Genomic DNA, 72,089 nt, shown 5'->3' on the forward strand with positions numbered 1-72,089 from the left:
TGCTAGGCTTTGAATTTTTTAGTAAGAGAAGTTTCAAGATACTGAGAGAATATAGCCAATAGGAAGGCCGTCTTTCTAATTCATCATCAAACAGCCCTATAAAATATTCATATATTAGCTGTACCGCTTCCTGCCCTCTGCTTGAAAGTGGAATTCTTCAAGTGATAATGCCTGGCCTTGCATAAGTCTCTGTAATTTCTCTGAGCAAATGTTCCAAAGGGAGGAAGTGATTTGACTATTTTTCTTATCTACTCTCAGGGCAAAAATTGTAGGCCATTGGCGTCCAGTGATAATGTTCTTAACCTCATTTGGGACAATGAGAGGCATACTTCTCTCAGTTCTTCATTAGAAACAGAACACAAGTCAGTTTAAGTTTTCAACAAAAAAACCCTCTAAAACACATTAAATTTGGAGGCACCATATTCCTTCCTCACTGCAATACACAGTCTGTCTTCTTAGATGAGGCACAAAGGTCTTGTCCAGACAACAAAGTACAGTTTAAATCTGTGTATTTCCTATGAAAAGGAAAAATTGTCAAATGTGGATGTCACCTACAAAGAAGACACATAACAGACACTAGTATGCAACATTCATTATATTTATTTTACTAAATAGTATGCTTCAAAAAAAACACAAACCAGAAAACTTTTACTTAAAACTAGTCCAATGAAGTGGACAGGCTGACACCATCCCATCCCCTTCTTGTATGTGTACAGAGCTGGAACCGTATCAGAGCAAGCACTCAAGTACACTTTGCCTTTCATGTTGAACATGAACTTTTCTGAACCGAGAGACAAATGAAGTTTTACAAGATACAGGCACTTTATGTTCCCAGTTTTAAAAATAAGCTGAGTGAAAAATATTTAATAAAAGCAACTGGAACAGAGAAAGCTTTAGAAGTTCTACCATTAGTTATAAGTGACTTACACTCAATGCAAACAGACACAAACAAGTAAAACAAAAAGTTTAACTGGGGTTAATGAGCAAATATGTAAAAAATCCAATTTACTACAATTGGGGAAAATTGGCCATCTGAATCCAACTTAAAGATATGCCAATAATGTGATTTAACACATCAAATCTTATGTACCTACGTAGCTGAGTAACATCTGAAAGCTTTGCAAGAGTGTGGTTAGTGAGAAAAGCAAAAGGTGCTTTTGATTCCACAGTATCTGATTAAACGAAACAAAGCAATTTACAAAAAAAAAAACCAAGTACCAAATGATACTTTAAAATAAATAGTTCATCATTTTGATGAATATATACATGTAGAGTCCACTTCCTGGGGATTTAGCTATCTAAAAGTGGCATATCACTATCCAGAGGTGCAGGAGCGAGTTCACATAAATAAAACAGTGTGGCTTCACTTGCTTCAGCTTCAGTCAACGGCTCCAGGCGAACAAGCTTACTCTGGGTTGGTTCTGGGTCCAGGCTGCTATCCAGAAGCTCATCAACTTCTATGGGTTTGTCTACAGAGGACATAACTTCTGAAGAAGCTGTGCTCCCCTGTTCAACAGCAGAAGCAGGGTTCCCATCGAGGAATGCAAGAAGTGGAAAGGCAGTGTACTGGATAAGCTGCTTATCTATAATAAAGATTTGAAAAATGATCTTTTATCACCAGCTTATACAGGGTTCAACCTGAAGGTGGAAATAACAGAAGCAGATGTGCATATGTGTAATCACTACCCTTGTATCACCAAACAAGAAATATTTTGTGTCAGGTAAATTTAAAAATGTACGAGGCAGAAAATGTAGTCTTTTGTTCAATAATCAAGAAATGACAGTTCTTTCAGTTCTCCTAAAATTAATAGGAAAAAAAACACATGACAAACTTGAAGAACTATTACCACACCAATTCCAATTTCCTTTATATGCTGGAACCTTGATACTTGACATGCTATGCATAGAATTGAAACTAGTGCAATCTGTGTTCAACTGTGAAGCACGGCAAGACTTTCTTTGGCTAACAATAGTTTCTACATAGAAATCTTAATTAAAAAAACATCTATAGAAACTAATGCTACATTTATACTTACCTGTTTTGGGTTTAGATTTTCTCCCTTCTTCTGAAACTGGCTGAACTACATTGCTTTTGGTAGTTTCTAATCCTTTATTCTCAGACTAAAAGAGAAAAAATAATATAAAAATACTTGTCTCATATTTTATATGTTCCTGAAAATTGCAAAAAATTAAAAACTGGTACAGTATACGAATATTGGTACGTTATCTGAAATACATGGGAAGAGGGTGTGTCAGGAAAGGTGAACTAGAGAGAGAAAGATCTGAGTAAAGGTCACAAGACTGGCTAAGAAAACTACTGCTGTCATCAAGAGGATGAAACAGAACTTGAACTAGGAAGATAGTAAAAGAGGAAGGAGCACTTCAGCAGTAGAACAGACAGAGTTTGTCAAGGGTAGAAGATGGGAATGAATCAAATATGGCTGGTTTCAAACTACTGATTAAGAGATAATTCTTTAAACAATTAAACTCATTTTAAACAGTTTTGATTAAAAATCTATTACACATTTCTTTTCACTCACAAACAGTATCTAGCATACGTGAACATATTTACAGTAGCTCAGAATGACATGACAACCTTAAAGCTATGTATCCCTAACTGCCCCCCAACCCCCCAAAATAAAACACTACTATGTATCTCTGTATTTGGAAGCCTCAAAGCTGAGGTGGTGTTTCTTCATCTCCTTTTTGTGGCTCTTTCAGTTCTTTTCTGTCATTTAAATTGCTTCTTTCAACCACTGTCTTCTCTCCTTACATCTCATTGTAAGGGGATTGAATCTTTAATGCTAAGTTCTTCAGTGCTCTTTTCAATGATGTTCAAACTGAGGTGCTGAGGTTCACAATTTTTCCTGAACAGCTGTAAGTTCCACATATCTGCATGCTTGTTAAGTTTACATGGTGTAAACAAACATACTAATTCCTATAATTCCCCTGATTCATCATAAAACAAAGCAATACAACCTCCAGGATTCATAGATAATAATGTCCCCAAGATATAATAAAAACAACTTAAATTTTCCCCAAAATTTACATAAAAATATCATTTAGCATTCACAATAAATAAACATTAATGCAATAATACCTTCTTTATTTTTCTACTTCCTAAAATAGGTACTGGATGCCACTGTTGTTTTCCCAAAGCATATGAGAATCAGGATAACAAATGGGTTTCACCTCCCATGCAAATTTTTACTCATTAGTAGTGGCCACTTAGATTACTATACTGAGGAGTATAAGGCATCCTGATTCATTAGGAAGGAGTACTGAAATCCATGTCATATAATACCCGTCATGAGCAAGGGAATGACATTTGATGTGCCAATTATTTGAAAACTATCTGGATTCTAGAACTATGATAAAAACTCACTCTCAATTTTAATTTTTCTGTAGTATTGTGGAGCAATATGCAACTTACTGCTTAATTGCTATTTCTGAAAGCTGTTTTAAGGTTCTGGTTTTGGGAATAAGAGGATGATCCAAGAATAAAGAATGACTCACTGTCTAGCAATAAACAAACAGTAGAGAACATTCACTAAATGAACGCATGATGTGAGTTCATTCGACCTCAAGTAACATTCAATAATATCATGTGTACTGAAACACAGTGCTGCCATGGTCCAGATTCTTATACTGCACATCTAGGCAAACCGTGGTCCACATGCCAAATTCAGCATGCTGCCTGTTTCTGTCAGTAAGGTTTTCCTGATGCACAGCCACACTCGTTCTTTGTACTGTCTATGGCTGCTTTTGCACTACAACTGCAGAGTTGAGTAGCTGTGACAGGGAACACCTGGCCCTGAAAAACCAAAAATATCTACTACCTAGTCTTCACAGAAAAAGCATGCCAACCCCTGATATAAATCATCGAAATACTAAATGTATAATCAACTTTCTAGTTCAAAAATTCACAAATTCTTTCAACTTTAAGTTACCCAGGCTTAACTTTGAAAATGTAGAAAATCTGGTTAGGTCCTCAACACATGGCAATAGTTAGAAAAATTCCACATCCTCACTCTCATAAGTCATACTAATTGATATGTATTCATTTTCAACTACAAAGAACAAGAATAAAAATTAAATTTGACTCCACTAATCTAGAACTTACACAAATTTCAGAGGACCCAATTTACCTTTGTACTCAATGAAAAAAAGGGATTACTGAACAATATGGTGTAAATATACAAAACAAATGAAGTATATACCTATTCAAGGCAGTAAGCTATACAAAATAATAAAATGATTTTAATGTCTGCTCTAACAACTTCAAATTGTTCTTATTATTTATTAAAAACAAGTTCTAAAGAATTTGTCAACACTTGCTAATCCCAATTGTAGTTCCTATATGTTTAAGAAAATAACAAAACCATTACTTAAAAAAGGAGTCCAAAATCCATATGTCACTATTTCAACTCGCTTTACCTACAAATAGTATTAATCCCTAAGCTTTTATTGTATACTAATAAAATGAAGGAACTTATTTAAATATGGGTACCAGTAAGTTTTCAATAAAAAATGCTGAGAAATTGTTCATAGAAGAATGTAAAATGAAGACATAAAACATGAAGAAACCATATTTTAATAATTTTTCAGTGATTATCACTGAACATGCCATATTTAGTCAGGTGATCATCCCAGCTGAGGGCTGATTTCACACTGGTAGTATAATAGCACAAGGGACAGAAGAATTGGGCAATCATTCACCCCATTACCAAAAGCTAATTTTTCATCTAGAATTTTACTATCTTGATCACATATATTAGGTAATAAGACTATAAAATGCTTTTTGTAACTGGAAGTGATATTTATCGCTCTCTACTTACTAGGACTTTTTTCAAATTCTTACAGCTATGGGTCCTGAGCAACATGAATTAAAACTTACTTTTGTATTATTGATGTAATCTGTGGGATTCATCTGCACAGAACTAGTGAAAAGCTGAAAGACCAAACAAGAAAGATGATAAGTTTTAAAAATATTTTTAAAAAATTAACTGCGTGTTCAAAATTTTTATACAGCCATGTTGGGTGAAGAGATGTAGCTCCTGCACTAGGAAGTTTCCATACAGTAAAACAAGTTTGGAAGAGAAAAGCAGGAAAGCAGAAAGAAAAACAAACAAAAGCAGAGCAAGCTAGCCCATGCATCAGATGTTGTAAGAATTTCTATTCTATAAAATAGTGGGGTAAATTTCTTGAGACAAATGGTGGTTTTCCCCACCTCTTCTCTCCTTCATTTCCCTTACTTTTTTTCCTCCATAAATGCCTTTGGCCTTAAATGGCACCCAGGGCTGAGTTCCTTGCCCTGACACTGAGCCTTCACTGACTACCTGCTAAATTATGTGATAAATTTATAGAATCTGCTCTATGACAGTGGCCCCTAAATTATACCTCAAGTAGAGCCCTCAGACCAAATGGCATAACTCCATGTTGGTTCTTTTCACCTCACCTAGCAAGGGAAGCTATAAATGTTAAGACCACTGCTTACTATATTCCTCAGACCAACCAGTTTACATATATAACTTCTGTTTACATCATAAGCTTCAAAGTCATCCATTCCACAGGGATTTACTGAGAATCTAAGAAATAATTGACATCATGAAGAATACAAAGTGAAGACACTATTTCTGCTCTCCAGGAGCTTACAATCTAAAAGACAAGATAAGAGAACAACCTCAAATAGCAACATAAGATTGATACAATCCAGCATTATAATAATGAGAGATTGGGGGGTGCTCAAAAGTACTAAGGAGTTAAGAGAAAGAACACAGACACAGGCAGACACAGGATGAAACAAAAAGTCCTGATAAAGCTATGTGTCATGTATCAGTTCCTGGAAAATGGTTAGGACTTAGAAAGGAGAGGATGAAGGGGAAAGTACATTGCTATAGCTTTAGAAACAACAGAGAAGAAGGAATGGTTTTGGGGCAAGTTCTAGAAATAAGATGATTACAGAAAAGTTCTGAGTTGAATGTGGAAAGGACCACATTCTGCCAGCAGTAAGAGACTTGAGAATGGCCTGAGCAATGAAATTTACTGATTTTAAAGCATTTTAAGAGAATGAGCACACCAAACAGTTCACAGGGTAGAAAGAAATGCAGTGAGGCGCCTCTACCCTCTCTAGACACTGATTCCTCTCCTTAAAGTTCCACATTCACGGTAGCCCTAAAAACACCCCTAGCTCTTCCTTTTCTTTCCTTTAACTTTTCCTCCTTTCATACTACCTACTATCCATGAAGAGGAAGAGACTCAGTTCCTTAAGAATACAGAACTATATATACATCATTGCCAATCTCTACCAGTTCAGCCTGTCATCACCCCAAAGGCCTAACCAGATTTTATCCCTACTGAGAGTGGCATTTGAGGAGGACCAGCAGTTGTAAACTCCTCACTCCTCTGCCCTATTTCCCCCACCCACTAACTCACGGATACCTTCATGTATTCCCAGCAGACACACCGTCTGTGAAGCAGGAAAAAGTAAATCATATATGGAGGAGGAAGTGACAAAGATGGCTGATTCCTAAGGCCAGGTCCTTCCTGCTGATTCCACACTGGGTCACTCAGTACTGAACTCTGCAGCAAGAAATCCATGACCTCTTCAGCACACTTATTACTCACACACGTCCTTACCATCTTTGCCATCTCAGAAAACAAGATTTTTTATTTATGACAATACAGCATAATTCAAGGATGAAACAACGAAGGTCTCAGATGACAGAGGCAACAGTGGAAACAAAGTAGGGATGGTTTGTTAATGCTGTTTTGGAAAATACACAGTACTAGGTGAATGATGAGATAAAGAAATCAAGATGACTGTGATTACTAACTTGTGTGAGTAAAGAGAAATATGATACTACTACAGAAAATAAAGCTAAAAAGACAGCTAGTTTAGAGAATAAACAAAAGTCTGTGTTAAACACAAATAATTTAAGGCAAAATCTGATGATCTCAAAGGCATGGAATTAGAATTCAAGAAAAGTTTACCGTAAAAAATATTAAGAGCTGAAGATATACATTTGAGAGCAATCCTATAAACCAAATCCCTCCAGGGAGGGACAGAAAAAAGAAAAGAGGTAGAAAAAAATAGGATAAAAGACTGGGTACCTTAGGGAATATCCACAAGTAGAAGACAGCAAGGAAAAGAAAAGCTCTTAGAGGAAACAGAATGGTTAAGGAGACAGGAAAAGAATAAAGAGGTCCAGTACCTTTAAAATCAACAGAAAAAGTTCTGTTGTAGAAAATCAATACTGTTAAATAATAATAGTGTTAATTACTTATAATCCTTGCAAAAGCCCTTCACATTAGGCATTAGCCACATTTAATAGATGGGGATATTGAGCAAGACAGGTTCACTTTCCCATGGTTGAAAACATAGCTAGTAAGAGCATGAGCCAAAACTGGAACCCAAATCTGTCTGATTCAAAACAAACCTTCTTCCACTAGCCCACTGGTCTAATTTTGGGAGAAAAAAAAAGTTGCAGCCTACTTACAACAGATAAATCAAGAAAGCACAGGCTTTGAGTAAGTAAGACAATCCAGGATTTCAAAAGAAATACAGAGTGAAAAAGAAGTAACAAATACACTACTCATTTCTAAAGTTCTGTAGTAAAAGGATTAGAGAAGCAGAATGGTAACTGAGCAGGGCAACACATCAAAATGTTTTATAAAATGGAGATGATCTGTACCTATTGAAGGCAGTTGGGAAAGATGAAGGATAGAGATAGAAAAACAAAGAGGCAGAGGGCAGGTGTACAAATTGGCTTTAAAGAGGAAGTACTTCCTCTAAGAAGAAAGGATATGAGATTCCACAGCTTATGAGAGGACCAGGGCATGGTGAATTACTCTCTGTGAATGGGGAATAAGGAACTGGCTGGATAAGATCCTGAATATAAACGAACAGTAACAGTTCTAAATTTAAATTAAAATGACCTAGTTGATGATTGTGAGGATTTGTAGAGTCATAATTATAGGATCTGATTTCCTTCTTAGTGATCTAAGGGACAGATATTCTAAAAAGTCTCTGGATTCAGACTGGGGACAAAGACTGACAGAATCAAGAAGGGCTGTCAAGTTACTGTTCAAGTCAAAGTAGGTAATTAACACAGATGTTGAATTCACTTAAGAGGGTAACATGGAAAGGAAATCTTCAAAGAAGGTGTTATCTATCCTGGGAGGCACTAATGATTTAGGAAAAATGACAGTCATATGACACTGACAAACTGTAGCATCTTTTAATGTGAGACAAGTTGCATTTTAAGGTAAGAAATGCAAAGAAAAAAAAAAAAAAGGAACAAAAAACCTGGAACATGTTCACAACAGAAAACGGAAATAGAGAAAAGAACAAGATTCATCTGGATGAGACCAGGCCACACAGGAAGCTTTAGATAAGGGAGACAGGAACAAGAGAAAAGAGAGCGAGGAAGGCAGTTAGTGCCAAATATGATAGACAGAGATTCAAACTCGAGACAACATTGGAATCAAGTTCATACAGGTGGTAGTGAGGACTGGAGCAGGGGAACCTTAGGACTCAGGACATGAAAATTTTTTAAATATAGCAAATATAGTAACATATAATACATTTGATTGAAAAACATTAATTCTCAAAGGATTAAGAAGTATCTCCATGCTGTTTCCTGGATAAGTATTTCTACTAATTTCCACCGATTGCTAGTCAGTGACGATTTATTCTAGAGCAAAACAAAACACAGCAACAAGTCCAGACAAGACCTGGATTTAACAGCACTGTTGAATAGACATGATATGTTGCTACAAGGGGATTAACTGAACTTCTACTCAGAGACGAACAGTGATCACCCTCCTTCACTGTCCTGAACCCATCTGTTCATTCTCTCTGATAAACAAAACCATTCATTTAAAAAAAAGAAAGTGCAAAAACAGTGTAGAATTCAAGAAAATGATGCACTGATTTATAAATAATACACATAAATACACAACTGCCAGTACAGCAAAGAATATTCAAAGTACCTACATCAACCAGGAGATCTGGGTCTATGCTAAACTGTCTTCCTGACAGCATGGCTTGAAAGTCCTCTAAACTGCAATCAATACTGTCAAGATAATCCAACAGCTCAACCCTAAGGAAAAAAGATTAAAAGAAAATCAAATACTAGGTCTCTTTGGTTTTATGTTTAAAATCACACTGCAATCTAGCTAGGCAAAATATTCCTAGCAACTGCTGAATCCTTACCAGTTCTTAATCTTAAGATCCTATTCAGTATTCAGAATTTCAAAGAATTTGGTTATCAGAGAACCCAGAGCCTTTACACAAAACTTCAGTATTTACAGAAAAAAGGTTCTGCAATAACACAATCTGATTTATTTCTTCCTCTATACTATAAATTATAAAATGTTTAACCTCTTATTACTAGTTACTGCTACTGATTTCTAGTTTTCTTATGCTGTAAATTCCTTAATAGACATTGTGTTATTCCATAGTCTTGATAAAAACACAAATACACACAATCACACATTTTGTGGACATTCAAAAACAAGTATTTCATTAAAGAGATCTGAGGAATTGACAAGAAAATCCCAAGACTGCTCTGGGGATAATTAAATCTTTTTCAAAATATCATTTGCAGAGCTCAGCCCTGACCAAACAGAAAAAGGTTGACTACACACATTTATAATCTGAAAGGAAAATCACTCAAAGAGAAATAGAACATGTGAAGTAAACAAAGAAAGCAAATAAATTTAGACAACATTTAGATGAGCACTCACTTTCCCAAAAGATTGATGTTATCATTTAAAATGGAATCCATCATGGTAACAGGATCTTCTGTGGTCAGACTAGATGAGCCATTTAGCTGGACAGCACTAGACATGAGAGGGCTAGTGACATCACTGCCTGAACTTAATGATTCTCTGGCTGGTTCACTCTGATCTCCACTCTGAATGACAGGTGCATATTCATCTTCATTGTCATCTTCAACAATGACAATATCAGGGTATTGGCTACAGCTAGATCAGCAATATGAGAAAAAATCAATTACATTTTTCAGACCAATAAATTCATTCTATCCATCCATTCTCCATGGAAACTCTCCAAACCACCTATCAAAAGGATTAGTTTTCTTGTGTGTATAGCTTAATGACAAATATTGACACTTCATAAGATAAAAGATCACAAAGAATCAAACTTTAAAAATAAGAATTAATTCTCATTACTTTTAGATTGGGAGCCTTTTTGCTAGAGGGAGAGGGATATTTGGTTGAATAATTTGGCTTAATTTTTCAGTTCAATAATTAAAATATGAGTTAGATATAGTAGTTTTAAATTTAGTTTTAAAGTAGTTTTAAATTTAATTTTTGATAAGAAAAGTAATTAATATTTTCATAAATTTTATTTTACAATCTCCTTACTTGGAGGGATCAGACATAACATCCTCATTAGCTTCTGGGATAACTGGGATATTTTCTTCATCTGCATTATCATCAGTAACATCATAAATAATGATATCATCTGAAATCCGCTCCCTTGGCTTTAAACCTTCAGTCCTACTGTGTGGAACCTAAAAAATCAGATAGGAGATATATCAGAGAACTAAAATTATTTTGACTACCAAACAACATACCATTTAAAAATGCTAACTGGACACCTGCTCTTTGACTACATGTCAGAGATACAATGTAAACAAAACAGATATGTTCCCTGCCTTTATGGGACTTACACACTAAACTCGTATTAGAAGTACCAGTTCACAGATGTATGAAGTATATTATCTGCATTCCACCTATTTTTTTTTTTTTTTTTTTTTTTACTTACAAGGACCTTAAAGATGGCATGCCTCGGAATTGTGCTATGAAAAGATCTTCAAATTTTAAGGTATTTTTTATACCCAAAGAGTAAAAAAGTCTTGGGACTTCATCAGAAATCTCAAGCATAACCCCAATAGGCTGATGGGGATTATTTTATCTCAAGCTACTCTGTTAGATGCATGATTTATTCTTAGTCATTAAATGGCTTCATTAATAGGAGGAAAAAAACTCAGTTTGGCTTTTCAAGCAATGACTTTTTTAAAGAATTCAACTGCAGATTTATTCAGACCACAGGTACATAAATAAAAATATTCTCTACAGCATATTGAAGTTATTATTATAATGCAAAATTCTATAAATTTCAACACTAGGTAATTACAGGCAAAAGTAAATCAAGTTAAATTAAGAAATCTTCATCCATTTATAGCAGTCTTCAATCCTAATAACAGGTAAGCTTGATTAATTAAAAACAGTGGGAAGAGGAACCAGATGTTAGGTTAACTCTGATTTGCCTAAGAACAAAAATCTCAGTACTTTAATAATAAATATAAAGCAGTACTTAGGATTCTAAGATTTGAAAGTAACAATGATAGTCAGATATTAAAAGAAGTCTGGACTCAACTAATTTGCCACTGGGTGTAGGTTTGACAAGTTATCCAGAGAGCTTCTGAAACAGTGATGGTAAACAAAAATATTTTTTGAAATTGCTATAGTAAAAGAGAGTCTAATCTATACATATTTATAATAAAAGTTGGAAAAAAAAATCAATTGGCATGTGCATAATTACATTATCATAATATTCAATTAATCTCATATAGTAGTTAAGATGAACTAAATCTGCATGTTTAATAAATCTCAAAAGCAAGACCAAGTGAAAAAAGCCACATTGCAAAATGATATGTACAAAATGCTATCATTTATATGAAGTTTAGATATATGCAAAATAATACCAAATATTGTTCATGGATTCACACATTTAAAATGGCTATGGGAATGATAAATACTAATTCAAGACAGTAATTTATCTCTGGGTGAGAGGGGAGACTACAGAGGTTTCAAAAAATTGAACTTAGGAACAGGCAATTAAGAAAACTGTATTTGTAACAGCTTATTTCTTAAAATAATCTAAAGTAAATAAAAGTCACAATCTTAAAAAGCTGGATTAGATTTTTCAGTGAACTTTTTAAAATGCATGAACTACTACTGTAATAAAATTTAGTTTGAGGTAATAAATTTAAAATAGAATTTTAAAAATTACTTTATGATGGTGATTATCAGCTGGTTCTTTTACTATGTGCTGAAACAGATTCTTCTTTTGGGCTCCGTTAGTGTTTAGAAGTAGAGGCCTGAAAATCAGAAGACATTTATGAAGTTCAGTGAAGCAAACAAATAAGGAATTCAAAATGCTTTTAATAATTTACCCAAACACAAACATACTCACTTTAATAATGAATAAAAATTTCAGTAAGGATATACAAGAAACTTAAAAATGATTACCTTTTAGAAACAGAAACTGCGGAATGAGTGTGTCTAGGACTTTTACTTCTCCGTTCTCCTGTATTATCTTTGTTATAATAAATTACTAATTGCTGACCGAACTATGTAACTGTATGGTACTTACATAGTAAGAAATAAATAGGTAATAGCATAAAGAATCAGTGGAAGCAGAGTTAATTCCACAGCATAAGCTGTGAGTATAATGGAGGTTTCCTCAATCCTTAGCCTTACAAGATAATCTTCTCCTTCTACCTATTCCTTTGTCCACTATCCCTCTTATGTTTTAGTTGTGACAAAGGCAGTTACTGACATTTATGGGTATCACAACCCTTGGTCAATATACAGGTTTTTAAAGACCCTTGTGAGTAATTAAACACAAGAGATATCAAATAAAAAATTTTCATTTTTTTTCCAGCATGTTGTCTCTTTTTAAGAATTTCCCTCACTGAGTCCTTGTAACACTACAATAATTTGCTAATGTGAATGAAAAATGGATTCTTTACTAACTGTATGTATGTAAAGTGACCATTTAGGCTATCCTTATCTCTCAAAAACAGCAAGATGACAGTAGTGGGAAACAACACCACTCTTGAAATGTTGAGAGTATAATTTAACAAGGGAGGACTGTTCATCTGGGACAACATGCATACACTCAGCAGATGTAGGCCATTCATAGTTAAACACTAACATGTTTGGTTGTCTACTGGTAAGTTAGAATGCGTTATAAAAACTTACCTTTTACGTTTTAAACTCACAAGTTGGTTATTCTGAACCAATGTAACAATAAACTGGACAATCTAAAAGGAAAAAATAAACAAAAAAATGTTCCATCATAGATTCTTAATTCTTCAGTCCACACTACAAGTCTTATAAATTAATTCAGGTACTATATGTCCTCTATTCTAAGTCACATAATTCTTACATATTAACATTTTAAATTTGAATGCATCTTACAATGATATGTAAAGAAACATACCAGCTTCCAGGCAGAAGAATAACCTGGATAAAGTTGCAGCTACCTAAGATATAGAGATGCCTAGGACATCCATCTACCCATGTATCTATCTATCTTCCCACCCACCTAACCATCTATTTATCTATCCAATATTCAGTTCAATTATTTGTCTTGGTGATAAGTACCAAGCATGTCTGGATACAGATCTCAAATTTTTACTTAAAATTCTTTCAAGATGATTATGATGCAAAAAAGAAGACTGATGTTTGACAAGACATTTTTCTTATCCCAGGTCATACAATTAGAGGCAAAAGAAATTGCAAGCTCTCACAGAATAGATCATCATATTTTCAAGTTAGAAAAAATTTATTGTCTAATTCTAGAAAAACTATTCTTGAAACATTAAACACCTGTCAAAGCTTCCTGCTGACAATAAGAGAAGCTGGTTTAATCTTCAAAATCTGATTAAATTTAGAAGAAAAAGTATTAAACAGATCAAGACATATAAACAATCCTTCATATTCTATGACAGTGTTTCTTAAAGTAAGGTCCATGGACCAGCAGCACTGGCCTAAGAGACTTTTAGACATGCAAATTCTCAGCCCTGCTCCAGACTTGCTGAATGTGAAATTCTGAGGATGGGGTCCAGCTATGTGTGTGTTTAGCAAGCCCTCCAGGTGATACTGATGTGAATGTGAGAACCACTGGTTTAGGGTATACCTTGAAATTATACTGACAACTACCTAAAAGAGCTTAAAAAGTGAGGGTCACATGGTAAAATATGAAAAGCTGTGTATCACTGAAAGGCTGTGAATAAAAGCCAAGTGACTGATGACTATACTCTTTGCAGAGGAATTTCTTGTACAAGCTTTGTGAAATGTAATTACATGATTAAAACAGACAACTGTCACTTGAAAATACATACTATATAGCTTTAACATTATACATTCTCCCCCAAAAGAGGCTACTAAATGGTATTCTTTGCAATCAATATGAATTTATCCATGGAAAAAAAATAATAGACATTTTAATTGAAGAGTTAGCACAGTTTATGAAAAGGTAATAGCCACTAAATTGCTTATTCAAAAGAAAATGTTCACAACTGACAAAAAGACAACATTTAACCTTGAAGACATCTATGAAACAGTTCAACTTCAATTATTTTTGTTAATTTACAAAAAAGCATTATGGGAAAATTCTAAAAACATTAATTGGTTGAATTTATAAGAACATTAATCACTGGTAACATTTCTCCTGAAATTTACTGTAACATTTCAGTTCTCTTTTGACACACTAGCATCATGTTGTAGAGTTTGTTCCCTGAAGGAGAAGATGAGGCATTTAACATCTACATCACTGAACTTCTGTACCTGACAAGTTGTGTAACAGATACCTCCCATATATTATTCCAATTAATCCAAGGACAAAGAGTAAATGGCAGAGTTAAAAACCAATTTCAGGAACAGAGCAAAAATTAGAATGCTAGCTTTCATGAAAAACTGACATGCTAAATAAGTATTTTGCCAGCTATCTTTGCTTTCAGGAAAAAAGAAAAACCCAACAAATTATAGAGTATTATAAGTTAATATTTAACCAAAACATTGTTTTCTGAAAGAGATCAACAGATTTTTAAAGATAAAGTACAGATTAAGGTACATCTATTATTTTAAATCAGGTATTCTTAAATAGGGCTTCAAGCTGGAATCAACTAAGGAAGTTTTGAAAATACATGTACTTGGACTAAACATTTAAAACTGAATCCTACATTCAACCTTCACTTGCATACTAATTTTTAAAAATCAGTATATTTATTTTGACTATAGGGCAAAGGCTGCAACTATCATTCATTGCTACATGCTAAGCCTGCTCCACTAGACCAAGATCCTTTCAGTCATAACCCTATTTTTAGCTAAAGCCCTCTGTGTAGGAACAAGATGAAGCCCTCCTACCCTCCCTCCCCTCAAAAAACCTGTTGCTTAAACTTAGAGTCCAGTTTACTCATGAGCAAAAAATAGTTGCCTTAATTATGTTTATCTTTCACCTCTTATTAACATATGAAAGCTGATATGAAAAGATTAAATCACAAAGACACAATGCAGCAGAGATTTCTGGTTCCCTCAGTAATTTTCAGCTCAGATACTAAAATCTAGGATTTATGTTACAGTACTACGTTAACTACTTTTAACATTTACTGCACAGACTAACAATGGTGTATGCTAATAACTTACTTTTTTGAACACATAATTTGATCAACTGATTTGAAAATATTAGTCATTTATCTTCTCAGACGGTATCTATGCCTTTTAGAATAAAAAATAGTAAAACAAAAACAACAAAAAATTCCACAGTCTGTCTTTTATAGTACATGTGAAGAAATTGGTAGCGTATTAATTATGCTCCTAAGAATGCAGTATATGAAAGTTGTTATATCAGGCAAAAGATATTACTAAAAGCTAACAAAACATTAGCTGGAAGTATGGGGTGACTATATTTAGCTAATAAGAAAGTTTTATTAAAAAGAATATATAACACTTGGCTTAATTTGTTTGATTCCATAATTTTACTTCTGTGTACCCAATGTATAAGAAACCAAGATCATTCACTGACTATTCAACAGAGTTTTTTCGGGATCATTAAACAAATGAAGGTTATAGTAATGGGAAAAAAAGCTTACCTTTCGAATAACTTGTTGTTGTTGTGCATGTTTTGCTCGTAATTCTGAAACCTCCTTCCAAAGGGACTCATTCTCACTATGTTACCATTTATTAAAAGACAGAATCAAAAAATTCAATCAGAAAAGCCAGCCTCAATATCTTTAATTAAGAATACCAGAGAATAGAACTAGTTTTTACTATATATCTTTATGAAACTAGGAAAACTTGGGTTCAATTACACGGAATGGCAAGTATCTTGACAGAACTCCAAAATCCTCCCTTCACAACTGTAGTATCTTTCACTCATGGCAATTTATACACAAAAACTTAAGACTCATGTCTACACTGAAACAGTAGTAGGCCATTTACTCCTCTGACAATCTGGTTCATTATTTCTTATTTAAAAAAAAAACTACCTTTTCAACTATGACTACCCTGTGAATTCAGGACTTGTGCTTAGGAAGAAATTCTTAAAGAGAAGTGAAATTTAACTAACACTTGCTATGCCAGGCAATATTCTAAGCATTTTATGTGTACTATTTAAACTTCTCTAAAACCTGTCAAGAAAGGAATTATTGTCTATTTTATAGAGGAAGAGACTGAGACTCAGAGAATTGAGAAGACTTACCCAATAAGACATAATACAATTTGGTCAGTGTTGATGTCGAACTTAAGTCTATCAGACTCTAAACTGTCTAAAGATCTGTCTCAAACACAAGCATATAAATGTTTGAGTTGTTTTCTTTAAGCATATTAAAAATGTGGGTTTTTTTAAAAAGCATATCCAATATGTAACTGACAAATTAATTATGTTCCCAGTAGTGAACAGTTTTTTCCCCTTCATTCACCATTTTTTACTGACATTGCAGCTATTAAATGCTAGCAGCAATGATAATTCTGAGAAGGCATGAAAGATAATTCATCTATTAAATGCTTTAATTTCTGCTCTTTTGTTAATTTCCACAAAAGCCATCTTCCTCAATCCAAACTATTACAAAAGGAACTGGATTTAAATATAGAGGGTATAGAAAATGAGACTTTCTTTAATACTCACTGAATAAATACTGTACTTTTTTGTGACTCAGCAATATAAAGATACTGTCATCTGCCTACTACAGGTAAGTAGGAGAATGGTTACCACTAAGATTTGTAGGATGAATTTGGGATCCCATTCCTTAAGGGCTAAACCTGAGATTCAAGAAATCGGGTTAAAGGGCACTTCAGCAGACACAAGATACATACAGTACATAAGTACTTCAATAAAACATGCAAAATGGACAAGCTTAAAATTAGGGCTTATTCAAAAAGGGAATAAAGTCTAAGGTTACTCTCTTAATGAAGATTCTTCAGTTAAGACTAGCCAAACAAATGCCCACATTTGAAATGGGAGAAACAATACATGAAACAACTACTCTTAAGACCTTGACATTTATTACAGTAAGAGAAAAATTCCAGCTACCTACTAAGAAGAGAAATACACGTCAACCCTATATACAAGCTGCTAGTGTGGCATTACGATAGTGGTTGGTGCCAAAAACTGTAGTAAAAAAAATAAAGCATCTTTCTGCAGATAAAGGCTTTGAGTAACACTTTCCCAAGTCTATGAAAAGTAAGTATCAAGTAGGGCAAGTCTCTTGTGTCCTTTTTCCCTTTTTTTTTTGTGTCCTACTTATTCATAGATAGGCCACGTAGAAAATGCCTTAAGAAACTGCTATTAAAAAAAAATGAATGTGTAACCTATGTGGTATTTTTTATGGCTTGTGTTATGTGTGTAAACATATGAAAGTCAACCTAAGTAAAATCATATATCCTACACCAACTTAATGCTCTATTATTTCATCAGTAAGATTTGTGCATTAAACTGTTTCGATTGCCTAGATTTATATATTCTCTCCACCTCCATCATGAAAATATAAAGTCTATAACTACATATAAAAAATTTTAAAAACTTGGAAAAATGGCATTTCATCTTGGCTTCAACAACGTAATCTAGGTACTTAAAGCACCAACCTCCAATCCTCAACACACACATACAGAGATACACCAACCCCCATATCAGGATTATATTTGGAAATAAGACTTCACCTTTTTAATTCAGAAAGCCTGGACTCAATAGTTTCTTGTTTTATTTGAACCTTCTGAGCGCTACTTATAATTTTTGTTAAATCTTCTTGACGAATTTTACTTTCTTCTGGTTTTGAAGATGAAACCTTTCAAAAAGCAAATTTAGGAAATTAATCAAATACTAAACACCATGATTATAATTCAAAGCTTCCCTGTTATAAGATGTTTTTGTAGCCTGTTCAGGAAGTGAGATCTAATTCCAAAAGGTCCAGGAAGAGAATAAACTTCATAGCTCAAAGAGAGAGGATAAGGAATAACCAGCTTATTTATTTATTTTTAATGTGGAAAAGTTTCCATGAGCAGGAACATCTTAAGGGCTTTTTTTTTTTTCACTTCCTTCTGCCAAACTCCCTGTAATTTCCCCAAGCCTCTCTATTATCACATTCCACGTTTAATTAAATTTATGTAGTAATTGCTGCACGCTAAGGCCATTTTCTTTCATGGTCCATAACTCTTTTATCCCTTTTATGGATTTAGTCAAAATATCTTACTTCAGCAAAATGTATCTTTCATTCAAAAACGTCTTATTAAATGCTTACTATTTATGTAAGGGACTTATTCTGGGCACTGGATATTCAACAGTGACTACATAAAAAGGTCCTCCAGGTAGCTGTTGTTCTAATAGGAGTTCACATTTTTTAAGCTAAATTAGAAGGAGTGAACCATTCCAATATAGACGACTCCTTATCCTAAGTCAGAATGTAAACATGTCCTTCCCTCTAAAAGGTATTTAATGACTGAGTCCTCAGTACAATTGAGTGCAAGAAAAAAAAATGAAAGAGGAAATAATTAAAGCTTTATTAGTCTAAGCCATCTCAACAAAGAACACCTGTGTATTTCTGCACATTTGTATTTTCAACAACTGAAATATAAGTCTTGGCCAAGTAAACTATATGGTAATGCCCTAATTAAATCACGTTAACAATAGCTTACCTTCCTTTTTTTAAAATTTTTTATTGATTTATAAAGCTTACCTTCCTTTTAATGTTCTCCAACAAGTCATCCTGGCCTTGTTTAAAATAAGGATGCTGAAATTCAACAGGACCATCTCGTTCCTGCTTCACAATTCCAGAGTCAATATGTACTACTTTACGAAAACCATCTGAAAAAGATTCAAAATTCAGATGAATAAAATAGACAAAAGTCAAAAATTAATGGTGCTTCTATGGACTATGTTTTCCTTTACCACCTTAATGGGGGAAAAATGGTTTAATCAGTGGCTGATGACAGTATTCCAAATAAATTGCTGTCCATACTCACACATATTCAGCTGCCTCACAAAGCTTGCCATGTTATTGTGCTTGAAGTATTTGGGAAGAATTTCTTTTGCAAATCTTTGTTCATCCAAAACCAGAAAACTTTGGCCATTCTGAAAAAAATTGAAAAAGTCAATTAGTTAAGAACCTATTACATTAGCTGATATATATAAACCCCCAAACTTGGCAGACCTTCCATGATACCTTCAGACCATCTTTTTATTCCTGTTAATAGCAACAAAAAACAAGCTGCAATTTAGTTCCAAATTGAGATTAAATTCCAAATTGCAATTAAGCTTTTTGACATTAATCTCAAAAGTTTAGGAATATGTCTCAAACCAAAAGCTGCAGCATACTCCATGGTAAAATATTAGAAGAATTTCCATTCTTCTACTCAAAAACAATAGAAAGAAATACAGCATGTAGCCAGCATAATTATTTAATTCTATCTTAAAGCCAATGCAATTAAAACAAAAATAAGATAAAATTTGAAAGGAAGCTTTATTTTATCAATAGACATAATTATATCTTTGTACAGTCAATTGAAAAACGAGAATTCAGGAAGGTAACTGGTTACCAATTAATATTTAAAGTCACTAGTGTTCTTTCATATAGAAAATAAACAATTTGAGACCTCCTACTAAAGTAATCAAAACAGCACCGTACTGTCATAAAAACAGACCATTCAATGGAACAGAATAAAGAACCCAGAAATAAGCCCTCATATACACAGTCCAAGTATTTTTCACAATGGTGCCAAGACAATTCAGTGGAGAAAGAACATTATTTTCAACAAACAATGCTGGAAAAACTTGATACTCACATGTAAAAGAATGAAGGTGACCCCTTACCTTACACCATATACAAAAATCAACTCAAAACAGATCAAAGGCCTAAATGTAAGGGTTAAAACTATAAAACTCTAAGAAAACATAAGGGGGAAAAGCTTCACAACAATGAATTTGGCAATAATTTCTTGTATAACACAAAAGAAGAGGCAACAAAAGCAAAAAGAGACAAATACGGCTTCCACAAACTTAAAAACTTTTGTGTAAAGAACACTACCAAGAGAGTGAAAGGGTAACCCACAGAATTGGAGAAAATATTTGCAAATTGTGTATCTAATAAGGGGTTAACATCCATAACATATTTTAAAAATTCCTACAATTCAACAACAACAAAACAAACCTCCTGATTATAATGGGCAAAGGGCTTGAATAGATATTTTTCCAAAAAAGACAGTAAAATGGCCAATAAACACCTGAGAAGATGCCTAGCATCACTAATCATTAGGGAAATGAAAACCAAAACCACAATGAGATGCCACTTCACTCATTAGGATGGCTATTTTTAAAAAACCCACACATAAAACAAAACAAAACAGAAAATAAATGTTGCTGAGGGTGCAGAGATGCTGGAATCCTGGTATACTGCTGGTGGGAATGTAAAATAGCTGTTGCTATGGAAAACAGTATAGTGGTTCCTCAGAAAATTAAACACTAAATTACCATATGTTCCCTACAATTTTCTCTCTCTCTCTCTCTCTCTCTCTTTCTCTTTCTCTCTCTCTCTCTCTCTCTCTCTCTCTCTCTCTATATATATATATATCCAAAAGAATTAAAAGCGGGGACTCAAAAAGACATCTGTATACACATGTTCATAGTAGCATTATTCACAATAGCAAAAAGGTGGAAGCACCCTAAATGTCACTGACAGAAGAGTGGATTAATAGAATGTGGTATATACATACAACAAACTATTATTCATCCTTAAATAGGAAGGAAATTCTGACACATGCTACAACACGGATAAACCTTGAAGACATTGTGCTAAGTGAAATAAACTAGTCACAAGCAGACAAATACTGTATGATTCTACTTATATTAGGTATTTAAAATACTCAACTTCATAGGGACAGAAAGTAGAATGGTTACTAGGGGCTAAGAAGAAGAGAACTGGAAGTTATTGTCTAATGAGTATGAAGTTTTGGTTTGGGAAAATGAAAAACATTCTGGAGATGGATGGTAGTGATGACTGCATAACAAGTGAATGTACTAAATGCCACTGAATTGTATACTTAAAAATGGTTAAAATGGTTAATTTTATGTTATGTATATTTTATACAAAAATTTAACGCTAAAATGGAATAAAAGATTCCAGTAAGAGAATAGTGTCAAGTACCTAAAAATAAATTTTATAAATATACTAGACCTTTAAGAAAATATTAACTAAAGAGGACAGATACTGCGTTGTAAAGCTGTCAAGTCTCCTTAAACTAACCAATACATTATTATTTTTCTCAATTAAAAAAAATTTTTGGAGATAAGTTGAAAAGATGCTGAAAAAACAAATATTAGGTACTAAAGTTCATTCACAAAAGTAATTATGTAACAAATGGGTAAGAAACTACTGAAAACAATGGGGAGAGAGGTGTTAACCCCATCCTACACAGATGATAGAATTAGAGTCTACAAGAGTTCAATACTAAAGAAGGGATAGTCAAACAGATGAATGGACAGACTAGAGAGATGAAACAGCAAATCTATTTGAGAACTGAACAGGTAATAAGGGCAGCATTCAGGGGGGAAAATCAGGAAGGAAAAGGATCAGTTAATAAACTTTTCATTTGGAAGGAAAAAACAAAAGCTCAATGCTAACTCTATGCTATCTCACTCTTTATTCCAAGTTTTGGAAGCATGACATAATAAACCAACAAGTCCATACAGGTAAAAATTAATACATTTATTCATGGAGATTGTTGGCTGCTAAACCTACCTTCAGATTCCTCTACTTTCTTTTTTAATTTTATTTTTAAAAACTGAAGTTGTATATATTTAAGGTGTACAGATTATTTAACATATGTTCACATATGCACAGTGCAATGACCACTACAGCCAAGCTAATTAACATAACACCTACAACAAACTAAAAAGCTTCTGCACATTAAAGGAAATAATCAATAGAATAAAAATATAACTTAATGGAATGGGAGAAAGATTTGCAAACATATATCTGATAAAAGATTAATATCCAAAACATACAGAGAACTCTCACAACTCAACAGCAAAAAGAACAAAATCCAATTAAAAAATGGGCAAAGGACCCAAATAAGGCATTTTTCCAAAGAAGACACATAAATGAGAAATAAGTATGTGAAAAAGTGCTCAACAAAACTAATTATCAGGGAAATTCAAATCCAAACCACAATGAGCTATCATCTCATATTTATGAGACTGGCTATTTTATTAAAAAAAAAAAAAACTAAAGATAACAACAAGTGTTGGTGAGGAAGTAGAGAAAAGAGAACCCCTGTAATACGATTATAGGGAATGTAAATTGATAATGTCATTATGGAAAATGGTATGAAGGTTCCTCAAAAAATTAAAAACAGAATTACCAGATGATCCAGCAACGCTCTTCTGGGTATATACACAAAGGAAATGAAATCAGTATCTCAAAGAGATATCTATGCTCCCCTGTTCACTGCAGCATTATTCACAAAAACTAAGACACAGAAACAACTTAAGTGTTTGTCAAAGAAAGAATGGATAAAGAAATTATGATATATACATCATAACACATACACAATGGAACATTATTCAGCCTTAAAAAAGAAAAAGATCCTGCTGTTTGCAACAACACGGATGATTCTCTAATTTCTTAGTAACAGAACAATTTTGTTTGATGCTGCAACTACATTTCTCAGTCTCCCTTACAAATAGAGGTGGCCAAATAACACACCTGGCAAATAATATATAAGCAGAATGGATTGAGTAGGGCTTCCACAAAAGCTTCTAATAGGGAAAAGAGTCAAAGTGTCAACCCCCTACATACCATATCCCTGCTTGGAACCTGGAGCCAATGGCTAGAGCTCCAGGACCCAAGTATGGCTGAAAAGACAAGAAGGTGACTGACTCAATATCTATAGATGTAAGAGAAAAACACATTTCTACTTTCAGCCACTGTTGTTTGGATTTCTATTACTAATGTCTGAACTTAAACTTAACTGGTAATAGAGATAAAAAAGTTCAATGAAGTTGAGGTACATTATTAACATAAAAAGTATTTCCAACATTTATGATAAATGATTAACTGTATTAATAAAATTTTCTAACTAATCAGTAAGATGAAAAACCCAATGTAAAATTTAGAAGAAGGCCAAGTCTCATTTATAATGAGAATAATTTATAATAGAATGTACAGGGATGGGGGATAGCTGGGGTCAATCCCCAGTACCTCCATTAAAAATCAGACAGTCAATCAAATTACCTACCCCTTTCCCCCATGCAAAAAAAGCAGCTTCCCTAGCATAACACAATGTACAGCAAAACAGATAATGATTTTCACTTTAAATATTAGATTGGCAAACATTTTAAAAGTTTTAACAACACTTTTGGTTATCAGGTAATAGCTATTAAAATTAAAAAATGCATACATCATCTTCTATCTTAAAAGAACTTTCCCTCTACCTTACTTCCCTCTCAATCTACCCACTCCATCTGTCCTTTCATTCACTGCAAAATTTAACAAATATTTTTAAGCCCCCTTCTCCAATTCAGGATTATCTACTTACTCTTACTAAAAACTAGTTTCAGCTTTTCTCACTCTACTGAAACTACTTTTTCTAAAATGTCAAATGCCAAATTCAACGCTCTCTTTTCAGTCCTCATCTTCTTACACCTCTCTGTGGCACTTCAGTTGGCACTACTGACAATTCCCTCCTGAAATGCTCTGCTCTTATGGCTTTGAAACTATACATTATTTGGTCTCCTATCTCTCATATATCCTTTTCAATGGTCTTCCACATATCAAGAGGTAGTGTGCTTTTTAGGTTTCTATTTTTGATCATGACACCTTTTACACTCTTTCCTTAGGCAATCTTATCCACACAGTGTATCTAATTACCGATTTTTATTATGTATAATGATTATCACATCTATGCCTCTGCCCCTGACCATCTCAAATTTCCCACTTGAATTTTCAATCATTAACATTTTTACACAATGTTCTTTAACTCACTATGTTCTCAACCTATTATTTATTTCAAACCCATCTTCCTACTCCCCCAAAGTCAACTTTTCATACATTCTCCATGGTAGCATGCCCCATCCCCTCTAAGTTAACCAATTAATTTTGATATCAATAACAAAAAGGCAAATTAAAACCTCTCAATTTTAACAGCTAGCTACTTAAAGGGGAAATACTTAAAAACATTCTCTTTAAAAATAAGAGAAAGGGATCCCACAATTGCTGCTTCTATTTGACACCACGAGGTCTTAACCACTGCAAGAAAAAGAAAAACTGAAAAGTACAAGGTTCTGAAAGTAACAACAAAACTGTCATATCCAGATGTTCATGGCTATAAACTTAGAAAACCCAACTAGCAACAGCTCGATTTATTTTTCATGAAAGGATACCGCTTAAACTATCCATAAATTCTAACAAACATGTGAGAGACCTAATCACAAAAATTATAAAACTTTATTAAACAACAAAATGAATTTGGAAATACGTCTTTCTCTTGGAAATAGCCAATATCATAAAGATATCTATTTCCCCTAATCTGATTTACAGTTTCAGTACAATTCTAATAAAAAATCCTAATAGTTTTTTTTTTTAATGGAACTTGGTTTTAAAACATAGATGGAAGAGCAAAGACCAAGAGGAGTCAAGGCATTCCTGAGGAATAGGATGCCCTCTCAAAAGAAAAACTTTTTATAGAGCTACAGTAATTAAGACATGTGATAACTGGACAAAAGGATAAATTATCCAATGGAACAGAATAAAGAACCCAGACAAAAAGCAACCATATCTATATATAATTCTGCTATAAGGCAGAGGCAGCTACACAAATCACTAGAGGAAGAATAAACTATTCAATAAAGGGGCTTAAAACAACTACATATTTATATGGAAAACAATGAAACTGGATCCCTTATACCACACACAAAAATTGATTCCAGGTGAATTAAAGACTTAGATATAAAATGCAAACTTTTAAAATTTTCAGAAGGAAAAAATAGAGATGGAAAAGTATTTTTCTCTCCTTGGGATAAGTAAGCAAAAGCATCCTGAAGAAACAAAACACATGAACCACAAAAAAGGCTGATATATTAAATTATACTAAAATTAAGAACTTCTATTCATCAAAAGAAAGTAAAAACAATAAACCACAACTGAGAGAAGGCATAGGCAACAGATACTTCCAAAAATACACAGAATATATAAGGAATTTCTACAAATAATAAAAGGCAAACCATCCAATACATCCAATAGAAAAATGGTCAAACAGGTCATAGAATAGGAAATACAAATGGCCAATAAATATGAAAAGGTGTCTGAACATATTAGTTATCAGGGATATATAACTTAAGACCTCATTGAGATTTTATCCACTAAACTGGCAAAAATTAAGAAGAATGAGAATATCAAGTTTTGAAGATCCGGATTAATGGAAAATCTCATGCATGGCTAACAGGAGTACAAGTTGGTTTGATTTCTTCAGAAAATAATTTTAACTACCTTGAGGTTGAACATTTCATACTTTATTTTCCAGAAATTCCACTCTTCAATGTAGGTATAATTACCTTAGAGACATTTTTGCTTATATACACACCAGAAGAGGTGTATAAGAATATTCATAACAGTGTCTGACACAGTTGATCATCTTTCTTGAACCACTTTCTTTCATTAATTTCTATGACTTCACTCGCTTGTTTTTCCTCCTTTCTCACTGCTCCTTCTCACTTTTGCTGGCTTTGTCTTGTCTTCATACCCTCTAAATATTGCAATACTCCATTTCAGTTCCTATCTTCATTTGTCTCCCTGGGTGATCTCATCCAGTTCCATGGATTTACCATTCACAAGCTTCAAACTCCACTTTGAATGCCAGAGTCTTGTATTATCTAAATATCCTATTCAACATTGCCATTTGAAGGTCTCAGAGTGTAGAAGTCATTCATGTGGCTCTCTTTTCTAGCACTGCACTTCACCACTTCCTCTGAAATAAGGTGTGGGCATAGGACCAAGTGTGGTCAATGAAATGTAAGAGAAACAAAAACATTTTCAAGAAATACTAGTGATCTGTTTGTAATGTCAAAGTTAATAAGGCCAAACAGAATCCCCACCTCCACGTCTCAAATCTTCCCCTATCTCAGCAAACAGTACCATCATCCATCCATGTAAATCTGTGAGGTTTAAGCAATACAACACAGAACTCTCCCTTCACATTTTATATGGGACAGAATGTCACTACTCTTTAGGATGCGAGAGTTGGCAGCTTTTCTTTAGGCCTTACCTATAAACACTGGCAAGTTTAAATCTTAGTAACAGTTGTTACTGCTCAAATTGGTACTCTTAGTCAAAAACATCCAAAATATTCTTACTAATAATCTTATACTTCAGCCCCATTACTTTAAAACACCCAAAATAGAAATCTGTTAAAAAAAAAATAGAAATCTGTTAACACTTTTTTAAACAACCAATCTATAATTTCTTAATGTTCACCAACCATTCCCTCTGAGCCTCTAGCTCATTCTCATGTATACAAATAAAAAAAATACTTGTCAATGAATCAATCAACTTTTCTGTAGGCCCATCTAAAGGGAATTTTACCCCTATTCTGGTACATTTGTGGCCGCCTTTCTTGTTTTCACTTAAGAATACTATAATAATGCAGTAACTGCTGGGAAGTTCAAAACGATACCTTAACATTGGGAAGTCTAAAGACCTACTGCTAAACTCATCCAAAACAGCTAGAAAACACTGGACAAATTCCGATTTTGCTTCCTTTCCCTCCTGTTTCCTGATTTGTTTCTTGTGATTTGAGGTGGATAGGGAAGTAGAGACTGCCAAAGGGCACAAAAAGGTGGAACAGATGGGTATGAAGCTTTTGGTGACAATCACTTCTTGGTCTTCTCAAGCAACCTGAAGAACTAAGACAAAGGTAATAATCTTTACAAAACAATGACTTTCCAGTTCTTTCCCTTTTTTTTTAAAACTTCTTCACTTCAACATACATTGAGTATCATATATCAGTAACAGTAAAGGCTGTTCCTCACTATCAATGGCCAGAACTTCCATTCAACTTCCACAACCTATCGTCCCTGAGTATCAAGTTTCCCCAGTTGCTTCAAAGCTAAACCTGTGCCCTCTGTTTAGAACTCTGTTACATTTAAAATAAAACAGCTTTAGGTTGTCCAATAGCACTATCTCTGTCGTCGATTCTGGTAACACACTGTCTATCAGAGCCAAAATAGCTATATAAAATTTTGAAGTTATAGGAAATGTATAAACAAACAAAAGAGTAAGAAAACATCAGGGAAATCTGGGGGATGTACACTATGTTTTAAAGACACTCTGGATTTAAAGCCATTTTATTATTTGAGTCTATAATAGTGTAATTTTGATTTTTCAGAATATATTTCTATAGTTAATGATGTGAATGGGGGTACTATTTCATTGTCATATTATAAATTTCAAGGAAAACTAAAGTTATATAAGTTTTCAGGAATATTAGGCCAAGCTTTTCAAATTGCAGCTGGTAAGAGTTTTCTTCCCTTGCCTTATACTCAAGCTAGAGGAGTAAATTATTTTCTACAAGTGAAAACAATTGCATAAAAGACTGCCTGGTTTCCAAAACATCTGCTACTTCTAAAAGGTCTTAATGTGATTTTTCACTCAGATAGTATAAATGGTAAATTACCTCAACAGAAGTCCAGCAAAACAAGTTTGAAGGAAACCAGAAACAACCATAAATAGCAACTTTTAAAAGATGAGAGTAAATTATTCTGGGTTTTCCACCTAACACCATTGTTCAATTAAAGTTTTACCTTTCATTGTTAACACCGTTTCGGGAAAAATCTCTGAGGGTATAAAACAGCTTCCCTAAGCAACTAAACTTAGCCCTAGACAACATTAATCCACAATTTTTTTTTTGAAATTTTTTTTTGTGGGGGGTAGGTAATTAGGTTTATTTATTTATCTATTTACAACTGTCCTCTGACTTGTGGAGGGGTAATATTTTGGCATAAAACTAAATATTGTGACAACCTGTATTAAGTGTAATGCCATTGATGGATGAATGATCTGGGAGGTCAGAATTCTGTTAGAGGCCCACCTCCAATAATGAATAGCTTTGTAATTATAGGTAAGTAATCTAACCTGTCTAAGCCTCATGTCCTCATCTATACAGTGATGAGACTAAACCAGATGACTTGAGATTCTTTTCAGGCATAATTCTACTTTTATCATTCCTACCAATTCCATTACATATTCCAGGGATTTCACTGCTTCATCAAACACTTATTAAGTACCTACTGTGTCCCTGGCACAGACACTGTTCCTGCCCTCACTGAGTTTACAATCTAATTGTCCCACTATGTATTAAAAAATGAGTAGCTAAAACATAAGCTTAGACTCAAACACGGGAAAAATGAGAATGACTATGAAGTGGCCTATTTGGCTTAGAATTCATAAAGTGATGCACTTAAGGATTAGTATAAAATTCTCCACATTTGATACTACCCATAAAATAAGAATATTACTAAAATATTTTGACTAATGAATTTATTAGCCCTGTCACCAATATAATACACCTTAATTAAAACCAATTACCAATATATTTAGGTAGGATTTCTAGGCAATAAAAACAAGGCCCACCCAAACCAAATAGGTATGATATAAAGACAGCTTAGGGAAGAGGAGACTCTCGGTCCAAACTCTTACATGCACAAGGCTGAGTAACAGCAGTCTGTGCTGATCCATCCTTGTCAACTTTTAATCCTTATGACCGATGAAAAAGCATGAGACATGTTTATTTTTAAGTGTATACTGGTGGCTGGCTTCCTTACTTTCACCCTTCTTTGTACAACTGTACAGAATTCATCAAATGTTTAATACACACCATCTAGCTGATGGTACTGACCTTCAAGAAAATAAGTCCTACAGGGAGATAAAGAAAATGAACAAATGATAGTAATATAAGGCAGAATATGGTGTTATAGTAGCCAAAACTTCATGTACTCAATATAGTGTTCTCTATTAAGTAAGATAAAAGTAAATAATAAAACTGAGGGTTCCTATAACAGGAAAGGAACAGAAAAGAAAGGGAGAAAGAGAAAACATTTACTTAGCACTTAACAGGCAGGTGCCAGGCACTGTGCAGGCAGTTTTCACTTACTCTCTCCCAGATCTCCAGAAGAGACAGCATCCCAAACAGATGATCATCTACAGTAAGAGAACTCCACCCCCTTCACAAAATTATTCCAAAAGCCTGAGTGTGTTTTAATGCAAACGCATTGTTTATGTAATAATTATTCTAATTAGATTAGTATTTCGAACTAGAGGGGGTCCTGGATCACCTAAGCAATCCATTCATGTTATGGACAATGACACCTGGGCCAGACAAGATACAGAACTTGACTATGGTCATCCTGTTTACTGGTCGAATTGGGATCAAACAAATAATCAAGGCATCTATATACAACAATGCCGGCAACTGTTTAGTGAAATTTAGTGATTGGTCTTAGCTCTTCGCTATATTACTGAATACCGTCTATTGGCACTTTTATTAAATAATCATAAAAATCCCTTTATGGAAATGGCTCAGAAACGCTAAAGAACAAGGCTTTCTAGATAACATTTTAAAACCTACCGACTGAGAAGCAGTAACCTGCGTCTGAATGTTTGCCTCCTTCCCTGACTGCTGTCCTCATAAAGCTCCCAGACACGAGGGGGGGGTGTGCCCGTTTTACGGACAAGAATCGGGTCGCTAAGGGAAAGACTACCTCAGATAAACCCCGCGCGCGTTGAAGATCCCGGCCGGGGCCGCCCGTGCCCTCGGCCAGTCGCAGCCCGCGAGCCGGGCGGGAGGACGGAGGATGAGTGTGCAGTAACGTGGCTCCCGCGCCCTCGGCTCGTCGGCCGCCCGCGCGGTTCCGAACGCCGCCCGGGCCGGACCGTTACGGGGTCTCCCGGGCCGCGGCGCCCCGCGCGGGCCGCCCCTCCCCCACCGCGGCCTCAGCCAGCGGCGCCGGCCGGGACCCCGCGGCTCCCCGCGCGAACAATACCAGGGGTCCCCCGCGAGGCCGCACGCCGAGGCCCCGCGCCACCCCGCCACCCCCGCGCCGCGGGCCTCGCAGAGAGCGTCGAGCCGCAGGCCGCGGGAGACAACCCCGCGGGAAAGAGCGAGAGAGGAGGAGGTTAGTCAGGGGGTTCGGAGGCCGCCGTGCCCTCACCCTTACCTGACTCCAGGTGATGAACTCGTTGGTGTGGGTTTCCTCCACAAGCGTCCACAGCTTGCTGAGGAAAGCCGGCACGTTCGAACTCTGTTTCATTGTTAACGAGGAGCAGGGATTCCAAATTCTACACCCGAACGCGGCGGTAGCAGCGGCGGCGGCGGCAGCTGCTCCCCGAGAACGCCCACAACGCAGGCGCAGCAGCTCCAGGGCCCCGCCCCCCGGGCCCGGCCAGGCGCGCAGTGAGGCGGGGTGGCCCGGCGGCCGCACGTGATGGACAAGTCTCCCCGCCCTGCCGGTGCGCACGGGTCCCGCGCCGGTCCCGTTCCCAGCCAATCCCAGGGGCCGACCGCGCGACAGAGAAAAACGATTGGATGTTGCAGACGTAGAGGGGTGGGAGCAAAAGGGGGCGCTGTCTTCTCATTCGCCTTTTATACTCGAGCTCTCACTGTAGTGGACCTTGGGCTTGGGGCACTGTGTTTGGTTGTTTCACGTGGAAACCACTTTGGGTGTTTGGGCTACGGCTGGAAAGCTGGAAGGCTGCAGAAAGTCCTCAGGGGCCTTTGAGTCATAAGTTTGGTAGGCGAAGTGTGGTTTGAGCCAGTCAGGGGGAAGAAGTATAATAATTCACAAATCGGGGAAAAAAACAGCTTTCAAGCATGATGTGCTAGGCCCCAAATGGTAACTGAAAAATAGTGAATAGTCCTTAAATCTTTGTTAGGAGAAAATGGTCGCTTTAAAATACATTTATCAAAAAGAGGAATTTTAATAATAATAATAACTACTCCTAAGCAAGTACTACTGTGAGCCGGTAATTGTCCTAGGTACCTTCCATGCTGTTTTTAATTCAACAAACATTGAATGCCCACCATATGCCCAGTAAAGAGAAATACTCTCACTGATTGTTCCTATAGGTACATTACAGGTATATTCTTAAAATAATTGTTCCGTAGGTCCTTTACAGATTTGGTATAGTAGAAAAATCGCACAGAGTCAGTACATCTGAGTTTAGATCCAGCTTCAAGGACACGTTAGTGGATATTAAATTACACTGGTCGTGTTTGTAATTTAGAACAATCTCTTAATCTTTCCCATCTCCCTATTGGGAATAAGACTGGCTCTTCACCCCTATAAAATAACATTAATAACATACTAGGTGTGAAAATACTTTGAAAATATAAAGGTTGTACAAAATTAAACTTTTTTTTTTTTGCAAAAGTCAGAATGTGAGTATAAGAATTTACAAACAAGTTAGAGATAATTAACACTATATGAAATTCAACATCGGATTGGTTTACTTATTGGGTACATGCAAAATAATACAATAAAAAATAAAATACACAATTTCCAATGAGCAAATGTTTATTGAATACTGAGAGGATAAGAGAAATAGTCTCACTGATTTTTCCTGTAGGTACATTACAGGTATATTCTTAAAATAATTGTTTAGCAATGATCTGTTCGCTGAAACAAAATCAGATGTTTGGCAAGAGACATCCGATGAATGAACTAATATCTGCTGACCAATTATATATGCCCAGGGATTTACATATATTATAGCACTGAATCCTCACCACAGCCCAATGTAGTAGGTCCTATTGTATCATTTTTCCAGTGAAAATTCTGAGGCTCAACAGTGAATTTACCTATATCACAGCTAGTAAATGAGAGAGGGTACTTATACCCAGGCTTTACTGAGTTCGAAAGCCCATGCTCTTTACATTGTATGATGTATCTCACTGTTTACAATGCTTGTATTCTAACCTAAGAAAGAAGATGAACACAATGATCAGCAATCATTGATATTTTAAAAATGTATGTCATAAAACAAGTACTGAAAAGTTTAGAAAGACAGCATTAAGTGAGTTAAGTGATAAGGGAAGACTTCCCAGAGGATGGGTACTTTAAGTTGGGTCTTGAAATATAAATGCATTTGTATGGTTAAAAGAAAGACAACACTGAGCAAAGATGGGAAGACTGACAGCATAGGAGGAAGTTTCTGAGTGGGTAATGTGGCCTACTTCTATGACATTGTATTATTTCCATCTAAAGAAAAATTAAAAACTGATGTGGTTAGATACATGCAGGAACTCCTCTTTGGACATTCAACCTATGCAGCCCTATGCTTAGCAGGACCCCGTACCTGGTTTAATGCTGTGCTGTCACCATTTTGAAATTCTTAATTTTTGAACAAAGGATTCTATTTTCATTTTGCATTGGGTCCCTCAAATTATGTAGCTGGTCTCCTTTCAATATATTATACTTACAGACGAGTGGTTCTTAAACTTAAGCATATATTCAATACACTCAGAGAGGGGAGACTGTCAATATAACAAATAAACACGTATCACTTATAATATTCATGAGGCCAGCTAAGGAGTTAAGTTACTAACCAGATAACCTGACGATGGCACCAAGAAATAGATGATGTGTATAAAATCAAATGCCTGGGATTGGATTTGGATCCATGTCTTTCGTAGTCTGAGGCATATCCTTCTGTCCTTTATACCAGTGTGCCTAAAGCTTTAGCCTGTGTCAAAATAGCCTGAGGGCTTCTGAAAAAAACATATTGCTGCTTCTTCCACCTGCTCCACTCAATTGATCTGAGAGTCAGCCTAAGAATTTGTATTTCTACCAGGTCCCTAGGTGATGCAGATGCTGCGGGCCCTGGAGCTACACTTTGAGAACCACTGGTATAGACGAAAAATTAGTAAACTGACTTTCCCTTGCTAACATTTACAGACTTGTTGCTACTCACCCTTCACCTCAACAGAATCCAGACTTGCCATAATCTAAACTACTGTGTTTTCTTTTTCTTTGAATATAATCCTCAATATTTATTGTAATTAATACACTTTTTGAAAGCTTTAAGTACCGATTAGAGACATTTTGGAGGAAGAGAAAATCATTATTGGCTCATTTTTAACTATAAAACTGAGAAAGGAAGAAAAGCAAATCAGGCTAATTTACAATTATTTGCCACCTACAGTATCCCACAAATGTCAGAAGAAACAGATTCAAGCCAGTGGCAACAATTTTGAAATGTTTACAATATTAGAGAATAAAAATATCACTTTCTTAAAGTGAATTGCCTCCTGTTGACTCCAAATTTAAAATGTTGGAATATTTCCATGGCTCATTTGCAGCCTGGAGTGTAAGATTTAGAAGATTTGGAAAATATGAGTGACCCAGGCCTTTGCCTAGGAAATAGAAATGCATATTGTGGTGCACTCTGATGCTTCAAAGTATCTGATTCAGATTGTACAAATTCTGTATAATCAATTGTGCAAAACTAGTTGGAAACAACAGGGCAACCAAGACTAGCTTTTAAAGATTGTTTTTGAGGATAGCATGACTGAAGCCAAAGGTGAATTGCATAGAGGTTTCCATCTACTTTCCTATCTGGACAAATTGTTGATTTTTCTTCAATTTTGGAATGACCTAGGGGGCTTTAAGTAAATCACTTGCCATCTCCAAGTCCTAGATTCTTATATGTAAAATCTGAGTAAAAATACCTATTATAGTCACTTCACAGAGTGGTTTTGAGGATCAGGTAAATTCCTTCTTCCTCAAGTCCACCCTCACAATCTTTAGAGATCTCTTTCTAAGACACAGATCTGAAAAGGTCACTTCCTGACTTCAAACTATTCAGTGGCTTCCCATAATTTTCAGAAGAAACCCAAACCCTTTAAGATGGCATAAAGTGACCTTCTGTGATCTGATGCCACCTACCATTCCAGTCATTGCACCTTAACTTTCACAAACACCTAAACCTTAGCCACACCCAGTTCCTGTAATTACCCTGTTGATCTTATTCTTTCATACCTCTATGCGTTTTCAGGAGCTTGCCTCTGTGTGGAGAGCCCTTCTTCTTCCCCATTATCCCAAAAGTTCTTCCTTAATCTTAACCTTTCTTAAAGGTCAAGTACAATTCCATACAGAAGTCACCTCTTTTGTGAAACCTTCCCTGGAGGCTTTTATTATAGCACTTATTACATCATAGTATAATTATTTATTTAAATGTTTATTTTTTCATCCTAGACTGACAAACTCTTTCAACATAAAAACTGTCAAATTTACATTCATTTTCATCTAAAATGGCTATCACAGTGCTGGTATACATTAGACCCTCAATAAATATTTGTTTAATTAATCAATGAATACATGAAGAGGTGAATGCAAACCATTCATTTAGTCTTCCATGACCCCTAAATTTGGATTAGTTGTTCCTCCCATGTGCTCCCACAGCATATGGAACTTGACCCTTATGGTATTTAGCAAACTGCTGTTGCTCATTTACTTCTCAGCAACCCCCACTAGCCTGGATGATTGTGCTTGCATTTTTCACTCTTGTATCCTTGGCAGTAAACACAATGCTGTAATATAGGAACTGCTCAATAAATATTTGTTGAATGATCTATTTTAGTTTTTTATATCTTTTGGATAAAGTGTACTCTACCTAATAATAAGGAAATGACTTACAGCTTATTAAGTCTCAGTCTATATAAACTTTTTTTTTTTAGTTTGTAAGAGAAGAAAACAAAGAAAAGGAGAGTTTAAGGATAGCCCAACTCAGAGGCATATGATTGAGGAGCTATCAGTGGAGCAAATATCAGACTCTTGGAAATGCCAGCTGTTAATGGAATGTCATAGAGTCCCAGGTTTGAGGTCATTTGTCTTTGACACAAACAGAACTTTGGTGACAGTGGTAGGTGCTCAAAGAACCCATAGTAGGCTTTTGGATAAGTAGAGGGCTAGAGGACTATGAAATTAGTTTCTTAAAATTTTCAAGGTCAAAGAAGAACCTTCTTTTTATCTCAGGCTACAACTTAGATGTAAAAGGCACTGGCCAGAGGAGCTTTTAAAGTAGGAAATGTGCTATTACCACTTGTACCAGACTTGAGCTGGGGTTGCTCTACATGAAAACTTCCATTGTATTTTACATTTGCTAGAATCCAACCAGGCATCCAACAAAGGTGACAAACTGGTCCAGATGTGTGCAGGACTCTCACATTTTAGTACTGAAAGTCCTATGCCCCAGGTACTACCTCAGCTCCAGGCAAACCAGGATGGTTGGCCACCTTAACTCCAGCCTCTGATCTACTGATGTTAGACAGGAAGCAGGAACTCATCAAGCTAAGTCAGGTAACTTGTAGAGCAGCTAGTGCACACGAGGAATCTAAAACTTTAATGCAGTCCTTAGCCTTTCTGGAAGCAAGGTGGAAGAACACTTTCACAGGCACCCCAACAGGTAGCTGATAAATAGAAGGAATCTATGTACCCCACAAACCAATATGATGGTGGAGGTCCAGACCCAGGATGAAAGATGTTGATAAGAAAGAGAACTCAAGATCAGAAAAGTTAAAGGGACTGAGGCATTAGAAAAATATAGTAGATTAGCGACATGGCATGTGACAAAAGACTTCCACTAGAAGAGCATCTTGCTGGGGTTCCAGTTTCCATTCCCCTGCGACTGGTTTTGCTCCAAGTGGAGGTGGCCAAGATAGAAGGTGTTTTGGCTTCATCTCTCAGGATAGTGGGGTTTAAAATGATCCCTTTATTTAAATCATTTGATGGTGGAGATCTGAGTCATCTCAATGATTAAATGAGTTGGGTTATATGGCTTGTGTATTGAAATTTACTCATACCTCGAATACAAGATTAAACTGGAGAAATCGGCTTCAGTGAGGAGATAGCCACTGTCAGAGATGTGTGCCAAGGTCTGAGAGATGTATATGGAGAAGTGGCAAGATGGGAACCCTTCTAACCCATTAAAGTTTAGCCAAGTACTATAAGCACCATTGAGGGACCAGCTGGAAAAGGAGATGTCCTTTCTACTCTGTGGGCTCACAGTGCGGGTTCCAAACAGCAGAGATCAAATTGAGGCCTGTTAGGATAGAACTGAATGACTTCTGACCTTTCAGAGAAAAGTCTGGCATTGTGTGAATCAAGAACTCATTAAAGAACTGCTAATTAATGGCAAGACTCTTGATTATAAAGCCCTTATATATGGTGATTGTTGCACTTGCTATAATTTCCCTTAAAATACTGCTATTTAAACAGTGGTATATAGTGTGATAGTTTGTTGTAATTTACACCTTAGGGGCAGGTAGTTTACATTTGAATTACCCTAATTAGTTATACATACTCCAGGGGTGGTTATTTAACACTTGAAAGACTAAGCAAAAGCCTAACTCCGAAGGCTATTTCTTAATATTATTTACAAATTTTTAAAATCAACATCAAAAGTTTTGTTGATTAGAAAAATGGATGTGGAAACGATTTTTCCTTGGTGAAATGAATGAAGTTCAGGATATGTGTGTTGATTAGAAACAGTGTATTGGCTTTCTCTATTCTTGACTAAACCAGGTAATAAGATATCTTGAGCCAGTAACTTATGCCCTTCTGCAGGTTCCCTAATCTTAAAACTCTCTTAAATCCTATATTCAAAGTGCCTTCCATGCCTGTTCAGGAGATTCGGGTAGCCTGAGTCAAAAGTAAAAATAGAGGCCCACATACATATTTAGAACCTTTGAAGATCACAAATCAAGGTAACATGCTGTAAAAACATGTTCTATCTTCCTACCTTGACAAATGTATCTTCATAATAACATTTGAAAGATATGTGTAAAGCTACAGTTTTGTAAAGACAGTAAGCTGATGAAATATCCAAAAGACCAAAATTTATTATTGTCTGATGTTCTGTTGATTGGGAAGTGTTTTAGGTGACTAATAGAATAAAGACATGTATAATTCATAAATCATTATATGTTTATAAAATTGTTTTTTCTTGCCTTTATTTCAGCAAAATCATTAGGTTGTCACCAAGATTTTTACATCACCTATGTACTATTAATGATAATGATCAAAGTATTAAAAATTCAATTGTATTCAAAGCACGATTGTATTTAAAATCCAAATTTGGATATATTTTATAAAACGTATTTTAAAATAAATGTAATATATTAAAATTAAAGTTCTATTAATGTTTTAAAGTAATACAATATTAAGAATTATGTAATCAAATTTTAAATGCTTCCACCTTTTGTCTATTGTACATAATGTTGCTATGAACATTGCTGTAGACACATAGTTTTATGCATTTATTTTGCTTTTCTCACTTGACAACGCATGGTGGAAATTCTTTCAAGTCAACTGGCACAGCTATAATTTACCTCTTTTAATGACTCCATGGTATTCTGTGGTACGTGTCAGCCACAATATATTCAGCCGTTCTGTTACTGGTGGGCATTCGCTTTGTTTCAAGGCTTTTATTTATTTATTTTCACTCTTAAAGATGCTGCAAAAAAAAAAAAATCCTTAAACATAAGTCATTAAATGCTGGTGCTTTTATCTTTCTGGATTAGTGAATTCAGATATTCATGTATAATTTGCATGGTAAATGTGTACGTTTGATTATTGTACTGGCATGTAAGAAGAAAGAGCTGCTGATTAAGAAACCCCACATTTGAGCTGACGGAATGCTATTGTATACGTATCCAACACTATGACGCTCCTAGCAACCAGAAATGTCAACATCATGCTTCTATGGCAATAAGCAAATGTTTAAGCTGGGTTGAGAAGACTCTAATATTTGGTGTTCAGGGAAGTTTTGACTACTAGACAGGAATAAAAGGAGATACCTTTGTTCTTAGATATTTTCATAACATATTAATGCAAAGCCAGGAAACTGTAGATTTATCGCATGTGACTTTGCCAGCACTGGTGGCTGAAGATCTATTCAGTGTTGCTACTGGCCCTGTTTAGTTCTGGTTTACTATTCACTAGATTAGATTTATAATTGTTGGTAATTATCTCCGCCAGTCCTACTCAGCTGTCTAAAAAGAGTAAAGAAAAGGAGCTACTATTTACAGGGATATTTACTGAGACTGAGACCCAGGGAGGTTTGACCACGTTCTCAAATATTCACCACCAGTTTGATATATATTTAGTGTTTTGATTCAGAACATTTTCACTTTAAAGCTGGTGTCTTTCCACCACTTTGTTTAGAATTTACCCCTCGAGGACCCTACAAGAATTCAAACCAAACCTGGCACCCCAGGTTTCCTTTCTGATGTGCCTGGAGTGTGTGGCTTTCCCAATCCATGGTGGCAGCCTTCCCTTTCAACTCTCTTTACTCCTCCGGACACTGTAACTGGAATTCAGTCATAGTTCTCTGATTTGCTTTCTAATTTCCATGCTAGGTCAGAGCCCTGCCTCGACTACCCATCCACTTACCTGGGCTGCTTCTTTAGCTCTCAGCCAGGGTTGGCCACAGACCAGCAAAGATGCTTAGAGGCCAGTTAATAAGACTATTATAATAAGTATAAGACACTGCAATAAAGTTTTGATTTTACCATTACGGCTGCTTTGATGCTTTTTAAAAATACAAAAATCTGAAGTAAACAAACAAAAAACCCCACAAACAAACAGACAAAAACATGTTTGGGTTCTGTCGCTTTGCCTACTGCTTGGTTAGGTAACTGGGTGTTCCTGTCCAAGTCTTGCTTCAACCAGATGGATGATTCAGATCTTGATGCTACATGTTATGGGCTGGATTGTGCCCCACCACAAATTTCTATGTTGAAATTCTAAGGACCACAGAATGTGACTGTTTGGAGGCAGAGCCCTTAAAAAAGGTAATTAATAAGGTCAGGTGGATGGGTCCTAATTCAATATGACTGGTGTCCTTATAAGAAGAGAAGATTAGGACATAGGTAATACATAGGGATGAGCATGTGAGACCCAATGAGAAGGTGACTGACCATCTGCAACCCAAGGAGAGAGGTTTCAGAAGAAATCAAACCTGCCAACATATTGATCTTGGACTTCTAGCCTCCAGAATAGCAAGAAAATAAATTTCTGTTGTTTGAGATACCTAGTTTGTGATTTTTGTTATGGCAGTGTTAGCAAACTGTACCTTAGGTAAGCAGTGCAGCAGCCCAGCTACTCCTTGGGTTCCCTTTTTTGGGCATCAGCACTGGCTGAGGAAGAAGTTCATCACTGATCACTGTGATTGGATCCGCTGGCCACACTCCCGTCTGGTCTGCAGCCAGGCTCCCTCTACTACCCTGCTCTACGCATTCCCTCTTCCTCCCTTGTACACTGGCATTGCTGGAAGCCCTGCTTCTGTGACTGCTGATGTACCTTCTGGAGGAGGTCTGTGCCCTTCAGCTACACCAAAACCTGAGGTCATCCCAAAAGTCCAACCACTCTTCATATTGAAGCAACTTTAATCAAAATATTTACTAACCTAGTTGATTATAACAACTAGATAAACTGATAAACACAGTTTAATGGCTACTAATATTTTTATTTTAATAATCAAAAGTTTATGGTGACATTAAGGCATTATTCCAAGCCTAGGTGAATAGACAATTATTTTTCTCCATTAAAATTGAAATTTATTCTGTGATATCTGTCATTAACTAGAAAAAGTTTAATCAAGGAGCAATACTTGATACATAAAAAAAAAAACTGGATCTGGCATAAGGACAGGCTCCTTTTAATACTGTATTAATCCTACTCCAAGTTATCAAAGAAATGGCCCACTTATGGGGTCAAGAAAGAGTTTAGGCTAATCCTTAAAAATGTAAAAGAAAAATCAAAGTACTTTGTTGTTATTATTAACCTTGTTCCCTCCATAAATCCGTGTCCACAAATTTCCATACCACTCGTAAAAATTGTTTTGAAATTTTCACCTTCAAAAAATGTTAACAGATTTGAGATTTGACCATAAATTTACAGAGTTCTAATCTTTTGTATTAGTTAATTTTTGACGTTTGATAATTCTTGCTAGATTTCCTTGAATAATTCTAGAGATAGGCATTTTGATTTTTTATACTTACTCTTTGTATTTCCACAATTGTTTTGCCTATGTACTCTACCTGTTTTGTCTAAATAGTATTTCTCCAATTTACCTTACTTCTATTTTGAAGATGTTATAGAAGAAAGAGAACGTACTTGGAGTTTGGTAGACACAGATTTGAACCCTAGTTCGGTCATTATTAACGACAGTGTGACTGTAGACCTTTCTGAGCCTCACTCTTTTATAAAATCTCATAAGGTTGTTGGGAAAATTTAACTAAATAATGACTTCATTGCAGATAAACAGATATGTAATGGTGACTGTCCAACAAATGCTCCCTCACAGTGTGGAATAACCCTGTAACAGTAAAATACCATTTATTTCTCTGAGCAGTTCTTCTTAGATTTCTTCTGAGCTGATTTGTAATTTTCATCTTCCATTAATGAATGTGCAGACTTACATGTGATACTAGTCACTATCCGCTCCTAAGAGATGGAATTCATTGGTTAGTTTAGCTGATGCTTCTTAGAGCATCTCTTAGGTGTCCTCAATCATATTAGTTCCACTGACAAATCAAGCAAGTGTACAATACTTTGTGGTACCTGCCAAAAGGAATTTATGATCTAATGAAGATACAAAATGAAAATTCATAAAATAATCAGAGTAAATATTAACTGGGTAACATCATCTAGGAGTACAGTGAAAAAAAGGTCAGAGTGGGTTGAAGAGATTAGGAAAAAAACTTCATGGAAAGAGCATAGAGGACTATTCGAACTGGCCTCAATTAACCCTTAATATAACAAAAACACCAACAATAAGAAATACTTACACAACACTTAATATGTTCCAGGAACAGTTACAGTACTTTACATTATTAACTCACTTAATTCTCACCAAACTCCTATGCAGTAAGTACTATTTTAATCCCATTTTACAAAGGGACAAAGAGGCAAAGGAAGGGTGAAGATTAGTAACTGTGATATTCAATCTTTCTCACCAAGTGTGCAGAAAAGTGGAAGAGGTTTACTGAAAGGCAGAGTCTATTAGGAAGACTGCAGACAGACCAGCCTCACTATCTGCCACATAGCATACAGAATCCCCGGTTATTCTTCCACACACACCCAATGCCTTAACACGATGAAACTGTGCCCTCTTTAACCTTGGGTTATTATTCATTTTGTTCTCTCCATTTACAATCACTGATATCCCTCCTTCCCTCAAGATTCCTCACAGAGGTTGTGTCCTTATAAAGAGTTTTCATGTTAATCCTCCATATCCCCATAGAAAATATTATATTTTTCTGATAGTACTGATACTATTCTGCCTTGATATTTATTTATGTCTATTTCTTATTATATTATGAACCACAGAGGAAAGGAAAAATGTCTCTTTCATTTTCATCTTCATTCATTCCTTATTCCTATCCCCTCCAACCCTGGTGCCTAGTACTTATTTTTCATACTGTAGACATGACTTAAGCATTTATAAAATAAGTAAATTAGTGATCACAGCAGCACATATTACTCCTCCTACTTCACTAAAGTGGAAAAGAGATAGCTTTTTCAATAAACATGAAAAGAGAAAGAGAAAGAGAAAAAAGAAAATTTTGGAAACAATGGCTAAGATTATAAAAGAGGGAAAACTTACAGAAGAAAGAAAAGGGTGAATAAAAAAAGGAATAAATTATTGAAAAGAAGTTAAAGAGCAATACAAAATAGGGGTTGAAATAAAACGTGATTGGAACAAAAGATAAAAATAGGAAAACACATAGGAGTCATTTGGAGAAAAGGAGTTGTGGAAACGAAAGAAAAAATGAAAAGTAAAACACGAAGGAAAAGATATACATTAAAAAAAAAGGGAGAATAACATGAGACAATAGAGAAGAGAGCAGTGAATAGGAATTTTAAATTGCCTCATTTGAGGGAATAACTCTGTAACTGGGCTGCTGTGCAAATCCTTCTTAGTAGAAGTCATGAGTGAGATGATCTGTTTTGGCTTGACTCCCCACTCCAGGGTGGCAAGTCTTCATATAAGGATCCCAGACTCTGCACTGATTGATGATACAAAGACAACCATGGAGTGGTGAAGTATTTGCAAATGGTGTTTCCAAAATATTTTAAAAATAGACAGACAAATCTTTTCCTAATTATCTTTGCCCAAGAAATAATATTTGGCAAGAATGAGCTCCATTAAGGATAGTTTGAAGTTTTCATACTATTTTTGAGAATAAAGAGATCTCCTAATTATTTCCATCAATATGCTCTGCACACCCTCACAGTGCAGAGTTTTGCATATGCATGCCTCATAGGAGTTCAAGCCTGGTTCAGCTGTAGTGGTTGAGATGCTAGGCATTCGCAGGCTGGCCTGTGCCTCCAGCTCCCTCTGCTGTTCACGCTGCATTACTGCTGCGATCTGTAAATGCATGCGTTATTTTTGGCCTCTGAGTTAAAAATAAATACAGCAGAAAAAGACTACTTATAAGAAAAATACCTATTAAATAAACCTGAATATCACTTTAAGAAGCCCCCAAAATATGTTTAATATGATTAATTTCCTAAGTTCCACTCTCCTAGCACTAGAATTGCTCATTCTTGGCAAAACTACGTCACTGAATATAGTACCTCAGAGAACTGTATGCCCTAGGATCAGATTTCCCTCCCTCGATTAGTGTCAGTTTTATTTTAACTAATGATTAGATATAAATACATAGCAAGTGATTCTATTTGTAGGGCTATTTTTAGAAAATGTCTAGATGATGTTCAAGGAGAAAATTTCTCTAAGTATGTCATTGATTCATTAGGACCATAGAGTTTTGAAATACTCTTAAAGTATGGTTCATATTTATTTAAACATCTTTAGAGGTTTTTTTCCTTAAATTTTAAAAATGTGGTCATATCTGAGATCTTAGGAAACCCTTCCAACATTATAATATAGAATAAGTTGTGTTTAGGATATATATTACAATGACTATACTATAGAAATCAGTACATTTTGATTTCTGAAAGAACTCTTTCCATGGTCATCAATCCACTGAGTATCAAATACCTCCAACAGGGATAAGCAAACACTGTTAGACAGGCCACTAATATCCTAAAGCTTAGGCAGGGCAACCAGTGTAGAAGAGAAGACAATGAAAGAAAAAAATGGGATGGGTGGAGGTGGGGGAGAATGAAAGGAAATGAAGGGGAAAAAGAATGGAACATTTTTGTTTGTATATTTTTGTATGATGTAGCAAAGAGGAAGAGAGCATGCATTTTTGCCTGGAAGATCATAGAAGGATGAGAATTTGGCTTAGTTACTCATGTTAATCCTTTAATTCAATTTGATCTTATATAGCTTTTACTAGTATTATAGCAGAGCTCAAAAATTCATTGTATAAATTTAAATTTGGCCTCTTTATGCTTTGGAATTGACCTTTTTTCAACGGTAAAACATGATTCTGAACGTTATTTTAAACAAGTGTCTTTTTTGTTATCAGAGCAATACTTATTCTTGTTAAAAGAAATAAAACAATAAGAAGGGCAAGTAATGAAAATTAAGAGCCCTGTGGCTTCCTTCCCCATCTCTACCAGTATTACTCACCAAGAGGCATCATTTATATACACACACACACACACACACACACACACACACATATACGATTGTATGTGGCACTCACAATACACCAGGCAGTACAGTTGGACTTCTGTCTCTAAGTGTTACAATCCGTGGAGTCAATCAACCCTATATCGAAAATATTCAGAGAAAAAAACAGAAAAATTTCCAGAAAACAAAACTTAAATTTGCCACCCACAGGCAACTATTTACATAACATTTACGTTGTATTAGGTATTATAAGTAATCTAGAGATAATTTAAAGTATTATGAGGATGTGGTAGGTCATAGGCAAATATCATACCATTTTATATAAGGGACTTGAGCATCTGCAGATTTTGAAATCCGAGGAGGTTCCAGAACTAATAATACCCTGCAGACACCAAGAGATGATACAAGATTTACATATGTTAACTCATTTAATTCTCACAATAAACACCATGAAGTATGCACTATTATTGTTCCTATTTTACAGATGAGGAAATAGGCACAGTGGGGTTAAAAATAATTCAGTTGCCACAAAGTTAGTAAATCTCTAAGATATCTCCAAAATCTCCTCATGTATCTATTCCTAGACTTTTCAGTTTTATTCTTTATCGACTTCTTGCTATGATAGATCAGGATTTAGCTCATTTTTTTTAACCAAGCTTTCCAGTACTCCCCTACTTCCCAATATATTTTTATAAAAAATTTGACCTTCTATTCTGTAGCTTTAGTTTAGTTTAGGTAGTATAATGTTTTACTGCCTTGATTTCTCGTTTCTCCAGCTATAGAGTAACTTCCGACTCCTGTCTGTAAACACGGACTGTAGCCTGTTGTCCTTCAGTTTTCCTACTTTCCCTCCCACCTTCACCTCTTGTCACTGACCTTTTAAGCTTTTTTGAGGTTCACACCACTTACATTCTACTACATAATCACAATAATTCCATACTTGGTCCGTAGGTTGATTCTGAAATATGAAATTCAGGAGACACTGTTAATGGTATTGTCATTGTGGAAACATTGCTCACTGAAGAGTCAAGTAGTACATTGTATTTACATTTCCTTTCTTTTACATTTTTTTCTTTCTTGTAGAGTTTCTAATTGGGTTCATTTTTCCCCCTTGCATCATTTGCCTTTATTAAATTTTAAATTTTGTTCAAACTTATCATACAGTCAATGATACTGTGGACCTCTTTTTCCCTCCAAGTTCTCCTGCTTGGACCCCTCCATCATCTTCCTGGGTTAGCCAGGGTGACTTCCTGGGTCAGCCAGGGTATCCCGTGTCATCCCGGGACTTACCTCCACTGCCTTTCTGAGTAGGACCCACTCTTTCCTGGGATTTCACTTTTTTTTTGGCTTATTACTTTTTCTTTTATTGGAGTATATCTTAAAAGGAGTTTCATCAGAAAGCACCACGGTGTAGCTAAACTTTGTGATTGCTCACATGTCTGAAAATATTTCTTTTTTCTGTCCTCACATTTCATAGGTGGTTTGGCTGTATGCAGACTTCTAGGAGGAAAAATCATTTTCCCTCAGAATTTTGAAAGCATTCTTCCACCGTTTTCTATCATCTAGTACTGCTGATAATTTTGATGAGAGTCTGTGTTTTGTTCCTTTTTATGGAATTTGTTTTTGTTTCCACACTGGAAATTTAAAGTATATTCTCTTCATTTCTTGTTTTGAGGTTTTAAAATGATTACTCAGTGAGTATCTTTCTTTAATGCATTGAGCCAGGCATATTACGGGCTCTTTTAATCTCCAGACTCTCACTGAAGTACTTACCTGTAGAACATTTCTTCTAGGATGATTATTAGTATTTATTATCATTATCACCTCTCTTCTATTAACTCTGTTCTTGCTAATGTTGGACATCCTGGAGTAATCATCTGCATCTCGTTTTCTCTTATATTTTCTATTTCTTGTCTATTAGTTCTATTATTCTGGAGAATTTTTAGTATTCATATTTTAATTTGACACATTTAGTACTCATATTTAAATTTGACATATATTGTAACACACTTGCTTTCTGATATTTCATTTTTAATAGCAGCCTGTTCTTGTTTTTTGTTTTATACATGCAATAGATGTGGTATCTTCTTGAATATTTCTGAATATGCAATCAGAAGTATTTTTTTAAACCCTCCTTTGTTGATAAATTACCTCTGTTTTTCCCAGAGTCATTTTCGCTTATTTTATCTTTCTCATTCATATTGCAGGTTTATTTCCTCAGATATTTGGTGGTTCTTGCTTTTCCAGTTATATTTAAGGAAGAGGTAACAGAAAAGCTGAATGAGTTTTTTGTTAAAGGCAGCTACTGTGCTGACAAGCTTTGTTTTAAGGTGTGTGTGTGAGGAGCTGAACATTATAATTCGGGACTCCTAACTGTCAGAGTTCCACCTCCCACACAAGCTGCCCTGCTTCAATTTTTATAAAGTGTATTCAATTTTTATAAAGGACTGGCTGCTTTTATTCCTTCCTTTCTTCTTTGCTCCTTCCTTCCTTCTTCCCTCCCTCCCTTCCTGCCTTCCTTTCTTTTGCCCAGCATTGGGATGAGGGTGAATGCTAGGTAACTGGACCTTCTGAGAAAGATGTTGGAGAGCTGCAAGAGAAGGAGGCATGTGGGGAAAGAACATATGGAGTTGAACTGTCCTTGAGGGTGTGGGGGGGGAGAGAACTTGTTTTCTCTGAAGTCTTTCAGAGAATCTCTTTGGTTTTAGCCCCAGCCTCACTTCTGCTCTCCCCTGTAGTTGGCACTTCAAAGTTCTTGGCTCCACTGGGCAGGTTAGTTTTCTGCTACAGCCCAGGCTGTGGGTATACTTACAGCATCTTTCTTTGCCTTACTTTATCAGTCACTAGTTCATCATCATCTGCTTCAATCTTCCCAAAATTTGTTAAAAATCATCGGGTGAGTGCCCCTACTTTCTACTCTCTTTCTCATTGTCGGTTTATACCATTTTTGTGTATACCTCTGTATTATTTTATTGAGTCTTGGGAAAGAGAGGAGACAAACATAAGTTTTTTTTCTTGGAATGAAGACAAAAATGGCCTTTGTCATTCATGTATTTATTTACTCATTCAAGAAATATTTATTAAGTGCTTACTAACTCTATGCCATGTACTGAAAATATAATGATAAGCAAAATCAGAGGGTTTTTTCTATGCTTATGGGGGTACAAAAGTGGACAGATGGGAAAAGGCGCCCAGCCTAATCTCAGGGGGAAGGTTCCCTGAAAGTATATTTGAATTGAGATCTGAGGAATAATCGAGAATGAGGTAATTGGATTAAAAGGGGAAGGAGGAGTGTTCCAGGAAAATGCAAAAGTATTTACAAAGTTCCAGGCTGAAAAAAAGAGATGGTATTTAGAGGAGCTGAAAGGATTCTGGTGGCCACAGCCTGGAGGACAAAGAGAAGAGCAGTGTGACGTGAGTTGGGTGAAGCAGGTGCCAGCCAGACGGACTCAGTGAAACGGGGCCTTGTTAGTACATTAAGGACTGGAGTCCTGATCCCTGGGAGCTTTGGGAAGCCACTGAAGGACGGTAGGAGGGTTTCGGGGATGGGAGCCATGTGGATAGCACGGCCTGGCCCTTGTGTGGGGAACTGAGTGTGGGCAAGAGGGATGAAGGGAGATAGCCTGCAAGTTATGACAGTTGACCTGTTCAGAAGTGTTGGTTCTTTGAACTAGGGTTGCCAAAGTGGAGATGGACCGGAGTGAACAGATTGGAGAGTTATCTAGTGGTCTGGACAATGGAGTAGATTTGAAGAGAGAGGGGAAGGCAGTTTTTAAGGATGACTTCAAGTTTCATGGCGTCGTAGCCTAAACAAAGTAGAGCTGCAAGAGAAGGAGGTGTGCGGGGAAAGAACATATGGAATTGAACTGTCCTTGAGATATACAAATAGAGATGCTGAACTGGTAGGATCTGTATGACATACAAATTTGGAGTCAATGGCACATAACTATTAACTGAGACTTTATTTTTGAATAAAATTAACTAGGAAGAGAGAACATATAGTGAGAAGAGATGAAGGCACAGAGTTTTTTTTTTAATTTTTTTTTTTGAGGGGGAGGTTTTTATTGATTAAGTGTTTTCAACATAGTATAGTAAGAGTAAGCAGCCTCTTCTCATTTAAAAAATTTGTGTTTATAAGTCATAATATTTTTTTCTAGAAAATAAGTTGAATATCCACCATAAAGACAGAGTTGCATATTAAAAATGTTTAATCACAGAAGGTAGTTAATTTAATACACTTTGCTACATAGATGCTGTGAGACCCAGAAAGATACTTGGTAAAAATATTTGGTGATGAAGTTTAATTCTTTTCCCTTCTCTTTTTGGTAATAAAACTCTTAAGTTTGGAAGTTTTTATAACCTGCATTTCAGTTTCCCTGTCAGTAATATAGACTTTGTTTTTTTTTTGTTTTTTTTTTTGTTTGTTTTTTTTTTTTGGTATGGAGAAAAAAGAGAGAGCAGTTTTTCCTTGTTGTTTAAATTATTTGTTGGTAACACAAGTGCTATATTTAATTTTAAATAAATAGACTTTGGTTTAATGTTAGGAAAAAATCTACTTGGAGGCTTTCTAATTTACTAAGGGAAATTAGAGTTTAAATTATGCTCAAGAAAAAAGTTTTAGTAATTGCAACTATAAATATTTATGCTAGATTCCAAACGGCATCTACTTCATCTAGATAAGACTGGAAGTCATACTGCAACAGGACTACATGAAAATCATCTCAGGAAGATGAAAATCGCTTCTTTTTCATAACTGTAACAATAGGATTGTTCACTCAGTCTCTATAACCAATACAACTGTTTATGTTCAATATGAATTTTACATATTTCCTCTAGGTGGTGCACAAAGCACAGTTATGTTGGAAAATCAACAGAAAATCCCTAATGTCTTTCTGTATTTTATTCTGCATCTGAATAAACACAAATCTCTTCTATCTACTATAATTTACTAATTGAGATGACATGACATCAGATCTTTGAGATTGTGGCTTGTCTACAATAGTTGTTTGGAGTCTAATAAAATACAGATTTTTTTGTTATAGATTATTATAAAATTAATTTTTAGCCCTCAATGAAGAAAACTTTAATATGTCATATACCTTTCTTTCAGTTATTTCTAGTGAATGCTAAATATCCAAATATCACCATCAGCCACACAACTATCAATGCAGAGTGGGAAACAGGTCTACATTCAAGTGTTTCAGACTAACTTTTGAAGGTGTGTCCTGCTGCCATGGCTTCATATACATTAACTAATTCCCATCTTTCCCTCATCCGTGAAAGTCACAGGAAGTCTGAATGCCGTGACTTACACAGTTTGGATTACTTCTCCTCTCTGTTGCATAGGACAGAAACTACCACAAGAGTGCAGGGCAGGCTTTTGCAAGAAATGGGACGGCAGTGGACTGGGAGCACTAGACTGGTATGGCTGGACAGAATCACTTTTTAGGTATTAACCTGAGTTTTAATAATTTTTAAAGCTAAGGTTGTCTTTTAAAAGGTAGTAGTTGTGTTCAAATAACCCTAAAGTCTTTATTAAATATGAATAATTTTTTAATGTTGCATTTTTTTTCCTTCTGAATGACTAATTGACTTATAAGTTATTCAAGTCCATGTGTTTCAAATTAGCATCTTCTTTATTCTTCTTTTTGTGGTGGTAGACAATGTGGTTCAGATATTTTGTGAACAATCCATTTTTAGCAAATACGAAGTATTGGCGTTACCATGATAAACATTTCCTGAGAACCCTGCTATTCCAGGGTCTAGTATTTCAAGGAAGACTTTTCTAAATCCCAAGTCCACAGTGTAGACAATAAGTAAAATACCTCTGGAGTTCAGAGTTCTGTGCAGAGCTCATGTAAGAAAGAAAGTCTTACAATGGGCCTCGAAGAAATGGGATGAGCAAAGGTTCAGAGGAAGAAGTTCCTTCTTTCCCTTTTCTCTTTTATTCTCTTTTTCCTCATTATCCTCCCAATCAATTTTAAATTGTAAAAGAAATATATGTCAATCCAAAAGAAAGTTAAATAACATGGAAATGTATACTGTCAGAAACATCCCCCTTTCTTGTCCCCAGCTCTCCTACCACATCCCCTAGAGATGGCCATTATTGTTAAGTGTCGGTATTCAGTGATATTTTAATACATAGTCACATATTTTACACCAATGAGATATAACCATTTGCTTATTTTGCTTTTTTTTCCCTATTTTTTGTTTACAGAAAGATTTATCAAGAGATTATAGGATTATGTAAGCATGTACTAACAATTCTAACCCTATTACACAACAGATAGCTCTCTTTTAATACACTAGCAATATTCAGCTTTGTGTTCTAGGAAGACCTGCACAGTCATTACACAGTATTAATTGTATATTCTGTGAACACAGAGAGAGTGCCTATATATTTAAAAAAATTTTTAATTTTGATATAATTATACATTCACAGGAAATGGCAAAGATATATACAGGGAGGTCCCATGCACCCTTCACCTACCCTTCTCCAATGTTAACATCTGTAGAACAGTATCAGAGCTGAGAAATTGACATGGTGCAATCTACAGAGCTTATTCAGACTTTACCAGTAATATATGCACACATTTGTGAGTGTGTGTGTGTGTGTGTGTGTACTTTTATGCAAGTTCACCATAAATGCAGCTTCCTATAGTTTCCACCAGAATTAAGGTACAGGATTGTTCCATCAGCACAAGGCTCTCTTCTGCTACCCTGTTACAGCTGCGCCCTCAATTCCTAACCCCTGGTAATCACCAACTGTTCATATTTATAATTTCGTTATTTCATGAATGTTCTATAAATAGAATTGTATAGTTTGTAACCTTTTGAGATTTCCTTTGTTTAGCAAAGATAAAATGGAATTTATTTATTTATTTATTATTGAAGTATAGTTGGTTTACAACATGTTAATTTCTGGTGTAGGGCATAGTGATTCAGTTATACGTATATATTCTTTTTTATATTCTTGTTCATTACAGGCTATTACAAGATATAGAATATAGTTCCTTATGCTATACAATAAGGCCTTGTGGTTTATCTATTTTTTGTATAATAATTAGCATCTGTAAATCCCGAACTCCTGATTTATCCCTCCACACACTCCTTTCCCCTCTGGTAACCATAAGTTTGTTTTCGATGTCTGTGAGTCCATTTCTGCTTCGTAAATAAGTTCATTTGTGTCATTTTTTTTTAGATTCCACATGTAAGTGATATCATACAGTATTTTTTTTTTCTTTCTGGCTTATTTCACTTAGCATGACAGAGACTGCCTTTTTTTTTTTAACTAAGCATAATTTCCTCGAGATTCATTGATGTTATTGCAGCAGCTTTTCCTTTCCATTTAACAACATATCATAAGTATCTTTCCATATTAATACATATGGATCAATCATACACCTATATATTTTTTAATTTCCAAAAGTGCAATGTGCCATTGTGCAGAGGCATCATAATTTATTAACTGGTTACTTATTTCTTATATAATCTTTGGATTGTTTCCTAGGTAGTATTTTTAATGGCACAGCAATGTTTAGTGAATAAATTTGTGTGTATGTATGTGTGTATACATGCAAGGATATGCACACATGTATATGTATATATTTGCCTAACTGTATTGTCAATGAATTAAAGTCCTATTTTTCCACCCCCTTATTAGCACTGAATGTTATCAACCTTTTAATTTTGTCTTTGTCTATATAATGGATTAAAATTGTATTTCAATGTTTTAGCTAATGTATCTTTAATTGTGAGTAAAGATGAAAATATGGTGTTGGTTCACCTTTTAGAATCAGAGAGATTTGGGGTTTGGAGAGGAGCAGTACATAACAACCATCTGAACCTTTCGTCTTCTGATTCAGCTGAGATAGACAAAGAGGTCTAGCTGAGGGGAATCCAAATGTTAGTTGTATTATTGCCAGAGCTGCTGGGACACTCGGGTATGCGGCAAAGATACTGAACCCCATAAATATTGAATCCCATAAATATCCAGACTTTCCAACCCACAGGCCTGTCGGGACTCCAGCCGGACTCCTCCCCCAGGGCAGAGTTGTAACTTTTCAGTTGCGTTAAGGATAGAGGATAACACATACCCTGCAAGCAAACTGTTCTCAAAAAGGAGATGGAGGGGAAGGATATCAGCTCTGCTTGTCTGGTTTTTGTTCCCAAATTTGTCAGTTGAATACACTGTTTCTCCCATCCTCTATTTGCCACTTCCATGGAGTTACTGTTTTTGTGGTTTTCAATCCATTGGGTTTCACCATTAAGACCATAGTCAGTCAGGAGGGTGGCTTTCCACTTTTGGGAGAAGATGAACGTCATGAGACAGCTTCCTTCCTCAGGAGGCCACTCTTCCCTTACCTGTCATTGAGCCTTTTTCCACCAATGGTTATCTGTATAGATTTAGCCCTCAGAAGGCTCTGAAATGAGTCAGAGAGGTATACTAATTAAATCAACATTTTATAACTAAGGCTGACCATGATACCTACAATCGCTTGGCAGAGTTGTGCAGTGAGATTGAATGCAAACATTAAGATAATCTGGTAACCAACTGCTAACAGCACACTGATGTCTCCAATTTGAATATAAATGCCTTCTAATTATAACATTTCCAGGGAGATTCCAAAGATTTTAAGTCTTGAATCAGATAATATTGCTTAGGTTAAATTAAAATCAAAGCACTTCCAGTCTTCCCCAATTTCTAATTCTCTCTCTGATGCCTGGGTTGAGTCAGGTTTTCTTTAGCACCTGTGGCTAGACTTTTTCACCAAGATACATGTAGTTCCTTCAGTTGTAAGAGTCAAATCTTTCATATTCTTGTCTTTAAAAAAGTGTGCAGTTAACAGAACAAAAAATTCCTGAGTACCACCCCTCACTCACCCAATTTAGAAGATGGGCCAGTTCCCACCTCTGAGAGCAGAAGGTAGATTTTTTTCTCTGTTTAGACTTGTGGCAATTCTTGTCCATGATTAGTTCTTTCAAATCCACAACAGGGTAACTTGAAAGCCTGAGATCTCTCCTAGCAAGAAGTAATTTTGGCACAATCCCATGGCCAGAACTGGGGAGGGGAATGTATCCACGTACCGTGTATTCTTTCCTCCAAACTTAGAAGTTACGATGGTGGCAACTTCGGTCCGTGGATCTCATCTGAGGTGTTTTTCTTTTCTTTCTGCGTATTAAGACACTTTCAATTTCCATTTTTCTTCTTGAATCTCGTGCTCCTGGCACTCCAGAACCTAATGAGTATGGACATCTCTCTGATTAGAGTTGTAATTATCCAGTATCTTGCGAGCAGGCATTTCCAGACCTGTGCCTGTTCTTTCCTTTAACAGGAACTGTCTACCTCCAGAAGCCCGCTACTGGGGCAGTTCTTCCCTGGTACTTACCTGAGAATCACTCTTAGTTGATTTCTCAACTGAAGACCCTTTTGCTAATTCTGAAACTTGTACCTCTAGAGGCCTACTGTTTAAAGCATTGTATTTAGTTTTCAAATGTGCCAGGTCTTGAGGAACATTATTTTCTCCCAGTCTATTTCTGTGGTTGCAGAATATTTGTCTCTAGTTTCACTTGTCTCTAATGTTCTGTTACATCTTCAGAGAAGCTGAACTGAATTTTTAATCAGCTGCTTAAGTTGTTTCCTTTCCTCTTCTAACACTGTTTTCTTGATCTATTCACTTTTCCCCTTTAATTTATTCTTTGTGCTTCTACCTTATTCCTCCAGGTTATGTGTAGGTGCTAATAATGGTATAGTGGGGTTCTGGGACTGCTGAAACCTTTGCTTGCCAAATTTTTATAACTGTTTCTCAGTTTATATGTTTGGGGTTGGATAGTCCCACCCAGAAGCTGTCCTCCCATCAGACCGACATCTGACTCAGGCGCTATCTGCTTTGGTTCTGCCTGGCTCTACTTTAATGTGCCCCTCCTTTGCTTTGCCATCCCTTGGAGTCCTAATTTCACCCATATTTCTGGCATGTACTTTCAGGGCACTGTTTCACTTTGAAACTCACCTAAAAATTCTTAGAGTATTTTACTATTATAATCCCAACGTTCTCTCCTCAAATCTATGCAGATTTTTATTTTCTTCAACAACTTAGTATTGCTGTCCTAACATTAAGAGTTTTGTTCCCAAATTACCTTTACAAGGGAGTCTGTATTCGTAGCTTAAGAAACCACCTCTTAATAGTTTCCAGGATCCTGGCATCCTTGGGGGAAATCATTCCTTTTTTGTTTTCTGAGATTTTAACTCTCTCTTCTTCTCTAGATGTTGTGGGGCCCTAATAGTCATTAGATAGCTCTTCCTCTTCTAATGACTTCTTTAACAGCAAGCAGTCCTGCATATATCTCTTTTTCCTTTTTATGTGTTTCTATTCTGGCCTTCAGAATCTAATTTCTTCAATATTTCAATTTTCTTTTGTGAAAATGTCTCTCTTTCTCCAGCTTAGTTAGTCTCTTCTTCTATTTGTGTCCAGTTTTCCACTTGGAAAATGAGTTTGAGATGGCAAATTTGAGCCAGATTTTGGAGGGCCTTGAATGCAGACTCTATCCTATAGATTGCTCTAATGTGGCTGCATATTACAATTATCTGCAGAGCTTTAAAAAAGCCAAAAGCTAGGGCTCACTTCCAGAGATTCTGAGTTAACTGTTTTGATGGAGATTGGACATGGTGTTTTTAAATGTCTCCCAAGACGATTCTAATTCTCAAGAACAGTGATGGGTCTGAAATTTTACTTTATTTGCTAGCTAAAAACTTAGTCTGCTGCAGTTTGAAGGATGCTGGTATAGAACATGAGATTCCTTTGTTAGAGAATGAAGGGCAGCTTATTATTCATAGAAATATCAGCAGCCAGAGTATCAGCATTTTTGGTGCTGGTTCCTTGAGCCTTAAGTCCCTCAGGGTGATACAAAGAGGGACAGATGACACCTTTACACATAGTAGGTTTCATTACATGAGTTTAGGGGACCTGAATATTCTACGCTGAAAGGCAGCATGCCTACCCTTTGTTCCAGAGGGAGAGACACTATATCTTCTTTATAAACATTTTTGAAAAGATAACTGAAACAAAGGGCAGTCAGTGCTTTGTTTCACCTGATGAATCTGTGGTAGATCTCTGGGAAACTGACTCTCAACAGAGCTGAGACCACTTCTATGGACAAAGGGGAATTTTAAAATTGTTTTAAGCCGATGAATAAAAGAAGTGCTTTAAACATTACAGAGATTTTACCAGGAAAGAAAGAAAGCAGAGCCACAACTTATAAGCTATTCAGATAAAAGTTGAAAAAGGCTTTGGCCAGGTGGTGGTGAAAGACAAGGACTGACACAAGAAGAAATTTTAAAGAAAAACTGATAAATATGGGTTATTGATTAGATGTGAGGGAGGAAGATAGTGACAATGGAATCCAATTTTCTTTGTGGGAAAGTTAATTTTGATTTCTTTAATACATAAAGGGCTATTCAGATGATCAATTTCTTACTGAGTGAGCTTTGGTGGTTTATGTCTTTTAAGGGATTTATCCATTTCATCTAATATGTTGAATTTACAGGCATAAAATTGTTCATTAGCTATTATGAGGATGTGGATAAAGGGGAACCCTTGTATGCTGCTGGTAGGATTGTAAATTGGTGCAGCCACTATGGAAAACAGTACAGAGGTTCCTCAAAAAGTTAAAAATAGAAATACCATACAATCCAGCAATTCCATTCCTGAGTATTTATTCAAAGAAAATAAAAACACTAATTTAAAAGATATATTCACATCTATGTTCACTGTATTATTATTTGAAAGAGCCAAGATACAGAAGCAACCTAAGTGTTCATCAAAAGATGAATGGACAAAGAAGTGGCATACACACACACACACACACACACACACACACACACAATGGAATATTACTCAGCCATAAAAATTGAAATATTAATATTTGTGAGAGTGTGGATGGATCTAGAGCATTATGCTGAGTGAAATAAGTCAGACAGAAAGACAAATATTGTATGATCTCACTCATATGTGGAATCTAAAAAACAAAACAAAACAATCAAAACAAAAACAGACTCATAGATACAGAGAAAAAACAGGTGGTTGCCAGAGGAAAGAAGGGTGTGATAGGGAGAAATAGGTGAAGGGGGTTGAGAGGTACAAACCTCCAGTTATAAAGTGAATAAGCCGTTGGACTATAATATACAGCATAAGGAGTATGGTCAATAATATTTTAGTAACTTTACACGGGGACAGATGGTTACTAGGCTTATTGTGGTGATCGTTTCATAACATATATAAGTGTTAAATCACTATGTAGTACACCTGAAACTAACATAATATTGTTAAGTCATTTCAATTAAAAAAATTGCCCATTGGTTTTCAACAGTTGAAAATATAGAAATTTTTTTCTCCACTAAGAAAATGATACTCTTTTTTCCTTCCTTCCTTCCTTCCATTCCTCTGTCTTTCCTCGTCTTCCTATATCTCAGGAGAAGCAGCATGGCACAGGAAAAAGTGCCTTCAACCTTGGAATTGTTCAGACCATCCATCAACAATTATTGACTAAACATCTGTTGTGTGCCTGGCACTGTTTAAGGAGCTGAATGTATGTTAGTGAATTATGCTATGTTTGCCCTGATGGAGATAATTTTCAAGTGAATGAAGACATTATTTGACATCTGAATTCCAGTTTCCTTGTCCCTAAAGTGGAATTTTCCTAAAATAAGGGCACAGTGACTCCACGAGGCAATGAATGCCAAGTTGTTGGCACATAACATGTACTCATGAAATGATACTATTATCATCAGTATATATTTTTTGGTCTATAACTAACCTTTTTCAATTTCTTGTTGAAATTTACTGAATGCCAGGTAGAGCAGGCAGAAATCTGAGGTTCCTAGGCAACAGGTCCAGCTGTATGCTTCTCTGGAGTAGCTCTCTTGAGCTACCCAAGCAGGTAACCCAAAATCACCTGTTAAAAATTTGTGATTAGCCTTCTCTAAAAGTCCTTTGAGGCTAACGTTTTTCTTCTGAATGTATGAAAAACACCTTTGCCTTCTTTATCTCCCTGCATGGATGGTCTTTTTGCCTCGTTTGTCACATGATTGACTTTGACAATGTTCCTGGTGTCCCTAGATAATTCACTTGGTATGTGGCCAGAAACCAGCTACAGAATTTCTATTTTAAGCCAGGGAATTATATCTGTGGTTTCTATCCTGTGGTACATTTCAAACCAAAGGCTGTTGTGACCATGGGGAGAAGGCACAGGACAAGTTTAGCACCTAACAGATTTTTCTTTATTAGTCTATATTAATTTCAGTTTACAATAGCAATATGAAAGCCAAACAAAATAATTTCTAGTTGATATGTGCAGTTCTTATGAATCACTTTGCTTTTGGCCTCAGGCCTTACAACGGTCCCCTGAGGTGCAGTCTGTGATAACCACTCAGAAATGTGCTGCCTAGCAGGCTGCCATGCTTGAATAATCGGGTTTTGTTATTTCACTCAGCAGTAACATGGCTTTGAGCAAGATGAACCTAATACCAAACACTTCTTTCTAAAGTAAAGAAAAAAAAGTTCACAGTCTTAAAGGAGAGGATATCTCATTTTAAGGGGCTTCTGATCACTGAATATTATGTGGCTTATTTCCATCTCAGTATAAAGAAGCAACCAACATTTTCATTCTCTTCCTATAAATCAGAAAGTATTTCTGGGTTGAAAGTAGACTTGAAGGCTTTTCCTAACATTTTCATGCATAACTGAGGTTTTGGTAACTGAATATATGACTATATTTGGAACTAATGCATATAGCTAACTCTTGGGTTTTTGGAAGGGCCATCAAGAGTTCATGGGTCGTTCTACCGAGGTAGTTCACTTGATGACAGACTGATTTCAGTGAGGTCAGCAGGACTTAGCTCTCTCTATGTGCTGGTTAGTGTCACACAGAGACACACACTGTTCCTTGGCCACAGGCTGTATTTAAGTTTCTGGTTGGCCATTTCTTATATATATATGTTTGCTCAAAATTGAAGGTTGGAGCAAATACATCTATTAATAGAAATCAACTTGAAGTTGCATCTTTTGACACTTTGTAATTTCACCTGTGAAATCATCTTATCACTAACTACTCCTTCTAGTAGGAAAATGCAAGGGAAAATAAGAGAGCAATTAAATGCATATTCAGAGATATGATACACTGAATAGTTTGAGGGTTTTTCTGAATTACTTAGAAGAAATTTATTAGTTGTATGTGCATCAGTAATATTTTAAGAAAAAAAAAACACAATGTTTTCATAGGATAGCCTACCTGTTAAAATAATTATATAAGTATTTTTTTTCTGTAGTTATCAGTAAATGAAATTAAATGAGCTTGTATGGTCTCTGTAGTAAATGCAATAAATCATTGTCTAATTCGCATCTTTGGTCAATCACCTGCAGTTACTAGCGGCAGCACAGCGCTGTGGAGAGAGAATGGGTTTTGGAGTCAAAAAAATCTAGGTTTGAATTCTTGTCCTCTCATTGGCTCCGTTTGAGTCATAATAGTCTCTGACAGAAGGTCAATAATATCTGCTTCCTAAAGTTGCTGTAAATAATGTATTTAATGCCCTCAGCATCAACACAGGAACACAGTAATTGTTCAGTGAGTTGTTAGTTTTCTCCCAGAGATTTTCAGAAGAATAGCGAGGGGGATTGACCTGTGCCCGAGATTTTTGCCATTATCATGAATACTTGAGTGATTAAAACCGATTAAAAGATCCTCCATGCTGCTCTAACTTACTGGTGGAGAAAACATCCAGCAGAGACATAGTAACTTCTGATGTTGGACGTAAATGTGAACTATCTTCTTACCTTTCATTAGTTCAAAAGTCTGTGGAGTATCCACTTCCCTCAAGGAAAAAAAAATCTAGTAATTCTGATTGAAGTTGATTTTGTTAACTTTAAGGCATTTGATAAGAAGCCCTGTTATTTTCATATATTTTTTAAATTTAAAGATGCACACATAAGAGGGTTTTTAGCAAAAAGGGGCACCTATTCCTGAGAATCACTGAGAGACCAAGCAAGCCTCAGCTTTTGTCTTTCTTTTCTGTTGATATATTTCTATTGAGGGCTTGGGAAGTTAAATGTCCACATTTTTATTCTTCCCATGTCATTATTTATGTCTAGTCTTCTTCTCTGGGACTTGCTATGGAAAACAGAAAAGGGTGAGGAAAAAAAAATACATTGACCTGGATTCTGAATCTTTACTTTTTTGCACAAAACATCTTTTTCACCATCTCTTGATTTATTTCCTTGTCAAGCATCCAATAAGTGTTTTGCACAGAAAACATACTAGCTTTGAAGCACTTACATTAGTGTTTTGGTTTTTGGTGGGGAAGGATGAAATTCATGTGGGCTGTTGCCGGGACAAGATGTGCATTTGAGTCTCTGGTGTTCTACTGTGATTTTTATCCTCTCTTTCTGCTTTTTCGTAGCAACTATCAGGGTTGGGTTATAACATTTGTATTGTTATTCCTTGTTTAATTTATCTTCAAATGGAATTGAAGTCTGTGCACAAAATGAGTTTCAGCCTGTTAGAGCATCAATGCTGGCGATTTAGAATGGGGAATTAGTCTTTTGAATAGTATTGAATCAGTACTTTACAACTGAATTAGTTCTGTGCTCCTGGGAAATCTTAAAGTTCTAACTTCTAAAAACCTCATGAAACTTCTACTTGTTGGTAGCCATTAGCCAAGAACATTACTAAGGTGACAAAATGTATTTGAGCTGTATCTATGTTTTCATTTTGATAGCTACTCAGCATCATTTAGATTCCCCATGTCCTTTCAAATTGGTAATAATATTATTTCTCTGTCACTTGAATTTAATTTGTTTTTAGTGATTTGCTATTATATTTCACCCTAGGAGTATCTCAATTTTACAGGTGAAAATGAATTACCTGTATCTTGTAAACAAAGCTTAGTAGGAGGATACAAATGATGGGATGAGACATATGCTAAAGATCAAAATATAATTACTGTTTAATTTGGTCTCAGCACTGAGACCACAGCTAAGGAATAAAGAAGCTTTTGTGGTAGACAAACCCTTGAACTAGAAGATACAGCATTTAGCTTCTAGTATTAATTCTGCCACAAATTTGCTATATGGTTCTGATTAATCTATCTGGGATTAGTTTCCTCATCTATAAAATTTCTATGTGTTACACAAGATTTTTTTCTTACTTTAACATTATGATTTAGGAGGTTAGAAGCCCAGAAGCATTCCCGAGTACAAGAGATTTAGTTTGAAATGCTATTAGAACCTAAAATGGAAAACAAGAGTGAGGGTATACTTAATATGGAAGTCAGATACACTGGTAGGACTCTGGAGGAATCACATGACCCAGGACAAAGCAGGCTAGAGGGTTCAAAGTCTTATCTGTCTGGACTTAGGAAACTGATAAGAGCCATAAGTGCAGGGCCAACGAATAGAAAGACAGATTTAAAGCATTCATTCCAACACTTTGCCTCCCCTAATCCCTCATACACTTCTTGTTCAGGCAATAACAAACCCCAATTATGTCTGGCTTAGGAAATGAAGGAAAAGAGAGTAAAGCAGGAATATATTGCTGATATAAACTGAATCTAGGTAAAGAAGAAGGCAGACTTACATATATAAATCAAGCTATTTTTCTCTTTCATTTATGATTTTTAATGAAAATTGCTTTCTTACATCATTATATTTGGGCACGGATTGATATCTAAGATTATGTACTGTAAACCATTCCTTAAATTCATAATTTCCCTGGCATTGATTATTCAATTTTTAAAAAGCAATGTCAAAGAAGTCACATCAATGTTTTGTACCTCCAGGTCTCTGAAACTGGGATTATAAACTAGAAATTTGATATTTCTACAAAAATGGAAGGATTCATTTCATAGAGTTTAGTTTTCTTTGGACCTAAAGATATCTAAGAGAACAGACAATATAGTTATGACTTTTATAAATGAAAAATGAAAGGAAGGATCAGTTCCAAGGCAAAAATATAAATTAAAGTATCTATTGGGTATGTCTGCTTGAAGATCATGCCATGGACTCACCTTCTGAACTCCTTTCTCTCCAACTCTGCAATCCCTTTTGTTTCTTATTTCTTTCAGGCATCCAAGTCTAAAACTCAGAAAATCATCCTTTACCTTTTCCTCTCTCTGGCCTTTTGTAGCCAGGCAGTTTCTGAGACATGTTGATTCTCCATCTAAAAGGTATATAACATCTAATTTATTTTTTTCCTGCACAGTCCCCAAACTGCCATTGCCTTCTTAACTTATTCTCAGCATATTCTAATTAATAGGTTACTTCTGTACATCCCTTGATTAATTTTCTCACTCTAAACTTTATGTTTTGAAAAGGTCTAGCCATAAACTGCATTTGTAGGTTGCAATGTTACTTAATTTATCTATATTTTAATAAATCCAAGACATGTAATGTGTAACTGCAATAAAAATTTGATCCAAATGTAAATAATCAGCATAACCACACCAAGAAAATATGCTCTTTCTGTATCCTGTGCAGTCCTTCATTTGTGAGCCACACATCCTGAGGCCATAGGCTGCATACCACCATTCTAATCCATTTAAGTGAAATACTAATTTCATTATGTCTGGGGCAACTATATAATTTATTGTTCAAACTGGATCACTTCAAACAATGAAAGGGAGGATATTAATAATTATTATAATTGTGTCTGGTTGGTCGTCTAGACTAGAACTGTCCCAGGCAAAGTGGGAAGTAGGACCATCCTAGTCATGTCACCCTGTTCTGTAACCTCACTGCCTTCCATCACCAATGAATAGAACTAAGTTTTTCAGCCTGGCATTCAGGAACTTCACGTTAATTCTTTGTGTCTCTCTGATGATGTACTCGCTGATCTCCTCACGTCCTTCACTTAAACTTGTCTACCCTTGCACCTTTGCTTATGTTTTTCTCTCCCTGGAATGTTACCCCCACACCACTTCACCGATCTAGTCCCTATACAAGTGTTAAAGTAGAGTTTATCCCTCCTGTTTTCCGTGAGCGCGACCATTTCAGTCTGCTGGGATTACCCACTCTTCTGTCTGAACTCCTAAGCACTGGTTGATCACTTGGCTCATACGTGTAAGCTTGCACTGATGAAAGTTTTAGGTTTGATTGTCTGATATCTCTCAAATGGCTTTCAGATTCCCCTAAGGCGTCTTTCCTCTCTTATACTCCTCTTGGTACTTTAGGGTCTTCTTTCACTCTTTCTCTTCACTCTTATTATCTAGACAAGAAGCTCTGGAAGTGAGTCAAAATGAAGGAGGGGATTCCAGAGGCCAGAGACTACAAGTGATAATCTCCATTGAGAAATACGGAGGCTGTAGAGATGGACAAAGAGACCAACTGTATGGCTGTACCAATAGTTAATAAAATGGGAGTTGGGGTGAGGCGTCATGAAAGTGGGTCATGGAGAAGAGAATAAGTAAGCTATGAACAAATCATGGGGAAAATTGGGAGGAATGGCAGCAGTAGAATTCTGAACATTGTCTGAGCCTGGAAATTTGTTATTCAAAATGATCCACAGTCTGGAAGCACTGGTATCACCTGGGAGCTTATTAGAAAAGCATGTCCTCAGGCCCCGTTCTAGACCCTCTGAGTCAGAATCTTTGTATAAACAAGGTTGGGAGGGGATTCCTTTTGGAAGCACTGGCCTAGACGGCCACTTGTCTTTGCTTATAGATTTTATGGACAAGCTTGGTCCAGGGGAGTAGATCTCTCTGAGCTGAATATTCAGGGGGTGATGCTCAGGGTAGCCAGTAATAAAGGTAGGTTAATTAAATGCTGAGCTGAAATCTAGTTTTATTTCCCCAGTGGTTCTTTGGTGCTTCAAATGATGGTATAGGTCTTGTATGAACTTTCATAAAGGTGAGGATGGAGGATATTTGAGCTCTATGTGTTTTAGAATAATATTTTTCAGATAACAAACTGTGACTTAATAAGAGTTGGGTGGAGAATAACTGAAATAATTTAATTACGGATGAACTAGAGTTTTCAAGTGTCTGTTCATGTCATTAGAATCTGTAAGGTTTTTGACCTCAAATATATTCTTGCCAGTTTTAAGTGCTTCAGAACAGGAAAAACAGTTGGCCATCTGGTTTTACTAAACACTTTCTCACATACAAGGACAAGATGTATTACTTGGAGCAGCTAGGAATTGCACCGTTGGAAGAATTTAGGACACTTCTCCATACAAACTATTTCTCAAAGATGAAGAGCTTGGCCTGTGTCAAAAATTATAGACATTTCTGTTGAGAGTACTTCTGATTCTTTTTTCATATGCTTCAGTTTTCTGTATCTGTGTATAAATAAGCATTTATTTAACTAGAGAAGGTATCTTATAGTCTGAGCTACACATAGCCACTCACCAATCCTTCCATTAGTGGAAACTTTGTTATCCAAATCTTTAAGTGAATTCTGTTATGTTTTTCGTATTACTTTCATTGTTGAATTAGAAAGGGCACCTAACTAGTTAAATTTTTTTACTTAACAAGAAAAAAAAAATGAAATCACAGGTTGAAAAATACTAATGATAAATTTCTGATAAAATATTAACTATATTATTCTGTAGAAAAAAGGCAACACAAAATGATAGAAAGCAACAAAACTCAGTGTATGGTGCTAAACGTATTGTTTTCACTATAGACATAAACTCAGGAACACAAAAATGTTTCAATGTTACTAATTTTACACTTAAAATGAAAGTTCTTTCCCCTGCCTGATTTGATCTAACTAGTGTCCAGCAGACTGTCTTTTTTCCAATGATCCCTGTACAGTTTGTCAAAGGATGCTTTGATCACAGTTAAAAGCAGCGCAAAAACATAAGGTCAATAAAACCAATTTATGTCTGTGAGCTTACATATTTGTTCAACCACAGGCAAGATTATTCAGCAAATACTTAATTGTGTTTTTTGATTTTTTTGTATTTGATCCAATTGTTTGTTTAACTAGCAGTTTGTTCTTGAGGCAATAACATACAGATATTTGTCAAAATATTGACCACTGTAAGATATTAGTCAGCAGCTTAATTTTAAATATAATTTAACAGGAGGAGGATATTTAAACTGGGGATCAAGAGAGCTGGCTGAAAACAGTGACATAATGTCCTCAAATTAACTAGGATTGTAGTAGATGTATTTATAGAGAATTTGTGACATCAAGGACTCCTTACACATGTACAGGCAGACCTCAGAGATACTGCAGGTTCAATTGCAGACCACCACAATAGAGTAAACCGAGTCACACGAATTTTTGGTTTCCTAGTGCATATAAAATTTATGTTTATACTATACTGTAGTCTATTAAGTATGCAACAGCATTATGTCCAAAAAAAGTATATAACCTAGTTAAAAACTACTTTATTGCTAAAAAAAAAATCACCTGAGCCTTCAGTGAATAATGTTTTTACAATAGTAACATCAAAAATCACTGATCATAGATCACCATAGCAAATATAATAATAGTGAAACAGTTTGGAATATTGTGAGAATTACCAAAATGTAACACAGAGACATGAAGTGAGGAAATACTTTTGGAAAAATGGCCCAGAAAGACTTGCTCGAGGCAGCGCTGCCACAAAGCTTTAATTTGTAAAAGAAAGGCAATACCTATGAAGCACAACAAAGAGACGTGCAGTAAAACGAGGTGTGCCTGTAATTCTTTTCTCTATTCAGAGAATTTACTTTAAGCCAGGGATAGTGAAATAGAGAGGCAACAGAAAACAAAACATTTACAAAACCAAAAGTCTTGTGTGTTCCTCCCCATCCCCACTGCTGGTGCCCAGGGTGGCCACGCAGGCTTCTAGTCATGAGTCAGGCAGTTCTCAAGATGCAAGTGATATAAGGGATGCCCATTCCATGTGTAAATGGGACCATTCTTGCTTTGCCCATGTGCTGGGAAACAGGCTGCTGGAAAACAAGCCGCTGGAAAACGAACAGCTGGAAAACAAGCCGCACCTAAATTTCCATGAGCTTAAAATATCATATTCACACTTGCTTGCTTAAAATGCACATGCTTGCTTTGTTTTAATGTTTTACGCAGTAGATGACCTACAGCACGTATTATGCTAAAGAAAATTTGTGGTGAGCAATCCTGAGATTGACCCTAAGGGCACGAAGGAGGGCAGATATTTCCTTAGGGTGAAACAATGGAGGTCCTGGAAAGCCAGATCATCCATTAACAGAACTTTGTTCTGGCATGAAAGCTTGCGGTTAAGCCCAGAGGAAATACTTGCTATCTCGAGATGTCCCAGAGGCAATAATAGGATAGACTTAGAACTTTTGCATACCCTGAGGAGGGTGATTGTTCCTGGGAGGGATAGGCCTGAAATTAATCAGTTAACCAGCAAGCAGAATTTAGTGATTATCGCAATGGAATATCTAAAGCCTCACCTCTTTGACTGCATTTTTTCCTGAGCTATATACTCCTAATAAATATGATGTTGACCAGGCTTTCGGGACCCTGGATCCACGAGATCTTGGTCCCATCTTTGCTCTTTACTTTGTCGCTTTGTTTCTTAATTCTTGCGTCGCCTGTCCTCAGACACGGTCCCAAGCTGCGCTGGATGCAGCGCCCGTGGAACTTTGTGTATCTTCCTTGATGGGGCAGTGTGAGGAAGGCAGATGCCATCACTGTTGTAAGACATGTTGTTCTGCATTTATGCTACAAAACTCTGAATAGTAAATTTAATATGACCAGTACATGCATTATTGTTTGTACTTCCTGCATCCTTTGCATGACTGCCTTCATGGTTGTCATGATCTTTCTTTGAGAAGAAGATTGGCAATCTCTGAGATATCATGGGAAGCCAGTATCCACGGGCAGCATGAGAGATAATTCAGCATCGCAAGTAACGATGTAAGCAGTATTAAGTAAATAATACTAGGGAATGGCACAGGCAAGAAGATATGGATTATTTTGCTATAAATGAGCTCTAAGGAACCATGGCATTGTAATAATAACCATTTGCTTTTGTAGGGTTCCCTTCATCTAGGATGTCAGTCCACGGCCTAGGTTCCATCCATACCCTCCTCCGACTTTGAATGAGAAGTCACTAATTCAAAAGAGCAGGCACTGGAGGAAAATCTGCTGTGGTGATGGGTGGTGGCAGCAGCAGTGGCAGTAATACCGTTTCTAGGGCCAGCTTTGCATGCCCCATGTCAGCAGTGGTGGCAGAGCCACCCATGGCATTCAGCCTTTAGTGGTGGAGGTGCAGCACTGGATGCAGGGGCATCCTCTTCTCAGGCATTTCTGCTCTCTCTGTGAGTCCATGTCGTCATTTGGTGTTGCTGACCTTCTGCTTCTATAAGAATCTATTTTCTTACGGGGGCATGGGGAATGGGGAGAGGTGGGAGATCAAAAGTGACAAAAAACTGCAGACAGCTAATTGTTAAATTTCCAGAGGATGAAAAGAGGAGTCTTGAGAACATCAGACCTGAAAACATACTCTCAATCTCTAGCAAAAATACAGAATGCAGTAACAAAAACAAGAACAAAAAAGCAAAGGAACTGTGAGCACTTTGGAGAATTTTGGAGAATTGTGATATCACAAGGATTTGAAATGAGTTCATTGCGAACAAGACATAATTAAATTTGATTCCTTCCATAACAGAGTTGCTAATATGGTAAACTACGCACACAGAATAACTTCAGTAAAGCACTTGATATGCTTGGTATAATTTTCATTTGTGGATCAACTGATAAAATGCAGAGTGAATGACAGAAGTGATAAATTCTGATCTGGTTGAAAACAGTGTACCCACAGTGTGTTGCATGGTGATTTACACAGAGCAGAGAAGTTGAAGGCTCATTGTGGGTGTCCGTCCTAGACTCTATGATGGTATCATTTTTATAAAAGCCATTTAGGAAGATGAAAGAGCAATGTTTTTTTCTAATCTTTGATTTAAAAATTTAAAGGGATAATGAACAGAATATACAGCATGGGGAAGCAGAATTAAAAATTGGCAATGTTGAAGGGAATGCTGTGATTAAAGTCACAGTGGACTTCGTCAGTGTTGGAGGAAAATTTCTTTACATATCAGTAGACAGAGGTGGTGGTGATCTGCTTGTAGAAACACGAATGAAAAAGAACTAGGGTTCTAACTGATCATAAAAAGTTTCCCGTGAGCTTATAGTATAATGCAGCTATGTGAGGGCAGGGGCTACTTGATTTTGAATTCCTGAGGCTTAATCTGAAACTTAGCACATAGATACTCGGTGAATGTTTGCTGAATGAATCATTATTGAATTACACAAGAGCTAGCATTACGTCTTGTTGTAGTAACAGAAGTCTAGAGTCTATCGTATAAGATGATTTACACCCAAAATATTACATCTATTCTGAGTACCATGTTTTCAGAATTACAGCGACAAAATGCTATGCAGGAAAATTAAATGAAAACTCTACTGAAGAAAAACTAAAAACTGTGTCCTATGGGGAATACTAGAGTGAAACAAAAATGAAGAAGGAGACACTTTAAATAGGCATTATTTAAAAATCCTTATGTAAACATGAGGACAGGCTTGTTATTATAAAAGGTTGGTAAAAGGACAAAAGTAGGAAAACTATAAAGCTATAAATTGTAGTTTAATGTAAGAATTTTCCAACCAACAAGGCTGTCCACTGACGGAATGGTCCTGCCTTGATGGTGATGCTTTTCTGTCACTGGAGGCTATTGGTCAGAGATGCTGGGTAAAGGAGTGTTCATGTCATGGAAGGAGTCCGTAAAGACACTTCTGATTCTCAAGGATGTTAGGGCGTACGCTGTAGATTTTTGTTTTTAATCTACTGTATTATTCAGGAAATATTTATTAACTTGGCATTTGTTAACATTTATGGGGTTAATGTCTCTTTAGTTTGCATCTGTAAGTTTGAATGAGCCAAAGTGAGAGGGTATGGTGCACAAGGAATGGGAAGGAATGGGACTCTTCAAGACATTTAGGAAATTAAGAAATTTCTAGTTAACCCCTTGTTGCTAAGTTTCTATGCAATCCTCTTATTGATTTCTCTCCTACAATGAATAAAAAAGAATTTAGAGATGCAAATGAAGTAAACTTTTCCCTGGGTTTCCCTTAATTCCTAGCAGTTACAGTAGATCTGTATTGCTTGAAATTTTTTTGCTCAATCATTCACTCATATCTCTTACTTTTAGGGATTAAAAACAATTAAGACATAATCCCCCAAGACATGAGGACACAAAACATACTCTTGTAATAGAAAAGTGGGTATTTGAAATTCATAGATATAAGGATCACTGCCACTAGAAGTGTTGTGTTGTTATTCAAAGACATGCTTTACTTTTCATGTGACTTTAGAGTGCAAACGTTACCTCTGGAATAGAATGACTTCCTAAGGGAGATGTGGATGGAGAAAGACTGGCAGATATGGTAGTATGTGAGGATATCCAAGGAGACATAGTGACAAAATCTCTTGGTTGGAAATGGGAAATAATAGACTCAAGATTTCAAGGTACACTGCAGTTTCTAATGATCTTCACATTATTAAAGTGCAAATGTTTTGTATCACAATCAGACTACATAGTTTTGGAAAAGCTCTTTGTGACAAAGTTGCTGGAAAAATACATAGAAAAAAACAAAAAAAGATACTTGAATTGATGTTTGTCATAACTTTCCACCTCCTACTTGTCCCTGGTAGATTTGAGGACAAAGCCAATGTTCTGGTTAAACAAAGAGATTGTTCTGGGCACGACAATGTGAAACAAAAGATTTTCTGTCTAATTCTTCCCACATGTTGGACAAATCAAGCTTATTGTTTAGAGTACTTCGATGGAGCAAAAAAGTTAATGAAGTAAAAACAAGTAATGAATTCAGTAAATTCATTATAATTCTGAGTCTCCCACTGTCAGATGTTGCTATTAGTTGTTATTACATTACCATTTCTCTAGGGTAGGATCTACAAATCATGTTTATATATAACTGTACCGAGTTCTTTTCCCCCTAAAAACAGTTTTTATTTTTCAGGCTGTCATTTTTGAACATTTTTCTTTTATTGTCAGTTAAAAATATGTTACTTGCTATGTAATAAGATTTGCAACTTACATGTGAATTCTAAAGTGTCATTATATAATGGACACCAAAGTACTTATCATTGAATTTAAAAATTCTACTGTTGTTTTACATCTAAACTGGATGCTTGCTTTCTCTCTCATCCTCTTGATTCACCCCTCCACTCAGAATCAACACAAAGATTTATCATTCTCTTGCCTTAAATTAAAAAAAACTGTATGTATGTCTAAACAATATAGTATTATCTTCGTTTGTTTTGAGCTATACTATTTGTGTCATATTGTATATAGTCTTCAGATTCTTGTTTTTTCACTTAATTATGTGTGTAATAGGCATTTATGTTGCTGCAAATTGTAGTTTACCCATCCATATTGTTTTATTATTCCATGTGTGAATACATTACAATGTATTTATCTACTTTCTTTTAGATGACCATTGAGTTTTTCTAATTTTATTCTACTATTACAAACATTGCTGCTGTGAGCCTTTTGGAGCACATGTGCAAGAGTTTCTCTAGTGTATGTATAAAATTTCTCTAGGAATGGAAATTCTAGGTTATGGGATATTCACATGTTCTGCCTTTACAAAGTAATGACAAACTGTTTTTCCAAGTGGTTGTTCCAACTTACTCTAGTCCTCGTATAAGTCTTACTGTTGACCCTTATCTTCTCTAACACTGATAATGTCAGAATTCTCAATTTTTGCCATTTAAGTTGTCGTAAGTAGAATGTTTTATCATTGATTAAGGAAATTAAAGATAATTTAAAGAAATGGAAAGATATCCCATGTTCTTGGATTGGAAGAATTAATATTACTAAAATGGCCATACTAGCCAAGGCAATCTACATGTTTAATGCGATCCCTGTCAAATTACCAAGGACATATTTCACAGAACTAGAACAAAAATTTATATGGACTCACAAAAGACCCAGAATTGCCAAAGAAATATTGAAGAAAAAGAATGAAGCTGGAGGATAACCCTCCCAGACTTCAGACAATACTACAAATCTACAGTAATCAAAGCAGCATGATATTGGCATAACAACAGACATACAGATCAACAGATCAGAATAGACAGCCTATAAATAAACCCACACCTCTATGGTCAATTAATCTTTGACAAAGGAGGCAAGACTATACAATGGAGAGAAGACAGTCCCCTTGACATGTGGTGTTAGGGAGGCTGGACAGCTGCATGTAAATCAATGAAGTTAGAACACTTACTCACACCATACAAAAAATAAACTCAAGATGGCTTAAAAACACATGACAAGACACCATAAACCTCCTAGAAGAGAACATAGTCAAAACAATTCTCTGATATAAATTGCAGCAATGTTCTCCTAGGGCATTCTGCTGAGGTAATAGAAATAAAAGCAAAAATAAACAAATGGGACCTAATTAAACTTATAAGCTTTTGCACAGTAAAGGAAACTATAAGTAAAATGAAAAGATAACCTATGAAATGGGAGAAAATATTTGCAAACAATGTGATTGACAAGGGCTTAATTTTCAGAATATACAAACAGCTCATACAATTCAACAACAACAAAATAAACAACCCGATCAAAAAATGGTAAGAATACCTAAACAAACATTTCTCCATTGAAGGCAAATGGCCAACAGGTACATGAAAAAATGCTCAATACTGCTAATTATCAGACAAATGCAAATTAAAACTACAATGAGATATCACCTTATACCAGTCAGAACGGCCATCACTAAAAAGTCCACAAACGATAAATGCTAGAGAGGGTATGGAGAAAAGAAAACCTTCCTACACTGTTGGTGGGAATGTAGTTTGGTGCAGCCATTATGGAAAACAGGATGGAGATTCCTTAAAAAACTGAAAGCAGACTTACCCCATGATCCAGCAATCCTGCTCCTGGGCATATATCTGGAAGAAAGTCTGATTTGAAAGATACATGCACCCCAATGTTCACAGCAGCACTATTTACAATAGCCAAGACATGGAAACAACCTAAATGTCCATCAACAGATGACAAAGTTGTGGTATACATATATATATATACACACACACATACATACACAATGGAATACTATTTGGCCATAAAAAAGAATAAAATAATGCCATTTGCAGCAACATGGACAGAACTGGAGGTCATCATACTAAGTGAAATAAGCCAGAAAGTGAAACAACAATACCACGTGATATCACTTACATGTGAAATAAAAAAAAAAGACACAAATGAACTTGTTTACAGAACAGAGACAGACTCACAGATAAAGAAAACAAACCTATGGTTACTGAGTGGGGAGGTGGTGGGAAGGGATAAATTGGGAATTTGGGATTTGTAGATAGATATATGCTATCGTATATAAAATAGATAAACAACAAGGGTCTACTGTATAGCACAGGGTACTACATTCAATACCTTGTAATAGCCTATAATGAAAAAGAATATAAAAAGGAATATATATGTATAACTGAATCACTATGCTGTATACCAGAAACTAACACATTGTAAATCAACTATATTTTAATAAAAATGTTTTACTATAAATGTAAACATTCACAGACATTTTTTATACAAAAGGAGATAATAATACAATGGCAATGAAGGAAAATTGATGTTCTTTCTTTCAACCTGTAATTATTGAATTCTATTGGGTGCCTACTGCTAAGAAAAACGGGTGAGTATACAAAGAAAAAAATATAAAAAAATGTTCTCACTGTAAGGAGATTATAATATACATAAAACTAAAGCATCAAATAATAGTACTAGACAATATTATTATCATTTTCAGCTTTCCTTCTCTTCTCCTTTCACGTTCTTTGTCTCTATAACTTAGCACTTCCCAAGAAAGAAACTTAAATGGTTTCTACCTCCAAAATGACCTTTGAGTGTCTGTTCTGTTTCACTCCTGGTGTGTATTCCATCAGTTTACACTAGGACTGCTGCCACAATCTTCTATTGAAGGATGACCCAGATCTGAATATAAGCAGAATAGAGAGGTTAATGAGTGAGGCTTTTATACACAAGTGAAAAGATTTGTAGGAAAGTAGAAGAAAGCAAGATGCAGGGTCTTAAAGGGCAGAATAAAAGAATGTGAACTTTATCTTGTAGACAACAGGGAGCAGCTAAAAGATTTAAAAGATTTTAAAAAAACTTTT

At 35.8% G+C, this 72,089-nt stretch overlaps 1 protein-coding gene across 2 annotated transcripts; it reads right to left on the bottom strand.

Moving 5' to 3' along the window:
* Positions 1-580: 580 nt before the first annotated feature.
* Positions 581-30,690, bottom strand: HSF2 (heat shock transcription factor 2). Of its 2 annotated transcripts, XM_031456233.2 has the most exons (13): positions 30,518-30,690; positions 19,279-19,387; positions 18,993-19,120; positions 17,980-18,104; positions 15,915-15,990; positions 13,021-13,082; positions 12,047-12,134; positions 10,393-10,541; positions 9,751-9,990; positions 8,999-9,104; positions 4,898-4,951; positions 2,037-2,121; positions 581-1,583 (listed from the first exon to the last, which is right to left on the bottom strand). In XM_031456233.2, exons 1-13 carry the CDS (start codon positions 30,608-30,610, stop codon positions 1,291-1,293), a joined length of 1,608 nt encoding a protein of 535 aa, XP_031312093.1. In that variant the 5' UTR covers positions 30,611-30,690; the 3' UTR covers positions 581-1,290. The 2 variants fall into 2 exon arrangements, with proteins under 2 accessions (XP_031312093.1, XP_031312094.1); XM_031456234.2 differs by lacking the exon at positions 4,898-4,951.
* Between the last annotated feature and the right edge of the window lie 41,399 nt (positions 30,691-72,089).

The sequence above is a fragment of the Camelus dromedarius genome, chromosome 6 (genome assembly GCF_036321535.1).
Source record: "Camelus dromedarius isolate mCamDro1 chromosome 6, mCamDro1.pat, whole genome shotgun sequence".
Classification (NCBI taxonomy): domain Eukaryota; kingdom Metazoa; phylum Chordata; class Mammalia; order Artiodactyla; family Camelidae; genus Camelus; species Camelus dromedarius.

Bases quoted from the DNA above. Each gene is read 5' to 3' on its own strand.
- HSF2 (XM_031456233.2), bottom strand. From the start codon at position 30,610: ATGAAACAGAGTTCGAACGTGCCGGCTTTCCTCAGCAAGCTGTGGACG. The intron at 9,105-9,750 runs GTGAGTGCTCAT...TTTTTTCCTTAG, and splicing joins AACATCAATCTTTTGGGAAA to GGTTGAGCTGTTGGATTATC. The intron at 1,584-2,036 runs GTAAGTATAAAT...TCTTTATTATAG, and splicing joins AAAATCTAAACCCAAAACAG to ATAAGCAGCTTATCCAGTAC.